Below are 72,089 nucleotides of genomic sequence, written 5' to 3' on the forward strand. Positions count from 1 at the left end.
ACTAGGTGAAATACTTGCAAATAATTCGCATTTAAAAACCAGTCAAACTGAAACAATCTAAATTAAACTAAAAGTGCTGAAACCAATAATAAATTACTTGATTTAATTACTTTTTCGATAAAATCATTATTAACATTAAATTTTAGAATAGTGTTATAATTATCAAATGAGAACGGCATCTGGTGTACCGCCCTATTAAAAGAATGTTTTGGGTTTATATTTTCCCAACTTTAGTATTTCGCAACTGGCTCTTTTTTTCAGTTTTTCAAATATTTTTTTAAAGTAGGGGGAAGAAAAAAATTAAAGAAAACTCAATTTACAAGCCGAAACGGAACGCCATTATTTAAATTATTTTACAACCTATTTCGGGGATGCCCATCGATTGTTTTAAACCTTACAAGCCAAAAAAAGAACAACTGTCATGTCAAAGTGAAAATCAGGGTATTTGAATTTCACATTTGCAAAAACGTGAAACTATTTAGTAGCTGTTTTATGTAGTGTACTGTGTGTTTTTTCAAACATTGGCTTATTTATTACTACATCTTTTCCCAACGACGTTGAGTTGAGTTTGTGCTCCTTCGTTCAAAAAACTGAACAGTTTGCGAAAGGACGCTGTGTTGTGTTAATACGTCTTATTTTGTGCTGTGATTGTGGAGGAGTGAGTGGAGGATATTTGCTTCAAACTATGGCCAACTCGATTCTTTTTGCTTGTGGCACCTATCAAATAAAGCAGGCGCGTTCATATGTCGGTGAACATTTCAGGTTTCACAATATTTAGACATTAGAAATGAGCCGTGACCAAATACCAGGATTGCAGGGAATAAATCCAATGCTGCTTCGGGCAAAAATAAAGTCTCGCCACTCTTCAGGAAAAACATACTTTGTTTTAATTGTAACTGAAGTAGGTAATCGTGGCAGAGAAGCAATAATAAATTATTATTGCAACTGCATTGTAGGGCTGAGAACTGTGGGGTGTTGCTCCCATGTGATCTCGTACCTGGGCTATGCTCGCCATGAGGGAGTGACGCGACCAGCTAACTTCTTGGATGACGTTATTTTAAGAGTGTAGTTGTTTGAAAAGGTGCCGCTATCCATACGTTTCTATACTACATGTAGATAAGATATGTCTCAATAAAGACCATTTAATGAAAAGTTGTTTTTGTTATTCAAAATATGCAAGTAGTATATTATGTAGTAGTAGTAGACTGCCTGGTGAGAGTTCTAAAGTATCCTAGAACATGAGAAAATTATGGTTTTACACGAAGAAAACCGCTGTTGCTAGTTGAGCAGTAGGTAGCATTTAACAGACTTCAAAAAAGGTTTTTTTTATGGAATAGGAGGACAAACGAGCGCACGGGTCAACTGGTGTTAAGTGATCACCGCCGCCCATATTCTCTTGCAACACCAGGGAAATCAGAAGAGCTTTGCCGGCCATTAAGGAAGGTGTACGCGCGTTTTTTGAAGGTACCCATGTCGTATCGTCCCGGAAACACCGCACAAGGAAGCTTCTCAATTCGACGCGTATGTATATATTTTGGTTCAATTATGTTTCTTGCTTTTTTATCTGACCGTTTATTTATACATATACATATGTATGTACGTGTGTATATTAGAATGATTTTGTTTCAATTATTTGTGTAGGTATTGATCTTTAACAGTCAAGCAAACGGGGTCGTAATATAACCCCAAAATTTAAAAAAAAAAACAAACTTAACTTATGACTCCCAACTTTATAAAAAAAATAAAATTAATACCACATATTCTTATACAATGATCTATTAAATGTAAATATTTCATGTTTCAACACGACTTTTTTTTGGTGTACGAGACTTCCACTGAAACCTGCCATTCGCCTTTGATGAAGAAGGATGGAAATTATGAAGTTTTGACAGAAATAACAAGTTTAGAAAGTTTATTGATTTCCAGTCAATACCAATGTTACGTGATTAGTAATTTAAATTATTGGTGTCACATCGATATATACTATTTTGGTTTAGATAGGATATTCAATGAGAGATTTTAACGAACATAAATATAAGTCATTTTAAAAATTTCCGATACATATTATATTGTAAGGTCTCATTATTTATAACTCTACAAACACTTGAATTTTTAACGTGGACAAAGCTCTTCACACGGGCGTGAGTTCACATTTTAATGAAGCTATTCGACACCGCAAACCTACGTGTTTGTAGTGCTGTGACATTGTTATTTTTATAATGAAAACCTCAACTAAAAACTAGTAATGACTAGTTTTTAATGTCAAATTAGTTTGAAATGTCAAATAATATATATTCATTCAACATAATTTGCATAGGATGACGGCTAGATTATGGGTACCACAACGGCCCCTATTTCTGCCGTGGAGCAGTAATGTTTAAGCATTATTGTGTTTCGATCGGAAGGGTGCCGTAGCTAGTGTAATTACCGGGCAAATGAGACTTAACATCTTATGTCTGAAGGTGACGAGCGCAATTGTAGTGCCGCTCAGAATTTTTGAGTTTCTCAAGAATCCTGAGTGGCACTTTATTGTAATGGGCATTGCGTAACCATTGTCATCAGCTGAACGTCCTGCTCGTCTCGTCCCTTACTGTCATAAAAGAAAAAAGAATACAAAAAGTCCATATCTGTTTGTACTAAATGCATATGAAAGCTTACATACAATACAAAACCAATTTTGAAGACAATTGTCATTTGGTCTATTTGATCTTACTAACCGAATCATCGACGATCAAGTCATTGATCATCGTTGCGTAGTGTGGATGTGGGGTCGCTCCGCAGCTTTTACAGCATATGTCCAGGTTGATAACAGCAGTCGAAACCCACCCGTCTGCCATTCAACAACCACATGATTAACGAGAATTTTTTTGCCTCACACAATTACTATGTGGAATCAATTACCAGCTGCTGTTTTCCAATAACTTTCCTTTAAGCCAGCAACGCATCTCGTGACCTTTGATACTGTGGATGTCCATAAACGATTGCCACACTACTTTATACATATTATATTATATTCCTTTCCATTACCTCCACAGCCTCTACTAAGCCTCTTGCCTATTGCTTCTTTTTTAGAAAATAAGGGCGAGACAAGCAGGACGTTCAGCTGTTCGTAATTGATACGCCCTGCCCATTACAATGCAGTTCTGAGCGCCACTACAACTGCGCTCGTCATCTTGCCAATTTGTTCATGTTTAGGTTAAAATAAAAATACTCAAACACCTGACCGAAATATGGTGTAAACAGTGAACGCATTGTTTTATATGCGTTCTATATTCGGGTGTAAGCAATTCTAGAAAGATATAATAAAGCTTCAAAACCTTGCAACTCCAACTGTGGTGACGATCCTAGCCAAAGTATAAAGAAAAATATTTTCGTAACAAATACCTAATCCGGTTCTTTTTTTTTACAGTACGTCGCCGAAGCCGTGGCCATTTTTTTATAAAAAGCTAAATTTACAAACGTTTATCTACATAACGTCCTGCTTGAAACTAGCAACTCACCAAAATACCAGGTACTTAACAAGAAACAAAAAGCACTATTTCACCCTCAACAGACAAAACTAAGCAGTGATTTATTGCGAAAACAATTAACATTTTACAACGTAGTGAATTATGTATTACAACAACTGTTAGCTAGAATCAGCCTTAATACAGCGTGATACAGCTTGAAACTGTTTGTGAAAGGGAATCGTAAATTTTAGCTAAATTGTAAAATGGTAAACAAGGGAGTGTCCGCTGGGAGCTGTGGATCTCTCAGCGGCAAAATCAATTCCAAATGAGTACATAAACGTACATATATAAATATTATCTACAACTCGTCAAATATTACGTTCATTTTGATGAAATTCACTTCATTGCTTCAGTGACAAACAAATTATGACAGTACGTATAGCTTATGCTATGGTGAGCGAATTGTTTTTTATCACTTGTAAAAATAATGCAAAAATTCAATTAAATTTAATAATTCAAATACATATTCAATTACATGGATTTGTATATATATAATGGGGTAGAGATAAAGTTTATGACCCAAAGTAGGTTAGTATTGCAAGCATAGACTCATCGGGTATTATTTAACAAGAATCGAAATATCGCAAATAAACATTTATGGAATATCCAAATGATTTAAGTTTTCTTGAGTGTTAATTCCGCCAATATTTGTCTTTAAACAATTCAACACGTGTTTCGCCTCTACACGAGGCATCCTCAGTGTTGACTCGCCAAAATTAACACCGAAGAAAACTCAAATCATTTGGATAATCATGGATTTCCGCAAAGTAACGACTACTTCAATAATTTTTTTTTATAGAATACTTTCAGAGTTTGAACGAAATTTAAGTCTTTTTTAACGTTTTTGTTAAATATATCCCAAAATTAGTATCGAATAGTATCTTATTGCTAAACTAAGGAATAAAGTTATTTTCGATGTTTTTTTTAAAGAAAATATATACGCTTGTGTTTGGTTCGTTATTAAGATACTTATATGACTAGACTATACACAAGACACAATTTAAAGATATATTTGTAAAATCAAGTTAAATATATACAAAAATAGGAGATCGTTTACAATATTACAGCGACTCGTTGTGATGTTGACATTAGTCGTAAAGAATTATTGCTGTACCAACCATGAACGCATCAGATATTTTTGCATTTCCGATCCAAAACGTATAACATTTTGATTATAATATTTAACCAAATTAACTAAAAAACACGCATTAAAAAGTGTTAATAATATTTACTTTTTACCTTATTTATGTTTTTATGACAATAAGGGACGAGACGAGGAATGCGTTCAGCTGATGGTAATTGATACGTGAAAGTAATGGGCAATTACAATGCAGTGTCGCTCAGGATTTCTGAAATACCCAAAAATTCTGAGTAGAACTATCGTTGCGCTAGTCATCTTGAGTAATTGCCAATAATTTAACTAGCTACACAATAATGCTTACACATTAGTGCTTCACGGCAGAAAATATAGGCACCGTTGGTACCCACAATCTAGCTGGCATCCTGTGCAAAGAAGTCCCTCTGGTAAATTATCACCAGGGACTAAATTCTTTTTTTTTTGTATTTTTAATTAATTTTATTCAATTTGAGTATTAAAATAAGAGACTTGATTTCGTTTTATTTTGTTATTAAAATTTTCAAACATTGCCAAAGTAAATATTACGATGTCGTCGGTCCTTTTGTATTGTCGTCAAATTTTTTAGTAACACGGAAATTTTGAAGTAGACGAAAATTACGTTCGGTGCTCGTTCGATGATTAAATAACATACATAAAATTGTAGTAATAAATTAGTAATAAAATTTTGATATTCATATACATTAATATATATAATAGTAATTTTCAATACGATAGCTAATTTAAATACGATAGCTAATTTTAATGTATCAACAAGACAATGATAGTACGAGAAGTATGTGAAAACTTCATTCAAATTCTATATTGCAATTTGAAATGTTGATTAAGAAGAATATTTTTTCAAAAGTGATATACTTTAAATTTTATCTATTTTGAAATATGTGTTGGCATTTGAAACTGTAAAACTTCCCTGTAAATAACCAGTATAATTTTATATTCTCTTTTCTTCGGATGAATAAAAATAAAACATAAACTTAAAAATAACTTGAATGTTATTAAACTGAGTATTGAATTTTCTTTCACATGTCTGAAACTGAATTGAAAAACTTAGCTCTTCCGTTTTCCAGAATGTTCACCCATATACATTATAAGATGCAATAAATCTTCAAAGAAACCTTTAATGTAGAGTCGATCTTGAAAATATGCAAACCGTTGCAGTTAACATAAGTAAGAAGCCTTCTTTTATTCAGGGATGTTGCCTGCATAAAATGATATCTTTTTTTTATAAATTCTATACGATTTTTCTTTCTTCCCTTAAGATGAGTAGGTTGACGTGACGCACGATGGCTTTGTTTTTATACTACGTGATTTGTGTATATGCGATCTAAAAATCCAATTACGAGCATAAAATAAAATAATAAAATTCGAGTTTATAAGCAGCTTTGTAAATCGGTGCTGGTGCGAACGAAATAATTGATGATTCAAAATTGTTTTTAGTATGCACTTGAATAAAAATATTTGCTAGATGTGAAATGATTTGCTTTTTAAGACCCATCACTAAAGTGCGGTGTTCATTTTTGTGTATAGATGTGTGTATTTTAGCATTTAAATTATTTCTTTATGATATGAATTAACCGATGTCCATACTGACATGACACGACTTGAAAACACCAAGGATGGAACTTACAAATATTGTTTAGACGTTGAATAAAGAGCATTGAGAGTGGCTCTGTAGATTTTTTTAATCGACTCTATGTCTAGCGGTTTATTAAAGCCTTTCCAGCGTAATCGGGTCTAGAAGTGGGAGGCTCCTACGCACAGGAAGTCGGCTAGATTATGGGTACAACAACAGCGCCTTTTTCTGTGGTGAAGCAGTAATGTGTAAACATTATCATGCTTCAGTCTGAAGGGCGCCATAGCTTGTGAAATAACTGGGCAAATGAGACTTAACATCTCATATCTCAAGCTGAAGAGCGCAACCATAGTGCCTGTCAGAATTTTTGGGATTTTTAGAAATCTTGAGCAGCACTGCATTGTAAAGAGCAGGGCGTATCAATTACCATCAGCAGAAAGTCCTGCTAGTATTTTCCCATATTGTCATAAAAAATAGAAGAGTTGCGCAGATGCACTGCCAAGTGTGCTTAGAGCGTACAGAAGAAAGGCGTCCCTTGCTAAACTCAAGGGCCTAGCTGTTAGTACGCTTTTAGCTTACGTGAAAAATAAATCTAATTGATTCAGATGGTAAGCACTGAAATTAAATTCGTGGCATTTAATGCGATAGTGGTCTCATAGCGATTTCTACTGGTCTCAAGCAACCCAGCTAATGCTAGACGACATATTGCAATTTATTTTGCGGATTGTACTAATTATTTTAATGGCGTGTATAACCTAGAATCTAGATTAAATAATCTTAACTTATTCGTTCATTATATTTAAACATTTTGTATGTGCTTGTATTTTTATTGAGTAAGGTAAGTTCATCGGTGACTTATAAATTAAAATAAAACTAATATATAAATCTGCGGCAGAATTATTAACTCTAATAGCCATCCATTATTTGATTATATAAATAATTAGCATGTTTTTCTATTTAGCACTAAGTAACATTAAGTAACAGTGTTAGCTTTGGATGTCTTTGTTTTTTTTTCATCGAATTTATTATGTAATGTAATGGAAATTCAGCATCAAAATTAAACTGATAACTGCCAACCCTGCCCCTAACCCCAACAGGTAGGTGTGCATTTACATAGAGCCCTTAAGCCCGCTGCTCGAACGATATAGGGCTCACAAGTGTAACGTATTTACTCGTAAATCTTTCCGGTACATGCAGAGAGCCTCTATTGCCAGTTTCTCCCTAAAATAGAACTTAATATATACCTAGTTATAATACCATGTATCTATTTGAAAATATGAAATTTAAGTTTAAATAAAATAGAGGCCATGTTACTCAGCGATAATATATCATTCTTCTAATAAATAAGGTTTTCAAATATTTCTTTATAGTTTTTCAGTTCTATTATATGTTTAAATCAAAGAATAATAAACTAAAAGTAAAACCTTATTTCAGAAGATTATTCAGTCAATATAGAATGTATTCGAATGAAATCCCAGCCTTGGCCACACAAAAAGGCAAAATCCAGGGTCTTGCAAATATTCGGTCATCCCATTTGATTGAATCCACTCTAAAATCCCTTATCTGAAATGACTACTAGATATCAGCTGCAGAAATGAGCAAGCATAAAAATGTCATTGGACCCTCAAATTGATCCCGTTTCTTAAGATGAATGTGAACATTGGATCCGAGCCTTATGAGATGTGAAATCATGAGATTTTCGACAGACCCTAGATACATATCTTAATATGTCTGTTATTGGAGAAGTAAAAAGTTGGATGTTATGTCTTTGGAATAGAAATAGAAATAAATTTATTTGGCATAGGGAGTCACAATAACACAACATATTACAACAATACTTAGTCTCAAGCTACATCAGTTCGTAAAGGGACTTTGACACACATTTCATTAGGACATTGTTTCACATAAACAAGCATCAAAAACTCGCACTCGAGGTTATACGAGTATCTTATGCCGGAATCGGCTCTAAAGGTTTCGGTTTAACAGTGAGCAAAGCTTGGCTTCCCAGGTCCTGTTTATTTTTTAAATCATCAATGATTGATTCATTTATTTTATCATTTGTAGCTTCTGCTATCTCTTCAAAATCACTTTCAATCAAAGTACAATAACTATACATAAACGCAATTTTTCTTCCGATTGAGACGTAGGTGACTCGAGAAACAAAAGGTAGAAAAAAGTAAAAAAATTACGCGAGTAGATTTCCATTGGTTAACAGTAGTTCTTTTAAGTAAAATTAAAAAACTGTGGCAATTTCAACTCGAGTAAACTTTCCACAGAGTCAGCTGAATACTTCACTTTATTAGTGTTCCAGAAAGTTATTTAATATCGCCTATAACCGATAACTTTGGAAACGATTTCGTATCACCGAAAATTTATTTCTTCAGTGTATAATAGTATAGGTTTTTATAATTATCATAGTAAAATAATAACATCCATTTGATACAACTATAACTTCTAATATTATATACCTTACTACATTGACGTACAATAAACAACACTAGAAAATCACGTTCAAATATTGTCTGAAGCAAAACTCTGCCTACGCGTTTATTAGGGCAGAGTTTTCATTCAGTTGTGTTTTGACCGCGCTATGAATACAAAGCCACGCAATGACAAAGTGTTCAGCGAAAAGTTTTCCAAATAACAGAAAATCCAAACTTAAAAAGGATGGAGTATTGTATTTCCGGTAAGTGGGTCTTTAATTTAACATTAATATTTTAATTCTTTAGATATGTAAAATACTTACATTAGATTCAACCAATTGTATTCAAAAGTTTATTCAAACAATACAAATATTATAATTATATTTACATTGCTATGATTACATTAAATTTAAATTATCATAACGAGGAAGTGTACCAAGAACACTAAAAGCATTTCCACGATCGATAGCTAGGCTGATCTGTTGACTGAAATAGCTGCCAACGCTTGGGTTTCCAGTAACCTTATTGATTCTACGCGCCTCTGGGATGGGCCATGTGTCTCGACTCCAAACGGCACAAAGATGTCTCATTTAAGGTGAGATCGACATTTTTGCAACGTTAGCTGTCTTCGGCGGTCGAAGAAGCAGCCCTATCACCATCTGACGTAACTTGGAAATGAGAAGAAGCCAGAGTGTTAATGCAAGTTGCGTCCTACACCAGAACCCTTCCCCATGCCCAAGTCACCTACGTTATACCATCAGGATGCTTGCCATTGTGGTGGGTAATTTAGCTCTAAAACAGCTAGTATAATATTAAAAGCGGTAAATGCCTTGTGGATGACTTCATTAATGATGGCGTGACGGGTGATACGGCCTGCTGAGTTTAGGCAGGATAGCCTTTGATGCCCAAGAGCACCTGATCGCCACATCGACATTGATGTCGTTAACAATAGTACTTTTAAATACATTCAAGCATATTATAAAATTTAACGAAATAAACAACCCTCATAATATTACATATAATTGTGATTAACAATCTAATCAACCCTACCTTATCGTTTCACGTAATTCAATACCAAGTTGTTGTGATGTTGTAGGCGTCTGCTCTGTAAATTCTCTCTCACTCAAGTTACAAGCTTTTATAAGTGTGTATTTAATTTTCATCACACAGTATTATGGCTGGTGACTGCGATACATAAGGAGAATGAATACTCGGTAATCTGTGATTGTTCTAATTATGTTATAAAATTAGATTTTCTTTTAATTTTTCTACAAATTTATCCTATTTAATGAAAGAAGTGTGGCTACACCACAGCATTGCGTGACTCTTTCATAGTGAAGCGCAAGCAGCGACAGGTTCGTAGCGCCTTCTCCACTTCCGATTATCATGTGACCATGCGATGCACAATTAATAACTTAACTTCTTATTAAGCTTACTGCAAGTTAACTGTTATTTATTTAGCAAAATATCACGTCTTTGAATATCGTCAGTGTCTCATCATGTTGTATATTCGTTTGTGAACCTTTCATTTAGGTGGCAATTAGATTTTGTTGACAACTTCATAAGTTTACGATTACATATTTTATGTTTTGTGTGAGTTGTGGCATGTTGCATATTTATCTAACGAGTGAAAAGTGAAAGAAATTGTGAGTTAGAGTTTGTCAAGTGAGTTACGTATACGACCATTGATACTAGTAGTAATTTCAATTATACTATTATCTGTCAAATTGAATGTCACATGTTGTGTTCTAACCTCGTAATAGCTAGCTCGCTATTATATAGCACTCCAGTTTTAGTTGAAGTTTTTGATTATTAAATATAATTATGTGAAGATTGACAATGTGACAATCGAAAAATGACAACTTTTGGATGAAATTGTTTTAACATCAGTAAGGTACATAACAACAATCTTTTAAAGTGGCTATTAATGTCCCAGTGGTTGTACAGTTCTACCTTTTGACTACGGCGCTTGAACCTAAATTAAGGCTAGGCTTCTACCAACCTAAAACCTTAAGCATTAAGCTAAGAGTATCAAAATGTTGTAGCCAACCTTACTGATGATAAAACAATTTAGCCTTACTTTTAGCCTCACTGGGCAATTAATAGCCACTTTAAGAGATTGTTGATAAACTTTATCTTACTGTTTTTTTAAATCATTTTCATTACATAATAAGAAATATTTCAGATAGTTTTATCATACGGCAGTTAAACCTTCAGTATTGTTTTTATATTATAGAGTCATCACTACTTTGGTGGCAGGTTCCAAATACAAAATAAAAATTTCTTTTAAGGATAGGGGCTCAAGTGGATTACTTAAGTTTGCCGATAGTGACATATTTAAACAATAAGGTTTCAACACTTTTAAAGTATTAATTAACTGATTTGGTGAAATGGAATGAACAATACTCAATTTTGAATATCAAATCTGTATAATTTAAATTTAACTTAATTATGCCATATAAAGTTTTGGAAACCTCCTAAAATTTTCCAATATTTTTTTCTCATTTATTTGTCCAATACATAGATGATATAAATTTTGTGCAAATGGATAAGATGTCCGTAAAAATGTTGTTTAAAGAAAATTATTTTATAAAGAATATAACAAGACCGCTTTCGCTCATGTCTCATCTGGTTTCAAAATTAACTGTCCGGTAAAGTGTGTCTGAAAACCCGATAGTGATACGTTCGTGCACATGAGACTGGAAACATCTTACATGAATCTATCTGCAACGGACATTGCACTTCTCTCCACATGGGCTAGCAATTCTAATCTTGGAACAGCTCGTACACAAAGTGGTACAAGTGCCTATTTATGCCTGATTGATATTTGTTTCCGATGTTTTATACGACATCAGAGATATTGTTTTTTGATAAATTAAAACCTTATGATTTTCCACAAATTGTTGTTTATAAGATTCCTGTAATATACGGTACGCCGTTACTAAGCTGATTTATTTATTTATTAGCATCGTCAACACAATAACCACTAACTATTTACATTAAATATTATTCTAAATAAATCCAAATAATTATTACACTTATAGGCAACGACCACATGCAATTATTACATACCTACAATAAATTATAAAATTGTACTTGTGCAACATAAGAACAAATAATAAGATATTATATACTATTTATTATAATAAGTACCTATAAAGTAATGTGAAACTATTTAAAATGAACAAAACTTATTTAACTAAGAGCGGGACTATAATATTGAATAAAAATCATAATTTTTGTTGAACAGTAAATTATATTCCTGTCTAGTTTAACATAGTTTAGCCCGAAACGCTGAGAAATTATCATTAAAAATGTCTATACCTCGATTAACTTTATTAATGAATGTTATTATCATTGTTTGTTTCTTTGTATGAGAAAAAATTACCCGATGAGCATTAATGGCACGTGATACAACCATTAAAATGGCGTCAAAGTCAAAGCTCTATATTTTCAAGAAACATTAATAGCTGCTACAAATTTAGTGCTGTCCATGATTTTTGAATAAACATAAAATTCTAAGTTCTCAATTGCGCTCGTCACTCAGACTGAGATCTATAGAGCGTACTTAGACTTTGCTCAGATTTTACTTACATAAAATATAGCTAAATTTAAGCTTACCATAACCTCTTATTAAGTTTTTATATTCATTTGATAGTTGAAATGCTACTGAGCTTATATAAGATATCGATAGCGAATACAAAATCCATGCTCGCTTTATCACAATCAGCGAAGTTTTAAGAGTAAGGTAAAGTCTAACGGCCGTTCCCAATATACTATCTACAGATAGAGATAACTTACTACCTTCTACTGTCAGTAATTAGCTTTTAATAATGTGAAGCTGTCCCAATATACCCGATAAATCATTCTTATCACCTTATATTGGGACGCGTAAATTGCAATTTCCATACAAACTCCTATCGCTGGTACTATACTATATACTAGCTATAAGTCGTCACATTGACAGACAGCGTGTACGGATAAGGTGAGTTACCGCCGATAAGTTTATTGGGACAGAAAAGTCAACGATAGTTACGATTTTTATCTCAAGTTATCTCGAGATAGACTGAATATTGAATATTGGGAACGGCCTTAAGTCCGCTCTAAATCTATAGATCCTTAGAGACATTAGATGTTAAATCTAGTCAGTAATTTCACTGTAGCTAACGGCGACATCCAAACTGTAACACAATAATGCTGGCGTATAATCTTATCTAACATTAATTAAGTGAACAAAATGGAAATGTCCAATTAACCGCGTTATGCAGCGTACCGGTTCCCGATAAAATAGCCATGAATTAAATGGTACTGTTTTATTGTTATTATTCTGTAAAGTTATACAATTATATAAAAAATATATTTCTGAAATTGATTAAGTCCAAATCTTTCTATCTCTTATTACTTCTGAATCCTGCCTTAACGCTGAATAATACACAGCACTTTCTCCCGAAAAGCCCCATCAGTCTTCTGAAATGGCCCCAATTTTCTCGATACTGCCCCTAAACACGAACAACCATTCAGTACTGCATACGAATTTATATTTTATGCGTTCAAAAATACAGTCCATATCACGTTGTGATCACGAAATAAAAGTAACGAATTCAAATAAAACCCTGTAGGTGTCACCATGTAATCAATCTTTCGTAGGATGAAACCCATTTCAGCGTATATTTATGTTCGGCCCATAGTTTCCTCGGGTTAATACGATCGTTGTGGTCATTTGAATTTATAGTGGGAAATGAACCGTTAATTGGCTGTTGTAACGAGCTGCTTTAAATAGCTTGTATTTAATTTTGAGTCACTATTATCTTTTCATTTTGGCCTGATCGCCTGTTTCTAAGTTTCTGGAATAGGTCTGCGAAGAGCGCCCGTTCTACTTACCTCAGGATATAAAACTTGCTCAAATGATAAAGAAATAAATATATTAATAGGTGATTCACAAACACAGAATCTCATTTTAAGGACGCATATCTTTTTTGGATGTATAGTTCTAAAAAATAATGCATGCAATAAATAATAACTTTTTAACAAATTTAACTTCAGCTAACTTAACTAGCTTATTGCTTATAGCTATCTTACCGCTAAGGTCAAGAAATATATATGAAAAATCAAATATTATCTAACATACCATATAGTATTAAAAACTAATAAATCGAAAAAAATAATTCAGTCCTTATCTTTGATCTCATTGAACGTCAAACATGTATCAAAATGTCAGATGACAAGTCTGCATAAAACTATTAAAGACGCTATTTTTCTATACAAAAATAAATACACAAACGTTTTAAGATTTAATAAATTACTGGCTGACCCAGCAAACATCTTGATGGAACAGAATAATTTAAAAATCGCGATTCAAAAATAGTTGTAGGTCGTAGAAGGGCGAAAATTTAAAGTTGTATCCATTTTTCATGGCTGAACCATAATAAAACATATATAAAAAAAATTGTCAAAAAAATAAAAAAAATATGTTTAGGGGTGGGGTGTTTCACACTTATCATTTAGAGGTATAAAAAAAGATGTTGGCCGATTCTCAGACCTATGTGATATGCACACAATATTACATATAAATCAGTTTAGCCGTTTCGGGTTTGAGTAACAAACACCGCGACACGAGAATTTTATATAATATAAGATGGTCAAATTACGAACCGTAGACGTACAATATATATAGTACCAACTTTGATTGACAAGTCGAAAGAAACTATGAATATTAAGCTAGCTGACCACCGGCTAACGCACACATTAACAAATCAAAATTGATCACGCATTAACGAACTATGTATCACCTAGTTAAGTTCATTAAGGATCGTAAAACGTACATAATATTTGAATTTTATGAACTTTGAATTGATTTGGCCTTGAACTCGAAAACTCCCAAATGTTTGAAGTTCAAGGTGAACATAATCAGAACCGCATCTTGTGTATTATATAGATTTGAACAGCTGCCAAAATTACAAAATTATTTGCCAATTATGCAAAAAAAAAAGTATAAACTGAATAAAACATCTGTTCTTGTTCTAAGCTTACAAAGCACTGTGATATCGATTTCCCGAGACTCCCTATAGGCCTAGGCCTATTCGCAAAGCCCTGTGTGACCTAGTTTCATATGATAGGATTATTTAAGATTGATTATTTGTGACGCGGATTTATGTTTATAAATATAACGACTCACGGGATACCAAATGCAAATAATTAATGTTTTGTGTCAATTCAGTGTTGTGTGTATGGCTCTTTAATGTCATTTACTTTCAGCTATATATGAGTATCTGAATGCTATAGAGCTGAGATATGCAATAAAGAATATTATATGTTAAATATCGACTTTTGGGGCAAAATGAGAAGTGATAGGAAACGGGCGGTTTAGAATTCCAGACGTCAACATGATACGGCTGGAATAGCGTATTTTGACCTCGGAAATTGGATGCTGGTATTAGCCGAAACATATCCCCCCAATCCTAGTCATATTATAGGCTTTAGAAGATACAGTAAAGAAACGAATTCGTTGATGTTGATTTTTCAATAAAATTGAAAATGAAATCCAACTCAAAAATTGCAGATATGGGTTCAACTAAACTAATGTTATAAAGAGATAAAGTTTGTGAGTTTGTGAAGTTGTTAAGTTAGGTTATCTCGATCAATAGAACCGATTTTGAAAATTCTGTTATCAATTGAAAGCCACATTATTACCCCATCAAGAACACCAACTAGTATGGTTATACTGGTAAATGCAGACGAATCCACGGGTAAAAGCTAGTTCATAATAAAGTTGATCAACAGCTCCTCAAATGGGGAGGAGGGAATCATCATCTATCAAACAAGCCCCATTCATGTTCGTAGAACGCTGAAATCAGTAAGAATTATGAAGACAAGTGTCAAAGGATATTGAAACATAAATTTAACTTCATTAAATATTATAAGGAATGATACTATAAAGCTGGTGTTGGTTTGTTTAAACAATCTTATCTGACCTAACGAGTGAGAGGTTTCTTTGCACAGGATAGCGGGTAAGTTGGTAGTACTGCGGCGCCATTATCTGCCGTGAACCAGTAATGCGCAAGCATTATTGTGTTCCGGTTAGTACCGTTACCGGTACCATTGTTGTTAAAATTACAAGGATAATAAGATTTAACAAAATATTATGTCTCAAGCTGACCAACCAGAATTCTGAGTAGCCCTGCATCAGAGAGTTAGACCGAGCGTCGTGGGGATCTTCGGAGGACATCCAGCAGTGGAAGTCTTCGGTCTGATGATAGTGATGCTCAGTGCAAAGGATCTCGAAGCGCTTGCGAACTATTTACATTGGAGTTGCACCTGGATATTGCTACCTCGATACAATGTCTTAGAACTAAAAAAGAGTTCGTGTATATTAATTTCTCATTCATATAAGTCACGAAAGGTTTTTTGAATAAGAGGTGGGTTGTGAGGCAACCATCTATGGCCTACCCTAACACCAGGGGTCAAGTGATGCGTTGCCAGCGCTTAAACTGAGAGTATCTATTCATGAAAGTTGTATGGGTTTGGGAAAACAACAGCTGGTAATTACCACAAAGTGGCAAGATTTTTCTTGCAAAACGCACGGTTGTAAAATGCTAGACGTCAACATGATGCAATTGGAATTTTGCATCTTAACGAAATGTCCGGTGGTGGAATTCAGCTACTGGTATCAACCCGACCAACTCCTCTGAACTGAACTCCCTGTGATTAAATACAGTAAAAGATTAAGACAAAAGATTATAATATGCGATTTAAACCGCGCGGCAAGTATCTATAATAAACTTTGCAGTGAATATAAATTGATATTATTTATAACATCAGAGACACTTACGTTTCAGTGAACTGGAAATAGCCCCCGTTCTAAATATCCAATCAAACGGGTATTGATACTCCAACTGATAATAATGGAAGTCATTTATTATGAAAATTGGTTTACAATGAACAACGCTGTATAGAAATTATATTTATACTAACTAGCGAAATGCCACAACGTCTCCTGGGTATTGTAATTTAAAATAAGTAAGGGAATATTGCTATTGAATATTGATACAAGTTCCTTTAGAATAAAATGCTGACCGCTATTTTCTGGATAAATTTATTAATATCATACATTTATATATTTATGATTGCGAAAGTCTACAGGGATTTTTTTGTTTTTGATCCGATTAAGATTAAAAAAAACAGTAAATATTATAGGGATCTTGCCATAAAACTTTACTGATAGCTATTTCTGAGAATAGCATGCACAGGCAAACCGATAAAGTACTAACGCATAATATTTATATAAAAACTATTGAATATAACCACACACACGAACCACATTCGATTTTAATATTTATGTATCGACTATTATAACTAGGTTATGGTGTAACTATTCATTTTTAAATTAGCACTATAATGGGAGAATATTCACCAATATTTATTTCTCGTGAAAATAAAGGACATAAGCGGTTCATTTTGTGGTAAGGTAATCACCGCAGCCCATGCTCTCTTGTAACATCATAGGAATCACAAGACGTTGCCAATCTTAAGAGTCGAATACATATGAAATCGAAACTCAAAATACCGTAACCGGAGGCTCCAGGTAGTGAGAGTCAACTGTTCAACCTATTGATAAAACTGAAAACACATTGGTACGTGGCGGACGAGGATCGAACCGGGAGCTCCAAGTGGTGAGAGTCAACTGTTCAACCTATTGATAAAACTGGAAACACATTGGTACGTGGCGGACAAGGATCGAACCGGGGGCTCCAGGTGGTGAGAGTCAACTGTTCAACCTATTGAAAAAACTGAAAACACATTGGTATGTGGCGGACGAGGATCGAACCGGGGGCTCCAGGTGGTGAGAGTCAACTGTTCAATCTATTAATAAAACTGAAAAGACATTGGTACGTGGCGGACGAGGATCGAACCGGGGGCTCCAGGTGGTGAGAGTCAACTGTTCAACCTATTGATAAAACTTAAAAACACATTGGTACGTGGCGGACGAGGATCGAACCGGGGGCTCCAGGTGGTGAGAGTCAACTGTTCAACCTATTGATAAAATTTAAAACACATTGGTACGTGGCGGACGAGGATCACACCGGGGGCTCCAGGTGGTGAGAGTCAACTGTTCAACCTATTGATAAAACTGAAAACACATTGGTACGTGGCGGGCGAGGATCGAACCGGTGGCTTCAGGTGGTGAGAGTCAACTGTTCAACCTATTGATAAAACTGAAAACACATTGGTACGTGGCGGACGAGGATCGAACCGGGGGCTCCAGGTGGTGAGAGTCAATTGTTCAACCTATTGATAAAACTGAAAACACATTGGTACGTGGCGGACAAGGATCGAACCGGGGGCTCCAGGTGGTGAGAGTCAACTGTTCAACCTATTGAAAAAACTGAAAACACATTGGTACGTGGCGGACAAGGATCGAACCGGGGGCTCCAGGTGGTGAGAGTCAACTGTTCAACCTATTGAAAAAACTGAAAACACATTGGTATGTGGCGGACGAGGATCGAACCGGGGGCTCCAGGTGGTGAGAGCCAACTTTTCAACCTATTGATAAAACTGAAAACACATTGGAACGTGGCGGACGAGGATCGAACCGGGGGCTCCAGGTGGTGAGAGTCGACTGTTCAACCTATTGATAAAACTTAAAACAAATTGGTACGTGGCAGACGAGATCAAACCGGGGGCTCCAGGTGGTGAGAGTCAACTGTTCAACCTATTGAAAAAACTTAAAACACATTGGTACGTGGCGGACGAGGATCACACCGGGGGCTCCAGGTGGTGAGAGTCAACTGTTCAACCTATTGAAAAAACATTAAACACATTGGTACGTGGCGGACGAGGATCACACCGGGGGCTCCAGGTGGTGAGAGTCAACTGTTCAACCTATTGATAAAACTGAAAACACATTGGTACGTGGCGGGCGAGGATCGAACCGGTGGCTTCAGGTGGTGAGAGTCAACTGTTCAACCTATTGATAAAACTTAATACACATTGGTACGTGGCGGACGAGGATCGAACCGGGGGCTCCAGGTGGTGAGAGTCAACTGTTCAACCTATTGATAAAACTGAAAACACATTGGTATGTGGCGGACGAGGATCGAACCAGGGGCTCCAGGTGGTGAGAGTCAACTGTTCAACCTATTGATAAAATTTAAAACACATTGGTACGTGGCGGACGAGGAGCGCACCGGGGGCTCCAGATGGTGAGAGTCAACTGTTCAACCTATTGATAAAATTTAAAACACATTGGTACGTGGCGGACGAGGATCGAACCGGGGGCTCCAGGTGGTGAGAGTCAACTGTTCAACCTATTGATAAAACTTAAAACACATTGGTACGTGGCGGACGAGGATCGAACCGGGGGCTCCAGGTGGTGAGAGTCAACTGTTCAACCTATTGAAAAAACTGAAAACACATTGGTATGTGGCGGACGAGGATCGAACCGGGGGCTCCAGGTGGTGAGAGTCAACTGTTCAACCTATTGATAAAACTTAAAACACATTGGTACGTGACGGACGAGGATCGAACCGGGGGCTCCAGGTGGTGAGAGTCAACTGTTCAACCTATTGATAAAACTTAAAAACACATTGGTACGTGGCGGATGAGGATCGAACCGGGGGCTCCAGGTGGTGAGAGTCAACTGTTCAACCTATTGAAAAAACTTAAAACACATTGGTACGTGGCGGACGAGGAGCGCACCGGGGGCTCCAGGTGGTGAGAGTCAACTGTTCAACCTATTGATAAAACTGAAAACACATTGGTACGTGGCGGGCGAGGATCGAACCGGTGGCTTCAGGTGGTGAGAGTCAACTGTTCAACCTATTGATAAAACTGAAAACACATTGGTACGTGGCGGACGAGGATCGAACCGGGGGCTCCAGGTGGTGAGAGTCAATTGTTCAACCTATTGATAAAACTGAAAACACATTGGTACGTGGCGGACAAGGATCGAACCGGGGGCTCCAGGTGGTGAGAGTCAACTGTTCAACCTATTGAAAAAACTGAAAACACATTGGTACGTGGCGGACAAGGATCGAACCGGGGGCTCCAGGTGGTGAGAGTCAACTGTTCAACCTATTGAAAAAACTTAAAACACATTGGTACGTGGCGGACGAGGAGCGCACCGGGGGCTCCAGGTGGTGAGAGTCAACTGTTCAACCTATTGATAAAACTTAAAACACATTGGTACGTGGCGGACGAGGATCGAACCGGGGGCTCCGTGGTGAGATTCAACGCTTGAACCGTCTTTTATTGTGCCACTGACTCTTATAATATTGTGAATGAATTTAGAAAAATGGTCATTTATAATGAGTAGGCGCTTCTGATAATCTTTTGAAAACTAATGTTCTTAAAACGTGTTTTATTGTAATGTTTAACACTCGCATTAAATTAAATATTTATCATGTAGATTCAAAAGAGCTTAGGTGAATCCTATTTGAAATAAAAACGTCGGAATTAACTTAATAAAAGTCTCACAGTCCGAACTGGGTTCCATAAGCTGATAATTCTTCCAAATTGAATAATTGAAAAAATCCCCTTCATTCTGAAACTGGACGCTTCGCTCCATTCTGAAATCAATCAGTTTGTTCTACGATTTCAGTTCGTTAGTCGACGTAATGAAATTCAATCCTGGTTCCGCTTGATACTAACCTGGTGCAATTTAATTAGGACCTTTGATACTGCAGGAAAGACGATCTCTGTTATTGTTTAAAAGTTACATAAAGGTTTTACATTTATGAATTTTAAAATTCAAATCACTGAATTTATTGAAGCTCGCTCTTTGATCAAAATATCAAACAATAATATTATTGAGTTTCTAAATTTTCCATTAAACTATCATGGTATACGATTTGTTTTACTAGTACAGAGTATAACAGGTACTAACGAATATACTAGTTATAAATAATAATATTATATTACCGGTGGAATAGTCGTGAACCTACGCCGGTCGGATTCTATTTTTTATATTTATAAGGTGGTTATTCTAAATATGTTATATAATATGATACTTAATATAGGAAATAAGATTAAATTATAATAAAGTGTATAATAATAATAGCATTTTGTTCAGATCAGATAAAACAATATGACATATTCAAATATTCTGTAATTTCAATATTTTTCTTTTTTTACAGTTTTTTTATCATAGAATAACAAAGCAAAAGAACACGCTAGTTATGATTATTTGATACCCAATCAAAAAAATCTTTGATTTTAGATCTAGATTTTAGTTTACTTTGAGAGCTATTTACTAGGTCGGTAACGCTCTTGTGATTCCTCTAGTGTCACAAGATAGTATGAGGCTGCGTTGATCACGTACCATCAGCTAACCCGTATGCTCGTTAGTCCTACTCTTCCAAAAAAAAAAATGTTTCTTACAAAATCACGAAATACTTAGTCCACCACCAACTTTTAATAAGCGATGCGATTCCGATGCAGTTGATGCAGCAGCAGATGCAGCAACCTAAACTGAATCGCTAAAATTCGTACCATGTTCGCACATTCAGTAAATGGAATTTTAGCGGTATTTTTGAAAATACTAAAAATACATTCTTAAATTGCGCTTTATAGCGTCAAATTATAAACCATTAAACCGTATTTTGTACTTATTAAATAATACTAATAATATAATATTGACACTCTTTTATTATTTTATTTTATTTTCTTTACTAAGATAACGACATATTTAATACAATATACTTACTTAAACTTACATAAATACATATAAATATCCATGACTCGGAAATAAACATCCATATTCATCATATAAATGATTGCACCTACCGGGATTCGAACCTGGGACCTCTAGCTTAGTAGTCAGGGTCACTAACCATTCCGCTATTCGGTCGTCATATAAAAAAATAGTATATATATATATATATAGTTCTTTGAATTACAAATTAAATGTTTGGTTATTAAATTAGGTGTTTTCGTAAAAATAACGAGTTATGAACGCACCTCTATTGATGTTTGATTTGACAGGACCACAGAGTACATTTTTTTAAATTCGTTCTTGCGAACAGGCTATATATAGCCCAGGCTTTAGCCCTTACTGCCTCTTCCTTAGTATTTTCATTTTTAGTATTAATTTTCAGTATTTTGTTTTTCAAGAAAGTCCAATAAAGTATTCTCATCTAATCTTTCATCAATAAAATTTTCCTTTTCTGTATGTTTTCACTATTTTTTTAAAAGATATTAACAACACGATTCACTTTCCTCTAAGGAAGTAGCAACTTTTTTCAAATAGCTCACTTTGACACATAAGCTATCCAGTGTTGGTTGAAATATTACCTCATGGTACGAATGAATGAACGCACTAAACCAGTCTGCGATTCAATTGATATTTTTTAACATCATTGCGATTTAATTAGTTGATTTGACATCAACCTAACTTAGGTAGCTCTAATCACGTCGTGATACGAAATAGCAAAGCAGTTCATTTTAGGTTGTCAATTGAATCGCAATAAGAGTTGTTTGATGATGACACTGATTTGAAAAAACATTGTACATATTACGAAAACTTTGGACAATTAATATAATCAATTTTAATATCACTTCAGACGGTATACTTCTAAAGGCAAGTTTTTCGACTCACTTCAGAGTGTTAGAAAATGGTTATTTTTATTATATTCACACTCATATTTTTTTCCAAATGTGCCCTGAGAATTATGTTTCTAATGTAATCTCAATGGGTGGTGGTCTAGCCCCAGGCTTGCCGTTGATGGCGGACATAGAGGCAATAAGAATTTTATCTACAACAAATTTTAATTTTTGTGCTGAGAAAATAAAAACAACACAAATACCAATCAAAGGAGCTGAAATTTAACAAAGTGTTCTGATTGGCTCTTGTACACAGAAAATACAACCAAGTCCAATTTGATGCAAGCGAAGTCAATTCAAGAGATACCGCTACGCTTATCTTAGTTTTGTTGGGTTTGTATTCCTAATTGGCAAACTAGATACAAACGGGGGCCTTGAAAAAGGCGAATGAACAAAAATTGTGTCTAAAAATTTGTTTAATCAAAAATCTTTGTTGTGGGTGGAAGACCGCAGCACCAATAATAGGTATCAGTATTTGTACCACCTGGATAGTACTCCGATAACGCAAGTAATTCTCCAATAAAGATAAAAAATTATACTTCCACCACATCAACTTACTTTTCAGTATCACAATTAATAGATACCTTTAAAGTTTTTCCAGAAATCACATACCCTGATTCCAATAGTCAACATGAAATCCACAACAGCCAACTCACCTAATACTCTTAAGTTTCACAATCTCTCTTTGTAAAACTAACCTCGGGAAGGCAACTGGGGTACTGCGTCACCCCACTACTTGAGATAAGTCTCAAAATCATCTTGTGGATGTTTTTATGTCTTTTTAACGCTCGAGCTACTCTCCAATTAAACTGAGTGTATACAATGGCACGCATTCAATTGTTGGGGCTGTTTCACAATGTCCAAGTAAAGTTACGAATAGGTTACTCTCGACTTATCTATCGAGTAAAGAGATCATTTGCGTTTCACAATGTGTGTTGTGTTGCAGGTAAGGGCCATTTAAATTACAGGATGAATCTAGTAGCAAATATCATAGTTATATGCCGGGTACTGCCTGGCAGCGTAGCAAGCATGTGACAAAATAATGTAAATTTATATAGTAGTAGGGGAGCCCAAGAGCTCAATAGAGATTTACTCGAGCGTCGTGGGCACCCAATGTACTGTGAGGATTAGCTAAAAAAAAGGCTATATCATGAGTATCCTGTCACTAGTGGGGGGAGTGTGTACAACAATGTAAATATAAATGTCAGATATTAATATAGTGTGTTTCTGATAACCGAAAAATATTAATCTGCCTTATTCATGGTGGAGGTGGCCATTCGAAGGGGTAGGAAATAGGGAAAAATCTTATATTTAAATAAAACAGTTTCAAAGGATTAAAACGCGCGTAATTCTAACTCTATTATTATTACCATTAGATTTTTGCGTACAAGTTATTTTTTATTTTAGTTAACTGGACCTTTCCAGATCTCGATTTCAGGGGGACTGCAGATGAAATAAGTCAAAGATAGTATTTGTCGTAGTTGTCATTGTGAAGTTTAGCGCCAATTATTACCTCGGAGGTGGTATTTGCCATAGAAAGATGGTTTGATAGTTTACAGGTGGTGGTACAGATAGTTTGGTGAAGTAATTGGGAAACGAAATCTGTTGTTTCCGGAGCTTTTATAAAGCCATTAATTTATCTAGCCTATGACAATCTGCTAGTTTATTTGGACATTGTGAAACAGCCCCTTAAGTCATGATTTTAATTATGTAGACAACGTGACGACCCCTGTGAATTTTGAAATGACAAACAAAAATGCATAAACTAAGACACGTATAGATGAACTGAAGGCCGGATTAAGTAAGCGTTTTTGATTTCAATGTGTGCATTAGTAAGTTGTTTAATATTTAAAATACTAAGGAGCCAATGCCAAAAGTGGCTGACTGTTTACGACTTGTCTTTTCTTTTCTATCTTTTTGTGCCTCCGTTAGAGATGCTCTCTTGTCTATTCTAAGTCTATGGTTAATTAGCAACAGGCAATGAAGCACCGTTTATGAAATCCGTAATATTATATTTTGGGAAGAAAATTATAATGGTCAAGATAAAATAAATTACTTTGTTAACGATTTGTTTTATTTTAATAGAGACAAAAGTTTCTGGAAACTCTTTTTAACCGCCTGTTTTGAGGCCACACAGTGTTTTCAGTTCGTTTGATCATAACATTTGACGTCAGACACCTTGATCGTTGCATCAGCGAATCTGAGATTGTTGCTCTTAGTGCTGTTGCTATCCACATACGATATTATTTCCTACTTGGGGTATACTGAAATTGTAACTACATTCCTTGCTTTTCGAGTGTTTTTCATAGAAATATATTTAGAACGAGAAATAAATCATAAGTCCAAGTTTTTTCCACATATGAGTGTTTTTCTATTTCCAGTTGAACTAAATCGTACCCATTAACGTTTCTTAGCTTAAAAAAGTGCATTCATTCACATTACGATTGAATTAAAATATTTTAATTTAATTCTAAGGAGCCTGAATTTGAATAGATAGTTTAACACTTGTGAATAAATTAAAGGGATGTGTACCAAGAATACTGGCAGCATTTCCGCGTTGGCTAGTTATCTGGCCTATATTATAAAAGTGGCAATATTAAGGCGCGCTATTTGAGGTGAGTACTTTGTACATTCGCCACGCCTCTAGGCCAACGGGCTATGTGGTTCGACACAAAACGGCACATTTATATAAAACATAATGAACTCACAACATATTTGCGACATTTGTTGTCCTCGGCAGTCGAAGCAGCAGCCCCAGCACCAACTGAAGTTACTTGGACATGAAAAGGAGCCAGAGTCTCGATGCAAGTTCCATCCCAGACCAGTAACATTCCATCAGGACTTATACACTAATATTATCACTAGTATTCAACCTTGTTAGATGTTAAAAATATTTATCAGAGTGTTTCCTTGTTGAGCCAACTAGTATGTATCACGAATATTCTTACAAGGTTAAATTATTGAGTAATTAACGGTGCAAAGTTTCCGAAATGTGTACTTTGTCGGGCTTATACCCAATCGTTACCCATGTCACGTAGTCTACCGTTACATGGTACTATTTACAGAAAATATTAGTCAGACTCGGACGATAGGTGAAGGGGTATAATTCAGTTTGGAGCATGGTTCGTTACTCCGTGTTTACGAGTATAGTTTAAACTTCAAATCTGTTTCGATTAATGAACCAAAAACCCTTGATACCAACTCTTAACTTATAATTTGAGCAAATAGTTTTTATACAAATTAAATTTGTAACCAAAATATATGAACGATGCGCGACTAAAACACGCGACCTCGCGAGTTTCGTCTGAGCGCTCTTACCTACTGAGAAAACTGTTCGAGAACGCCTGAATCGTAAGTTTTGGTTGTGGCTCCATCTACAGAATTTACTTCACAGTTGATGACCTGCTCAACCCCAATAATTGTTTATTAGGAAATTGACTTGACATGTAGCTCTTTCAAATGTAAATAATTTGTTATTTTAAAGTGATATCCCTCACTTCTGTGATAAATACTAGTGGAAGGCTCCTTTGCACAGGATGCCGGCTAGATTATGGGTACCACAACGGTGCCTATTTCTGCCGTGAAGTAGTAATGTGTAAACATTACTGTGTTTCGGTCTGAAGGGCCGCAGTACTAGTGAAATTACTGGTGAAATGAGACTTAACATCTTATGTCTCAAGGTGAAGAGCACAATTGAAGTGCCGCTCAGAATTTCTGGGCTTTTCAAGAATCCAGAGTGGCAATGCATTGTAATGATGATGATGAACGTCCTGCTCGTCTCGTCCCGTATTATCAAAAAAAAAAAAGTAATAATAAATAATATAATTATTAAATAGTCTCCTGCTATTTTTTCAACGTTTTCACAGGGGACATTGATCACAAATATTGGTCGTCAGATACACATATTAAAGGAAAAGATTAAAAAACATAGAAAATGGAAGTAAACTAATATATATTGAATATGTGATAGGCAAAAAATTTATACATTCAATTTATAACATACATTCATTGCAAAGTTTAAATGAATCTCAGTAATTAACACGGTTAAATAAATGATTTCTGATTCCTGTCGTCGAATTCCACCTTCGCATGACACGCCACAAGTTAGGATATCATCCTCACTATCTGGATGTGTGGCGGTCCTCCACAGTGCGGTTTTCAAGGAGCGTTCTTCCACGTACCACAAAGCTGTGGAATGAACTTCCTTGTGCGGTGTTTCCGGGACGATACGACATGGTACCTTCATAAAAAAGCGCGTACACCTTCCTTAAAAGCCGGCAACGCTCCTGTGATTCCTCTGGTGTTGCAAGAGATTGTGGGCGGCGGTAATCACTTACAACAGGTGACCCGTACGCTCGTTTATCCTCCTATTCCATTAAAAAAATAAATTGAAAATGAAATTATGTTAGTAATAACAAGTTATTTGAGATGTAATTTATTAATTTATATGATGAACTTTGTGGCAGACAATTAATAGTGGAAAACGTTGAAGTTATATTTATTATATCTACAGCACTCCACCTAATGCCTCGCCTAGTATCGAAATACTTGAACGAGCGATTACCAATCCCGCGAAGACAGAGTCGAATTGGTTTTGTTAGTTCAATAAAAGGGGTTTTATCCATGCAGCGAGTACTTCATCAGATTCGGTGCAGGTCCGTATGGAGGTACCACATATGGAGTATAGTCTGAGGCCGAACCATTTGACCGCGTGCAACGCAGAGCTGCTCGAATTATCGGGGTTTTTTTTATTCACCCTTATTGCTTCACCGAATATCCTCCCGAATGTCCCGTAAAGATCAGAATCTTTTCCTTTTATTTTAAAGTTCTTCTCCTTTCCACTTCCCCTTACTTCTTCACTGTTGGTATTGCTAAAGTGACATGCTTCACCAAATATATAAAGGTGAATATCTAACAGTAGTGAAACTGCAAACCGTACTGACGCAAATCGACGAGTATGAGGGGGTGAAAGGGGAACGGGAGGGGGCTTTACGTTCCAAGTTCCAAGTAACTTAATGCATTCTTCTTTCAAACTTTTCATAGTTGATAAAAAAATATTGGGTATTTCGAAATTTAAAGATACAAAAATCGTTATTCGTCAGAAGTCGATAGAGCAAATATGTGGCTGCAGCAAGCAGCCTTAGCAAAACTAATTGAATAAGCGCCGCGTGATCCCGCCATCCCGGATCCGTCTATTTGTTACCGGGATTTTCGCAAAGCTTGACTATTGGTTTCATATTGAATTTCTCCGGGATATATTGCGTGGTTAAAAGGGATATCTTGAGGTAAGTTCGACAGGTTAATCCGGGTTTTGTTTTATCCGGATATAAATAATATTGATATTGTCATATTTTCTGCTACGGAATGAGGATATTATCTGACGGGAGATATTGAAGAAAGATAGGAATGTTATTTATTTTCTAGAACCTATGTATATAGGTATAAGAAGGTTCTTACTAGAAGATATTAGAAATGCGTTTCGATTCCTTTTTATTTTACTTACGGGTTTCAAGTGCGTGTTTTGATATATTGCAATGCAACGAGAAGAGCAGGACGTTCAGCTGATGATAATTGATACGACCTGCTCATTACACTGCAGTGCCGCTCAGGATTCTTGAAAAGCCCCAAAAATTCTGAGCGGCACTACGATTTCGCTCCTCACCTTGACATAATCATAAGATGTAAAGTCTCATTTCCCAGTTATTTCACTATCTACAGAGCCCTTCAGACATAATAATGCTTACACATTACGGCTTCATGGCATAAAAAGGTGCCGTTGTGATACCTATAATCTAGCCGGCATCCTGTGCAAACTGTTTTATTCATGCATACACGGGCAGGTGACATTCGAGGGATGAGAGGGTAAATAAATACAAAGAGTGATTGATATACTTCATGCGTTTAATCAGATGTTTAATTTTTTAATTTGTAATTTATAAAATAAGGAAACTTTCATCTCGATCATTTCTCAGTCATCATTATAATCGTCATATGGTCTTCTGTGACGAGGTGGAGCAGTCCTGTCCTCAACACCTGTTATCAATTATAAGTGAAACAGGATTACACAATTAGTTTTAATTTAGTAAAAATTGAGCAATTTTTAATAGGTAAGAGATACATTTTTATGCTGGAGAAAGGTCCATTCGCGCTATTTAAAGCTAGGTGAAAGAAAAACATTACAACATAATTTTAAAGAAATAAAAATTATAACTTGCTTCTCAAATATTCTTGAAAATATGATGTATGTACTTGGACATGGAGATAATTTTCCAGAAACTGTAATAATCAACACCAGAAACAAACATAAACGTATTATATACATATTACTCGGTTAGGTTGTTTAAGTAAGTCTTTTGTTGGGCGTAGTTTGTATGCTTTTAGATGATCCCAGAAGACTTTTAAAACAATTAAAAAAAAAAGTGACAAATTTCGAAAAATTTGTTAATAGACGTTTTTGTGGTAAAGATTACTTATAAAACATAAATGATTTTCTTAATTTAGTGTAAAGACATTTTATGAAATATAGAAGAAGCCCGCTTAGTTTCTTGCACTTAATCTGCTTAAGTTTGTGGCATAAATATCCGATTATGGCTACGAGTTTTTAATTATTTTAAGTCCTATTCTGAATAAAAATATTAAAAATTCTTTTGAAGTCAAATTTTTTTTGAACATTAACAGAATTATTAACTATTAATATTACTAAAAAATCAGCTGAATCCTTTAAATATTACTCACTCTTACTTCTTTTATGAAAGTGTGCGTAAGCGGGTTATGGTCAAGTTTGTCCAGCGATATATAAATAACTTTGTGAATTCTGAATACTTTGTAGTTATATGTGTACATTGATATGCACACAGTTAACTTCATTGAAATTTATCAATGGTTTTATACTGTTTTTTCTCATAAATGTGTTCAGAAATGATACCTGATAAAACATTTTTTTAAAACTGCTAAATATGTAAAAACTATCACCAGATCAAATTTCTTAACTATTATATTAAATATTTTTTATTACATGTATTTTCTTGTACCATATTTCGAATGTATAACCTTAATCCTCCTTGATATTTAACAGATTGAGTTATTAATTTTTAATAAATACCTTCATATTCGCTCCGCAGTGCTGCACTCAGTAGCTTACCAAGCACAGAAGGTTGGTGAGATTGGCTGTATCAAAGAGAAAATCTGTATATAATTTGTGATGTTTTAACGTTCACAAGAAATATTATAAAGCCTTGTGAAGGATCCGAGCTGTAATAGTAACCGTTGATTCTAAGCAATGAGGCCCCGCTTCGATCCTTACCAACTCAGATAATTTTAACGTAAGACAGACACAAAAGCTGTGAACGCGTCGAAGAAAATAGCAGTCAGCTATTAGCCTCTGCTTTCAGCAATACATACACACTAAAACAAAGTAACTGACGTATCATGAGTGTTGCACGAAGCTGCTAAAGTATTATTTTAATTGTTTTATTAACATATTTTTATCAACCTGGCCTGTTGTCATGCGTTGCCTAACAGAAGCTCCTTTTCCACGTATAAATTATGTTAGCCTACCAATATGTTTTCAGTATTCAAATTCATATGTACGTTTATTCGACGTTTTATAATGTCTTAGGATTCTTCTGATGATGGCAGGAGAGTACGACCGCAGTGATGTTGATCGTCGGTGATGAGTGATGGTAATCTAAATGTTGACATGTAATTAATATTAATAATTCATTTAATATAATAAATAGTACTTATTGTTGTAATTGTAGCTGTACACTGAATTTTATGATATCTGATATTCTATCTCTAGTTTGCCATTGTGAAAAAACTGATTAAATTAAATTTACTTATTTGTAATGCATTTTACAATGTTATTCGTTTTAGCACTATCCACATCTTCATGTTAGCTATCACAATATACTAGTGCATAGACAAACAAATTGTACAAAAGAGAAGGACATCTCTAACGGAGTATCACTGTAAGAAAGCAAGATAAAAAAGTCAAGCGAATGAATTGTGACTGTAACGAAGTTTACAGTCAGCCATGCCTGGAATTAGATCCTTAGTATTTTGAATAAAAAAACTACCAAATAGACCAATCATAATTGATCACGCATCAGCCTGTCACTTTAACTATACACTTGTTTATTAGTCTATGGTTACAATAGTACTTGGCAGTAACAATGCCAAAATTTATGGTTGCGGAATCTAAACCTTCGTCTCCAGATTACCTGTGGTACTCTTTATACATCGAGAATACCGCTAAGTTATAATATTTAAACAAATTACTAATGTATAGAAGAAACTTTTGCCAGTTGATATCTTGGCTTCTTACCGAGCAAAAATGTAAAAGCAATTTAACAATTCTAGTAATATTTAAAGGTTATTTATTTGAAATATTAATCCGAAAAGTGAGGGATATCACTTTAAAAATAACAAATTGTTTAGATTTTGAAAGAGCGTCATCTCTAGTCAATTTCCTAATGCAACTATAAAAACAACAAATTGTTTAAAAGTAAAGCAACAAAGTGTTTAATTTACTACCTGTTTTCCTGGTCCATCGGTATGACTACAACTGACATTTGCTTATGAACGTCATCAACAATCTTTGTTTTCTTATTTGCAACTCGACTTACAAGCTTTGCCAATCCTGCCAGTAATCTTTCAGCCTCTTCCTCTCGATTGTTCCTTATTTTATTTCTGACCAGCTCTTTAACTTGTTCAAGCAAACCGTTTATTAGTTTTTCGTGTTGAACCTTGTAGTTTGTGAGCCATTGAGGATTGTTATTTACATCGTCTACATTACCATCTTTCCTTATTTCGTATACTTTTATTGAACCCTCATGCGCCTGAACGGTTGCAATGGCAACTGGACCAAAGGATTTAATATAATTATATTACAAATAAATATCGCATACAAGTGCTGACCCGGCAAATGTTGTTTTGCCTCATAAATGTACCTCGTGACCACTCATGGTACTCGTATGAATTGTCATTGACAAAATTATTTTTATTGCGAATATACTTAGTCTGGCCATAAATACTGCTACAATTAAAATAGACAAAATATTACATATGAATTGGAATCTGTATTTTATATATGATTGTTCATTGAGTTTTCTCATTTTGGCGCCAATACATTGTACAATATTTTGCGATATTAAAATGGAATGGGGTGATAAAGAGAACCGAATCGCTGCGATTGCATTACACAAAGTAGGTATGACGCCAAATGCAATTTTTAAAACTCTCCATACGCTTGATAATTATAAAATGTTTCTATACCGGGCCATTAATAGGTACAATGAGACCTCCTCTGTTTGTGACTGAAAAAAATTTCGCCGTCCACGTAGTGTTCGTACGAAAAAGGTGGTCAAAGAAGTAAGGGACAGAGTTCGAAGAAATCCTTGCCGAAAGCAAATGAATTTATCTCCGGAGGTGAAGAGCACCTCGAACAATGTCGTGTATTTAAAAGATGACTTAGAACTTGCAGCCTATAAGAGACGTACTAGTCATTTTTTAACTGATAATTTAAAAAGGAATAGGGTGGTAAAATAGAAACAACTACTGAAGCGTTACGCAATGGGAGGTCACTGAAAAGTGTACGTATGAATTTTTTTAACAATTGAGCATTTTAACTAACAATATGATCGTAATTATGCTCAAAGCTCTAAGGAATCTTCGAACCGTGGGTAGTATCCGACTACAGTGAAAAAAATATCAAAACAAAGGCACAAATGTATCAAGATACAATTCTTGAGAAGGTAGTGAAGCCCCTTAATAACATCATGATCAATATCTAAGAAGACTCCAGCAAGACTCGGCGCCGGGTTATAAAGCTTGGTCTACGCAGTTTTGGTTGGTAACTAACGTTCCGGCATCAACAAATTTATGGTCAGTTTTAGAGAGTACGGCTAGCTCTAAACGCTGTGATAATTTGGAGTCCCTAAAACAGTCCGTACGATTTACAGTGAAGAATTTTCCCATGAGAAGTGTCCGTGCTTCTATTGATAACTGGCTTCAACGTTTAAAGGACTGTATTGCAGCCAATGGATACCACTTCAAATAAGCTTTTATATTTTAAATTGTTTTATATTTTTCTTTGTCTCAGTATTTACGGCAAGACTAAGATTAATATAGATAAAAGTTTTATATAAAAAAATATAAGTCTTATATAATATATACAGATATCGTTACTCTAAAACACTTACCCAAAAAAAGAATAATATATTTTTCCATAATGAACAGCGCAAGCGTGTTCAAAAACGAACAGATTAAAAAAGGTTGCGTTGATCGAATTTAATTTACTTTATGGTATTTTTACGAGTGGAGTGTTTATCTTTTTTGGAAAATTGCTAAGACATAAATTGGATATTTTTATGAATCGTGGCCGATTACGTTTTATGGAACCGTATCTCGGCTTATTGAATTAATTAAAATTCGGGTAAGAGTTTTATATTTTTATTTCATGGTTTTATTATTTGAATCTTTATCGTGCTTTTCGGTGGATTGGGTACTTTGTGACGATATATCGAGCCAGGTTTATGTATCTTCGCTCATTTCCACGCTACCAAAGGGTTACTACCTAAAACTCCAATTTTCAGATACTAAAATTGTAGCATATGCTGATTTTTACCAATTGCAATATTATTTTCCTATTGAGATATTCGGAAGGTAGCACGTGCAAGAGCTGAGTTGGTAATGCGCGTTGTCATGTTCTGGCTGACTACAAAACATAATAACACTTAATTTTGGAAGAAAAAAACCTTTGTCATCCTTCAAACCTAACTTTTCCTTTGTTTCGCAGACTCATAATTAATCGCCTTCTTTTGTACTTGATACATGTCCAATTCATAAAATATTTCTCGTTTTTTCTCAACTATACTAGAAGCATTGCGTTGAAGCTGTGGTCTCACGTACAAGGAAACTCATTTTTGTTTAAAAATATGATTTAGTATAGATGCTATACCACTATGGCATAAAAGGAACTGCGCTCGATCTTTTGACTTCATATCTAAACAATAGAATTCAGAAGGTCGACGTGAATGGCAGGAGATCTCCTGGGACTCCTCTCAGTATGGGGGTACCACAAGGGTCTATTCTTGGACCGTTCCTCTTCCTTATCTATATAAATGATCTTCCTAATCTTATAGAGAAAAAACATAAGGTAGTATTGTTTGCGGACGAGACTTCACTGATTTTCAAAGTGAAAAGAAACCAAGCTATATATGACGAAGTAAACAATATTCTATCTGACATCGTGTACTGGTTTAGCGCTAATAACCTATTGTTAAATAGCAAGAAAACTAAATACATTAAATTTACCGTACCAAATGTCAAAAATGTAGATGCAAGTGTTTTGTTAAGCGGAGAGGTGATAGAACCGGTGGAATCTGCTATATTTCTTGGCATAACTCTAGATTAGATTCCAAATTACAATGGGGCCCCCATATTGAAGGATTGGCGAACAGACTTAATTCTGCAGCATACGCGGATAAGAAGATTAGACAATTAACTAACATAGATACGGCGCGACTTGTATACTTTAGTTATTTCCATAGTATTATGTCCTATGGTATATTGCTATGGGGCAACGCTGCCGATATTAATACAATATATGTGCTGCAGAAGGGGGCTATTCGCACTATTTATATTCTAGGTCCTAAAGGACCATTGAGAGCAAAATTCAAAGAAATTAACATCTTGACTGTTGCTTCTCAATATATTCTTGATAATGTAATGTATGTATGTTCATAGGCACATAAGTGAATTTACTAGAAACTGTCATAACCATAATGTGAACACCAGGAACAGACATAAACTTATAATACCTACTACTCGGCTAAGTGGAGTTAGTAAGTCTTTAGTCGGGCGATGTATATGCTTTTACAACAAGATCCCAGAAAAGGTTCAAAACAAAGTATCACGTTATTCAAAAGAATTGTTAAAAAACTTTTGTGTGGTAAAGGTTACTATAACAAAAGTGACTTACTTAATGATACCACAGATTGGGCATGGAGTGACCGCCCTCAGGCTATTAAATAATAAATTTAATTGTACAATATTACTTTGTAAACATATTGTTTCGATGAAAAATAATCCCGCTGAGTTTGTTGCGGCCGTTCTTCTTAGGTCTGAGGCATTCATTTTGGAATGGGTGTTAGTTTTTGACTTTCAATAATTGATGTCATATCCTATTTTGAATGAAAATATTTGAATTTGAATTTGATGCTGATACTCTGAGAATTGTATACTTTGCCTTAGCCCAATCTGTCTTATCATAATACTGTATTGTTGCATGGGGTACAGCTGGTAAGGTCATGGTGGCTTCTTGATTTTACATATGGAACAAAGTTGGAAAAATGATCGCATAAGTTAGAATCACATAACAATAACATAGCCATACGCAAGGCACGGAAGATACATGAGAACTTTTTATTCGGTGAGTAATCATTTCCATGTCTCCAATTGAACAGCTTTTATGTATAATGTTTACGACTACTTCCTTGTGGGAATCTAAATTAAAATAACGGGGAAAAATAAAGATACTAGCACGTATACAGTCGAAAAAAAAGTGAACATTACCGAAAAACTACAGCAAAAAACCATCCCACTAAAAGATAAAATGAAAAATGAAATCTCTCTATTACTTAATAAAATATTTTAGGTTTATAATAAAATGTTAGTTAAACGTGCTACCATACATACTCTTATCCATTCATCCATGAATACTGATTCATAATCCCTTTTATAAAATATATTTAATTGATTTTTACAGTTTTTGGGATGATAATCCGCATGATTCCTATACCACTTAAAAACATATGAAGTAATTTATGATTGAAAAATCTTTGTTAAGTTTGTTTTATACATCACGTCTGACAGGGATTCAATCGTGCTCTTTCGCCTAACAAAACTGATCCACGTGCCGGTACAGTTTGTAAGCCCAGCCCACTACGGGACAGTTTTAGTTGCACTATTTTAAAACGTCAGAAATGCTTCCATGTTTAATACACGATCACCGGTTTTGTCTTTGGTTTCTAAAGTTCATCATAAAGGTATTTCCCAACGAGTCATTTTTCAAACGCACGCTTATTTAAAAATAAAATATATTTTTTTCTCATTTGCACTATTATTAATTTATATTCATCAAAATTTCTAACACAATTCTGAATTAAATTGATTTTTTAGTTCGGTTTTCTATAAAAAGCGTGTTTTTAAGTTTTTTTATATAACTTTTTATATAACTATTATTTATTCGTTAACTTTTGTATGCCAACATCCCATTGACGTTGTTCTTATTTGTCCTGAATTTAACGGACTTTTATTCTTTTCTAAATTCAAAGTAAAACAAAGCAATTCCTAATAACAAAATAAGGCGAGAAATTGAATTAGGTCATGTGGATTTCGTCGTTGAAATCTACTATCGATGTCTCGTGTTCGTTTCTACTTTAGAACATAATATAGCGTATTAGCAAGCTAACAGTTAACTGCACTACACAAAACGAACTACGGGCCTACCTTTTTGGTAGTTACGTCTTGTTTCGACTCTTGCGGAATTAACCAGTTAGTAAGGATTATAGAAAAACTCGCAGAAAGTTTATATTCCGTAGGAAATTATATATAAAAACGATTATAGCTGTTATATTTAACACCGGTTTCAGTCCCGATGTCTAAAAACTTGCAATGCTCCCGGATTGAACCTACAACCGTTCCTCCATTAAATAGACACTACTTACTCGATGCGATATGTCTGACAAAGCTTTGTATATTCTAAAGCTTCTCATTTAGGATTTCATGATCTATATTTTTAAAATTTTAGAGATCTCTACGTAAATTTATATATATAATATAATAATGTAATATCTTTTTCAATGCTCGTTTGCAAAACTGTGCTGTTAATAATAGCAAGGCGTTACATTTTAACTCGTGTACTCTGAAATCTGCCTGGACGAAGTCAGAGTGACTTTAGTATAAGTAATATTCTTTACTCACCGTCGAGTGAGGCACACTTTTCTGGAGCCGCATTAAATATAGATCAAATATAAAGATTAAAGTTTATAACTCTCAGCGGGACGGAAATAGCGTTTCCAATACATTTCTATCACATTATACTTATTACACGAGAATGCTTTTACCTCAACATTTTTATATTTTATTTGCTTTCCGCTTATTTTCACTTTGCTATTTAAGTAGCAACACACCTCTTAAAAGTTTCTTGAGTAACGAGAAATCTAACAATATATTGAAAACTTGTAGTATTTACGGATTTATATGTGGTAGCAGCATCATCCGCATTAAACAGTGGCAACATTATATTAAATGCCCTTGTTAAATGTTCTGTTAACTTTAAACTGTTCATTTTAAAATAACAAAAATGTTTAAATTTGACAAAGCGAAATCTCAAGTCAATTTTCTAATATACAATTATTGGTGTTGAGCAGGTAATTAACTGTAAAGTAGATCCTGTAGATGGAGTCACAGCCTGAAAGTTCAATAAGACATACTAAGATTTACGAACTATGGTTCGGACCCGGATTGTGGGTTCGAGTCCCGCATCGTTCATTAATTTCAGTTATAAATTTAATTTGCATAAGAATTTCCCAGAAGTGAGGAATATCCCTTTAAAACTCTACTACTTTAAATGCGCGGTCTTGTCATAAGGGATAAGGAGCATTCTAGAATGATGTCTGACAGTATAGTAGGTGACAAGAAAAACATATTTTTGTAAACAACGCAATGGAATTATTTACATTGGTCAAGAATGATTTAGGCCGGTAAGTAAGTACTTATCGAATTCTCGCGAACCTTCGACGTAAGAATACAGATATGCTTAATTATTGACCACATAAAATATTTAATATTATAGTGAATCGTGCTATAATTAGGAGGTTGGTAACAGAACTAGGCTGTACCCATCTTTAAACTACTTATTTAAATGCGGTAAAAAACTCACTAATAGGTCCGCTAAGATAAGTTTTATCGAATCAGATTTATTCAATAAGATGTAGATAATATTTAATTAATGTAATTATGTAAATTTCGTATTTTTATTATAAAACGCGAACGGCAAGGAGAGGTTTGGAATTTCAATAAATCGGTATTAATGCTAATCTCGTCAGCCTTGTTTTTAATTTAAATTTAATCTCATATCAAAACATAAGGCTCTCTCATCAAACAATCCACTGTCCTTTACAGTTCAAACAAAGTTATTGTTAGCTAAAACAGATTGGGAGTCAACATACGCCAATATTTATTTAGGACACAATATGTCAGCCTCTGGCCTGATTTGCCATTTTTCGGATAAATATAAAGAAACGTATACAATATATGTAATTTTATAAGTATAGAAACATAATAGTATAGATGGATAAATAGTTTAACATTTCTTTCAAGTAAAAATAATTGCTATTAGTATTGGCAATTTTCTTCTTCTTTGTTTAGAGTCATCCACTACTTAACCCTGTTCTTCCCCGGGGCATAAATATAACCGGGAATAGGCCCGAGAGTGTCGTTAGAGGCGACTAAGGGACCAGTGGAAGACTTTGCACAAGATGCAGGCTAGATTATGAGCAGGTACCACAACGGCGCCTTTCTCTGCCGTGCAGCAGTAATATTGTGTGAGCATTATAGTCTTTCAGTCTGGCGCCGTAGCAAGTGAAATTACTGGGCAAATCGTAACATCTTATGTCTCACGGTAACGAGCGTAATTGTAGTGCCACTCAGAATTTTTGGGTGTTTCAATAATCCCTGTGATGGCCAGGGCGTGTAAGTTACCATGAGATGAACGTCCTGCTCATCTTTTCCTTTACTGTAAAAAATTCTGGGTTGCACTCCGAGAGTGCTGGAAGAAGAGAAAACTTGAACATTAACGTTGTGCATTTTTGAATATTTTGGAATGGTTACGGAATATTTTCGATTGTTGTTATGTTTAATTATTTTGTGGTGTGCAATAAAGATATATTTCATTTCATCACCTTTCGTGCATAATTCCAACGAGTGTCATAAGAATATTCGATCAGGCCTGGTGTCCTGACGCGAGTTTAACATTTTATATCCATCCCTAGAAAAGTTTTTAACGCCGCTAAAGAAGTTTTCACTTCAAAAAAGAAAAAGTGTAGTATCTCCTATACTGTGTCTTTTTTTGTAGCACACCACCTTGGGATACTAGAATTCAGTTGCGGTTGCTATGTAGTAATATCCGTCGATAGTGACGTGTATGCTGCTTCCAGGTTATAATATATTATTATTATCTAAAGCCAGCAAGTGAATAATTAATTCCGTGTAAAGTTACTCGCAGTGTAAACACAAACACAGCATGCAGATAAGCTTATTGTCTCGGACAGTTCAACATGGATAAGCGTGTGTTTGACGTAATAGTGGAATATCAACCTAACTAGATAGACAGGGAGGACTAGGAGATGGCCGTTGGCTCATGCCAAATACCAGCCGGTTTCCTTAATATCTGGGGATCTTGTGTTATTTTGTTCATATTTAGGAAGATATGATATTATAATATAAATGACACTACTACTACTAGGGTCCGTAAAATTACTAAATCTCTTAAAGTGGATTGTCTTATATTTTAAATAAACTCCCAAATGATATTAAAATATTACCAATTAAACAATTTAAATGTATCGTAAAAGCAAATTAACATCTAAGGCCTATTATAATGCGAAAAATTATTTGAATCATAAACATAGTTGGAATTAATAATAAAGTTTCTAAATTTTGTTAATAAATATTGTTATACTTCTTTGAATGCTATTGAACTTTTGTACTTAATTCTGACTTGCACTAAATAATTTATAAAGTTTTATAGTGAATATTTTTATTTATTTGAATTTGACTTTTATTAAACTTATTATTTATTTATAGCATTATTCCCTAAATAATGGATTAAAGTTCAGATGCAGTAAAGTATTTATAATATTGTAAGAAAACTATCGTGTGGTGGCTGGATGATCTTGTTACCAGGAGGTCTACTTGATTTGTTTTTTATTATTATTATTTCCTTTAAAGTTAAAGATATTATATATTTTATTTTATGAAATGCTCACATAATGCCTCTATTTATTTACGGTATATGTGGACTGATGCATCTACTATACTCAATAACTCTTGTGTTTATAAGTATAAATTTACTTTTTTTGACTTACTCGTGTAAGCTTTTCAGTTATTGCCATTTGAGTATTTTTGCTGCGTCACTTTGCATTTATTGTAATTGAAATGATTTTTAAAACAATTAAAATGTAAATCTTGACTTAAAAGAGTGGCAATGAGTTTCTTGCTACTTCTTCTCATTAGCTCAACCCTTAACGAAGTAGCGGTAAATTCAATAAGAAACAATATTTTTTTTTTTTGACATTCATAAGTGTCATTTCCGTGACCTACATGAATAAAGTGTTTTTGAATTTGAATTTGAATTTGAATATCTTAACGATGATTTAGTCTGATCTAGATTATGACTAATTTATAGCAGCATACAAAAATGTACAAATGTATGATTTTTAAAATAGCACGAAAGTAAATATTAATAAAGTTTCTTGCTCGATTCCATTTATATCAACGTGGTATCATTGAAGATACTTAGTCCGGTTTGTCCAACTTAAGAGGCAGTATAGTTTACTTTTCGATTTGTGAACTTTCATTATTTTTATATTTTTGTCCGAAAATCTCTATCAGGATGTTTTAAAGTGAAACTTTTATTACATCGTATCAAACTTTTTCGTCTGTGTGTTGCATGTCGCGTGACGGTCGGGAGGCGCCTATAGTTCGCAGCAGCTGACCGTGTAGTGTATAGACTATTCCTAATTTGTGCCAGTGTTCCACACAATTTTTTTTTGTTTTTGTCAGTGTTTAATGTAATAACCTTTTCAATCAATATTTTTAACCAGGGCTAAGACACAGAGTCCAATAAAAAATTAGTTGGAGACTTAGTCTACTTTTATTATTTCCCATTATCATTCCAATTTTCCAAGCATAAAATTAAGATTGATAAAGCGATTTATATACCGTTAATGGAATATTATTCCAAAAATGTTTAGTTATATATCTATAACGTGAACAAATTTTTCACTTTTACTGTGGTTTCATAAAACCACACAATACTTTTTTGACTGTTGTGACGTTATTTCATTACAAGAGCGGGGAAACAAAATTATTTATCTAGTAATGATTCAAACATTCTTCAACAAATTTCGTAATTGACAAATTATGGTTTATCAAATAAAAATTTATATACCGACTGTTTTACTATTCGATAACAACTACAACAGACCGAAAAGTCAATATTCACTTACTAATAATAATTCACACTGCTTCGGATTTGAAAGCAGGCATGTTGCCTCGCCGAAATTAGTCATCCCCTTAAAGCATTTTATATAAATTCTCTAGAGATCCCAAAATGCAGCTTGCAATAATAGAAAACCTATCCAAATATAATTTACAGCAATTAGAGAGTTGTCTGACGCTTATCACGGCGAGTGACAGATACATAGAAACCCACTCGGCTCACTGAATACTTTATGGAGTCTGCCGGCTTCTGGCCGATATGGGCGGAGCATTTAGACATTGATATAACCCAAAATATCATATTCGCTCTTTGTCTATTACGTTTAGATTTCGTGATTTTTGTTTGTATATATGTCTCTAAGTAATTTTTTGAAGTGAAAACTTATTTTGGACTTGTTTTAGACCGCACTTTTCGTAGGTATTAGACTGATTCGTCATGCTCTAAAATGAAAGGCTCCGTTACGTTCATCATTTTCTTACAACCCACCATTACCATTCTATAGAATAAGACAATCATATTTGTCTCAAATATCAATAAGGAGAATAGCAGTTTTCGTCATTGAAGTTAGCAGAACACATCTATTAGTGACGCGGTGACACTTACAGTTATCAACTTTCGAGACAATGCAGTTAGCACAAGCTGAAACAAGCCACCATTACTCACAAAGTTCTTGCTAACTAAACCAGATTATTAACTATATATATTTACACCACAGACTGCATATATTTTATTGATTGCGATTACCAATGAAGTATTCACTTCTACCGTGCGGTCTGCGGTCATAGATTTTTTGCTAGCGGCTGATTCAATAGCAATCTTAAATGTATAACGCCAGTTTAATATTTAATTAATAACGTGGTTAACACTGAAAATGTTTAGAACTCATCAGTTAGAAATATTGCGAATGAATTTTTTTTGTATTTTGCATTCATTTCTCATTTGTTTTTGTAAATTGGCGGCAAATCTAAAACTATTGTTACACGTTAAAATGAAACTAACGCGAGAAAATTTTCGGTCAATGATTTACTATGACTATCGTTGTGGGCTTATTCAACAACAATGAAGCCCCATCTCGTGCCACTACTTACAATTGGTCGTAGCAATCTAAATGATGATCCGTGTGTGGAACGTCCTTTAACAGCGACTAGCTTTGTACCACATGGATTCCCAATACTTTAACCGACGACGAGCCCTGAAGATGCGGTGTAAGCTTAGAAAAACAAGAAAAGTATTGGCATACGTATAGCAAAGTGGAAGGATAAATTTATGAATAACTCAATATTGCGCCAACCGATTTCAATGATTTGGAAAGGAATGTTTGGTGACAGTTTTATTCGGTTTTGATTACGGAATCCATGACAAATTAACGGAACTCTTCAATTCTTAGGAGCACATTAACGACTCCAAAAATAACAATAATCATAACTAGAATTAGAATAATTAATTAGATTGTTTAAAAATATGCAATTATTTTTATACTTTTTAGTGCACATTATTTCGGTTGTTTTTTTGTTACATTTTATTCATTTTCTAAACATTTTCAGTGTTACCTAGGTATCTGCTTTCGCATGTAATTAAGCCATGTATGATATAATTAGGTATCCACTTTTTCAATTCATCTATGGGACGACGTATTGGTGTTGTAAGTGTTTAGTCCCACAAACTTGTATAGCCCGTTGAGAGAGTTGCTGTTATCGCATTTGAGTCGTACATAAATGTATAATTCAAAATTAAACAAGCTATAATTTGAAATAAAAAAAAATATTCGTTTTATTAGTTTCTTCTAATACTTTGGGGTATCGCATTGTATCTTAAAGCATTGAACAAAGTGAAAAAGAAACAACACTAAGAAAAAAACGTAATATAATGAAATATATGTTTAGACATTAGAATATACTTAATATAAAGCGCAGGTCCGGCCACACATGGAGTGTTGCTGTCATCTCTGGTCTTCGCACGACACGCCACAAGTTAGGATATCATCCCCACCATCTCGATGTGTGGCGGTCCTCCACAGTGCGGTTTACAAGGAGCTTTCTTCCACGTAGTACAAAGCTGTGGAATGAGCTTCCTTGTGCGGTGTTTCCGGGACGATACGACATGGGTACCTTCAAAAAAAGCAAGTACACGTTCCTTAAAGGCCAGCAACGCTCTTGTGATTCCTCTGGTGTTGCAAGTGAATGTGGGCGGCGGTGATCACTTTACTCGTACGCTTGTTTGTCCCCCTATTCCATAAAAAAAATATATATACTCGGATGCTCTGTTGTAACACGGTTGTGGCAAATATGTTCGAGAGAAGCGATAGCTGGCGATACCTCGTGCTTATGAACGAGTGCTACGTGTCGCTGGGTGATTCTAGACTTGAAAACCCTGAATAGACTATAGCAAGCGTATTTTTAATATTCTATGATAGATGACCAATTCTATTGTCTGACTGACAGTGGAAGTGATTTCTCCAAAATAAAAATGTTATAAAAAATAAATACATGAATGATTAACTAAATACAGTACAAATGAAGCTAGAAGTTAGACTTTCAAATGATATTTCAAATTTTAAATTACATAGGGTGTTTCTTTGTATTGTATATTTATCCACGAGAAATCAACAGTAAGTACAGAAATTTCTACAGTATATTTCATGTATGTAAAACTCCAAGACAAATTCTACAAGCAAAAGAATTACGTCATACATGTGGCCCAACTTACACTTTGCTTATACATACATGTCGTGTGAAATGTGTAGGTCTGCTATACAAGCACTCAAGGCGAGGTGACGTGCGGTTTGTGAGTTCAAAAGTCGCAGCCAACACTCTTCGGAGTTACTTGATGCTGACTCATAGGTTGGGGACACACTGAGGACTTTTATATGTGACACAATTAACAAGATATCTTTTTTTTTATGGAATAGGAGGACAAACGAGCGTACGGGTCACCTGGTGCTAAGTGATCACCGCCGCCCACATTCTCTAGCAACGCCAGAGGAATCACAAGAGCGTTGCCGGCCTTTAAGGAAGGTGTACGCGCTTTCTTTGTAGGTACCCATGTCGTATCGTCCCGGAAACACCGCACAAGGAAGCTCATTCCACAGCTTTGTAGTACGAGGAAGAAAGCTCCTTGAAAACCGCACTGTGGAGAACCGCCACACATCCAGATGGTGGGGATGGTATCCTAACTTGTGGCGTGTTGTGCGAAGGTATCTATATATCTATCATGTTGATTACAAATAAGCCCCAGATATATTATAATCCCCGTTACAAGTGTCACGGACTAGTTTCAATAAATAGCGTGAGTCAATAATGATAACGAAATTGGGACATCAAGCTAATTCTAGGATAGCTAATTCTATTAATTAAAGTTAGTTTGCTAAGCTTTAATGCTTAATTTAGTTTTCCATTTAACATGGTGTCCAAAAATTGGTCTTTATGATCGTCTGAAATATTGAATCTTATTTAGAGGGTCGCCATAGAGATTCGCAAATTTAAATGAATGTTTCTTATTTATGAATTATATTACTAAGCTAAGCTAGTGTTCCATCTAGCATTCTAAGTATGTTTTAATATAATATATTCTTCTTTTTATATTTGATATTTAGTTGAGTAAAGTATTGTGTATAGCTGTATTATAGGTTGGAAGTACGTTGATGTAAGTTGATACAAATAGGGTTTATTTTTTCGGTTTTCGATGATACGGACTCAAATCCGAGTCCGTATAATTGGTGAGGTGTTTTTGGAAGTCATGTGATGGTAAGACAGAAACACTAAACAACTATATAAACTGAATATAGTATATGTCGTACTTTGGAAGGTAATTATGAATATTTTTGATAAAAATAAAATTATTTATAATCAGAAAACTACTTTATTATGATTAAGAATTTCTTACATTTCAGACTCCATATGTGGTAGTTAAACAATGAGAAATGAGAAAGTAAACCTAAGTTGAACTGCAACAAATTGTTTTTATTCCAGGCTAGACCCTGAGAATGTCACTTTGCAAATAAAACATTATTTTGTTATTGTAAATAATCAATAAGTCTCACTGTATCCCATATCTAACTTCAAGTTGCCTCTAACTAGTAGGGAGGTGACTCTCGCTTTTGAAGGATACTCTTGAAAATAAAAAGCTTTTTCTATGAACTTTATCCATGTTCGAAGCTTCAGATAGCAATGTACTTGTACATATGAATATTCCACAAACATTTTAACGATGTAGGGAACATTTGAGATTTTCATCGTCAACTGAATACCCACTGGATAATTGAATTATCTAACTATCTATGGATTTAATACGAAATACAAGTGCGGTAAAGGGTACTTTAACTTAAGTGACTTTCTTAATGATACCAAAGATTTGGGATGGAGTTACCGTCCTCTGGCTATTAAACTAACTAATTATACGATAATATTATATTGTAATGATATCTTAATGAAAAATAAAGCCCGTCCCGAAATTTTGAAATAGAATAGAGCGTATTTTCTTTTTTTAATTTATCATTTGATTAATTTTACTTGTCAGTTGAGTTAGAAATATTTATGTTCTAATTACATATTAGTCTTTAATTATTGTCATTAAAAATCGCATGAACATGTGGACGGTAATAATATGTATATTAGACATTCGGTCTTCAGTATTCAGGTGTCACGGACAGAGTGATGCCAACAGAGTCGTATCACAGCACGCCTTATGTCGATGGCAAAATTCGTTACGTCTTACATCATATTATTTTCACTGATATCATTATAATATTATGGCTATTATTATCATCATTATCAAATTGAAAAAGAGATCGAGAGTCAGTGATATTGGCTAAATTTTGATTTTACGAATAATTTATACGCAATATAATAGAACGATCTCAACCACAGCTAACGATTGAAACAAACGAGACAAAAAGTTCTCCAAGAAAACTCTTCCAAGTGGGGTTGTGTGACGTGGTAAAAATATTAATTATAAAATATAAATGATAAATACTAAAAATGGGGTGCTTCTCCCTCCACTAGGCGCAATAATAAACACGATTAATTCTCACTCGACGGACTAAATTCCTTGTTTTTTTAGCCAGTGGTATAATATAAGTTTGAATATGATTGATACGTGATATATGTAGCTACAACACCAAACGTTATGCCCATATTTTTTTATCATCACTTTTCTGGTTTGATTCTATTAATACAAATTGAAAGACGTATTCAAATAAAAAATGGTTATGAAATGCATATAGGACACTGGGGCTTATGCAATTAAATTTGGAAATGTACAGTATTTAATTAAATTCAAACTTTAGCGCCATGTCGATTCTCAAGGGCTCTTGTTGGTACTCGTAGATAGAAGTGTAATAACATATCATTGTTACACGAGAATCACTCCGATTGCTCACAGAGGCACTTACAGCTTGACGCTAATGCGCTATGACAAATATCCGCTTCTGGCATTTGTATAGAGTAATTGTAAGGTAGAGACATTATAAAATTATTATGACTAATAATGCATTATTATGTACTCCTGTACAAGAAAGCTCGTTCTGCAGAAGGGAAATATTTTAGCGATTTATAAGGTAAGTAGATAGTAGGTAAGTAAATGATCAGTAATAGAAAAAATTAAATTACAGCATATTGACCGTTACCTCAAAATACATACATTAATTAATATATTTTCAAAATCATTATTAACAGTACCAAATTTAAATATGAAATATAAACATGTTATGACGACTCTGAGACAACTTTTGCCGCGCACCTTAATTTGTGGGGATTAATTATTGAATATTACTCAGGTATCGCGTCCATGCGTTGCTTTAATACTTCCGTCATGTGACCTCTTGTCCGGTTTCTCCAGTTTATGTCTAACTTGGACTAAAACTTTCGTTTCTTGTACAACCGGATCTCAGAAAGTTATTATACTACGTAGTGCGTTTACAAACACACTACGTTTAACAAAACTTTAAATCTGAAATCAGTTGTTAGTAACTAAATAAATGGGAGGAGCATAGCGAATCAGGGAACCTCTGTTTCTTTTTCATTACTCTATGTGAGTTGACTTGAGTATACCACTTGGAGTAATGCGATCTGTTTAGTACAAATTCTCATTAAATTATATATATATATATATATATATATATATATATATATATATATAAACATAAAGATTAATATAAATTTCATAAATGAGCTCCATGTAATTTTGTATTACTAAATCAACACTATTACGAAGAAGGTAATTATTATTATAACCCAACTTACCGGATTGCGTTACATAATTTATTTTTTCTCTAATTTAATCTTACTAATTTTGAGTGAATTATTTTTTATAATATATTAAGAATACTTTTTTAAAATTGACCTAGCATCAAACTAGGCATAGATAAATTTATATAAACATCCATGATGCGGAAACAAACATCCATATTTATTATATAAATGTGAACACCTTACATTCTACCCGGGACCTCTCCCTCAGGCAGGGTCAGACAACTTGTTCGTTTATGTTTATATTTACATTTATTTAAGCCTAATAAATAATACCAGGACCCTCAGAAAGTTTTGCGAAAAAAGTTTTTTTGGCTAATTATTATTATTTACAAATATGTGATTATTTACGATTAAAAGTACCATCGTTCGAATTTCATATATCCGTCCTTTTTATTAGAACTAAATTGAACTATCGTGTCTCATTGAAATATGGATCTGTGTCGGGAGCATTTCGTGTCATTATTTTAATTATTTCAAATGTCTGGCCTTAAGTCAGACGAATCATTGATCCATTTCTAATGGTGATCATGGATGAAGGTCCTTCTAAAGCAACCATCTACCGTTGACATAACGAATTTGAGGGAGGTCGTCTATCGTTGGGGGATGAAGAAAGATTGTTGATTCCATTACGAAATCAAAACTGCTTTGTTTTGGAATGATATACTACAAAATGCCTACCAGAAGCTTTCACTTCATGAGCGACAGGTGACCAAATTCTGCGCTTCACATGCTATTGCTTCACACGACAACGCGCCCGCGCACTCGACGCTCAAAACAAGGGAGTTCCTGGAGACCACACCGGTCCATTTCATGGGTCACCCTACTTACAATCCTGATCATACACCCTGTGATTTCTTTTTATTCCCTAAAATAAAAAATCAACTGAAAGGGATCCTGTTTTCGTCCACGGAAAGGTGCTAACAGTGTTCGAGAATGCCATAGAATAGTTGTCTGCGGCAAACTTGAAAGAGTGTTTCGATTGAGGCCGGTGGAGAGTACTTTGAAAAGATTTAGTAAACTTACTTTATCAATATAAGGTGATTTTTAGTTTCAAAACTTTCTGAGTGCTCCACGTATTACTAACTTTAGTCAGCATTTGTGTCTGCGTGATTTCTGTTTCATCTAACCATTTTATATAACTCTTTAAAAGGCATAAATGGCATAAAAGGCATTTGTTTTCTCAAAATTGATTCCTTCACAATAATTTCATTTCTAATAGTCTAGATACTACTTCCGGTTCGGAAACAAATGGCGCTCTGAGAGAGAAGAAGCGGCACAAGAAACTCTCCCAGCATTTTTTTGGGTTTTAAAATTTTGGTCTATAGTCTATGTTTAACTCGTGTAAGAGTTACAAACAGCTGGTTAAGACCGTTACTAAAATCAACAAAATTCTGAAGTTAGAAGGAACCTTTATTTCCCTTCCTCATACATTAACTCCATAAAGAATTATCCACCATGTTCGTTACTGACCATTATAAGACAGATGCATTTAATTGGAGACAAAAATCTAGAAGTTTTATTATAATAATTACACGTCAGTGTCTCGTTATGTAATAATGCGAAGACATCTGTCGGTTACTTAAAGATTCAGTGAACTCGTGCCCTAAACATCATTGTTACTCGGGTCTAAGATAAGATACACTATAACTGTGTTTTAAATCATAATATAACAATACAATGTTTTAACAAGCGATCTGTTCACACAGTTTTGCAATGAGGTGGACTCGAGTCGTGTTCTATGTTTTAATTGTTACACTTTTAGTAGAGATTGTGTTGGCTGACTTGAGTAATTTCATGGGCAAACTTTCGTCCGATGTAGGGGTAAGTAACTTCTTACAATTTTTTTTTATAATTACTTTTGCCAGATGCTGGCAATGAATTTGGATTATTGTTGGTGGCAAACCTTAAATGCTTATTGGCCTAACTTATCTTAATTTCGAAGAATATTAATTCTAATTGCGTTGCGTAGAGACGTCCCTCGTTAGTACTACGTCTATCGATTTTATGCCAGGGAATATTCTGTTGAGCTGTTAAACCTAATTCTTGAATTCAATTACTTAGCCAGAAATGATCATATTATTCTCGCTATCAGCAAATTTGGGACTTTTCTTCTTCTTCTTCAATCTTCCAAAAAAGAGGATACTTGGAGGCCGGTTTGTCTCTTTATTCACTTATGAAATTACAAAATTATTTTCACTTTTAAACTTTATCATGATTTAACTGCTCTTATTATAACCAATAACGGGATTTAGAACAATCGTGTCCACGATGGCACGACAGCTGACGGTTTGTGAGATTTAAAGACATCGAGTTGAGATTATCAGTTTTCACCTGCTGCAATTTTTCACCATTGTTTTGATTTTATAATTATAAGTACTGTCTGTATATTAGAGTATAATTAGTATTAATTTTTGGGTTTATAGTCTTGATAGATGGTGTAGTGACATTGTCTTGTACTTCGTAATTTTCAATCAAATATCCTTCTTGATTTCAGTTGAAACGTAGAAAAAACTTAAAATTCTTAGTATACTTCTTCATTTTTGAAGTATATAAATTAAAACAACAGAAGAGAAGAAATTTCGAGTAAAGCCCATTAATTCGTTATCTATCTATTATGCAATGTCATTTAATAACCGTATTAACTAACTTGATGGAATTCTAGGATGCAGTTGGAAGTGCGTGGCATTCACTTGTGACCGCGATCAAGCAACCAGTGAAGATAAGAAGATTAGGGAGATTGAGTGAGTTATGAATTTTTGTAACGACATGTATCGACTCACGTACGATACATGAAAACTGCGAGCCCTTATCAAACATGGTTAAGAAAAATATTTGCTAAAATAATAGTTTAAATTCTCAGTGGATCTGATATTAATTTCTTCATCACTTATAAAATTTTAGGAAAAAGAAAAAGGACAACACCAGCTATAAAAGCCTCTACTGATTCTGATCACCAGGCCTGGTTATTGTCTACACCAGGAAAATCTGTTCCTTCAGTTCAACTGGTGCTCCCAATCTTAATGGAGCCTGATTGGAATGCGTGGAGGAATTTGATGCCGCTGGATCTTAACTACAAAAGGCAAGGTACTATTAAATTTCAATTGTAGTGTATATAATATCACAAAAACACCACAAGAATCACAAACATTGTTTTTAACTCTATTTCTATATGCTACTAAAACCCCGACATTGCGACATGTTGCAAAAAGAAGGAATGCTTATAGTATCGTAGACCGAGTTTACACATACACTTCTCGATATTCCATACATCAAGCAGCGTCTATCTGCAATAGAACATACGTATTTGCTTTCTTCCGCCACGTGTTGAGGCGAGGTAGCCAGTTCATGGAGCGTTATGTCATCGAAGTAAAGTGGATAATACTAGACCGCGCGAATGGTCACCCATGCGATGGACCAAATTAAACCTGCTGTCCCATTCACTCAAATTACTTCTGACAGAGATAGGTGACGATAAAATATTATTTGCTTCTGCTGAGACTTCATGGCAACCAAGGAGCACTCCATCTAGAGCTTAAAGACCTAGAAATAAATAATATCACTTGTAAAGAAAAAAGAAGTAAATAACAGCCCCAATTAAATTTTGTTACTGCCAAATTAATTATAAAATATTTTCAGAACAGAAGACAGCACATAGCTGGAAATACGAGCACCTTACCGCACAGGTGACGCCACAAGAGGAAAGCAATAACTTCGGAGTTTTGTATTTTGTTTGATGATTTGTGAAGTAGAAAGTATTTTTTTAATTTTAATAAAATAAATATCACATTTGTTTTATGTAAGACGTATTTTTACAAAAAAGAAGCACTACTTACGTTTCTGCCAAGAAATTGCCGAGATCTGAGGTCACCTCTATTCTAATTGCTATATAAAAACGATGCTGATGTATTAGTTACACATTTATAGTATTTATTTTATGACAATAAGGGACGAGACGAGCAGAACGTTCAGCTGATGGTAATTGCCCTGCCCATTACAATGCAGGGCCGCTCAGGATTCTTGAAAAATCCCAAAAATCTGAGAGGCACCACAATTGCACTCATCACGTGAGACATAAGATGTAAAGTCTCATTTGCCCAGTAATCAGTAAATAGCCCAGTAACTACCAACAGCACTCTTCATACCGAAACACGATAATGCTTACACATTATTGTTTCACGGCAGAAAACGGCGCCATTATGGTACCTTTAATCTAGCCGGCATCCCGTGCAAAAGAGCCCTCCACTGGTGAATTAGCGGGCTTTTTTCGTAACCCGACATTTTAGGGTGTGCCTATTTTGCGTGATTGGCTGACGGCGTTACTCCTGCCAATTCAATCCTACCAGGAAGCCCAGCGCCCAGCTTCCAGCTTGATATGGGCATCTGTTTCTTCCACCGCATACAGGCTCTGCAAAGAAGACTGTTTGTAACACCTAAAGAAAACATGTGTTTATTTGTTAGAGCTTTACCTATTAAAGACCTGGAGTAGCTTTCTCGCAAGCCGTCGTAGCCTACCTGATGATGAAGCCTCTTGCATGCTGGCATGTGCTAAGGGTAGACTAGTGTTCCTGCTGTTACCTTGGTGTATTTTTCATAGAAACTTTCAGAGTCAAGCGACTGGTAAAACCAAAAAGTTTTCAGGACCCACACCGGCTACTTACTATCAATCACGTGTTTACCACAAACACCGATTTGGAAAGCTGCATATTATGTTGAGAACACACGGAATGAAACACAATAATTGTTCATTAATTACTCATATTTATTTATTTCCGTGGTGATTTTAGAGTAGTCTCGTTGTGTATTTAATTTCGTCACCATTAAATTTAAATGGAAAATTTTTGGTTTCGCTTTATTTATATTAAAACATTTTACCGTTAGCACCTTCTTGGATATAAAATAAAAAATAAACCAACATTCTTTACGAAGTGTACTTATTCAATATTCACGAATAGAAAGTAGGTTACAATCCTGACATTTTAATTTGATGAAGTACTTACCATTCCAATTCAAATGCATTTGGCACCACGCGGGCTTTATGTGGAATTAAATCAGAAATATCTCATACCTAAGCCTGTTCTACTGAACTAGGTTTGACGAAGGACTCGCATAAGCGTAGAATAAATACACTCGAGTATGTAACTTCCACTAAAAACCAGGAGGTGTATTCATTAAAAACTTGGGTTCGAATACCGCATTATCTATAAAACGTGGTACATTTTTTTTAAATAAAAATAAGGGACGAGACGAGCAGGACGTTCAGCTGATGGTAATTGATAGGCCCTGCCCATAGCAATGCAGTGCCGCTCAGAATTCTTGAAAAACTCAAAAATTCTGTGCGCCACTACAATTGCCCTCGTCACCTTGAGACATTGAGAGATTTTAAGTCTCATTTGTCCAGTAATTGCAATAAGTATAGCACCTTCAGACCTTCAGACCGAAACATAATAATGTTTACACATTAGTGCTTCACTTCACTTCACTTCATTACATTATTATTATATTATATTATTTATGCTTACACATTTCTTTACATAATAATAGTAGGCAGGAAAATGACTTAAAATAGCATAAAAGTGATAAGATTGAATAGCTACATCTCACGTGAGTACTAATTGTACCCCAACAATTTATTAAAAAAATAGGTAATCGACTGGAGTATTGAACAAACATACCCGGTCTTAAGGACAATGTAGCTCAAACTTCCTACACTGACAGACTGACACACACGTCCACACGCACGCACACACACACAGAATGTATTGTTATTTTCACGCTTTACTAGCTATAGAACTCTTGTATAATGCCTTTCAATTTGTGATCCTGACATCTAGGGGTGAGATCCTGGTGATTATTGTAATACAGGGGCAACGTACTGCTGCTGTTAAAAATATGACACTTTTGTATTGTATCAGCTTAAGATCTTAACTTAGCAAAGACATATATTAGTTAAATTTTTCTTATATCAGCCGGTGAGCTATGAGATAATATGAACAGTTTTGAAGGAGTAATCTACAGAGAGCTGCTTGGAATCGCAGCGGTATTTGGCAAAAAAGTTTTTTGATAATTAAGCTTTGATTAGAAGGAGTGGAAGAATCTCATCGCCACTCTATCAAATCAATATTTAGAGATTCAGCATTATGAAAATACTTATACGATCTCTCATAGACTATATCTGTCGAGTTAATGAAATAGATATAAAAAAGCCTGAAAAGAATTATGAGTGCATACTAAGTATAGTAAGGTATTATGTAAATATCATACCCATAGGTAAAAATAATTAGGGACATTAAAAATTGACCCATTTATAAACAAAAGCAGAAATTTGCGATTATAGAATTCAAAAGTCACCCCAAGCAGTCCGTTCACGATGACACAAGGACAAGTCATGGCTTGCCTCGTAATATTTTAGGGAAGGGAAGGACGGCTTTGCCAGAGTGAGGGAATCCATCCTATCCTCGTTCGAGCTGCCCATCGTCTTCTGGGGAGGGCACAAAACCATGTATCGCCGAGGACAAACTAGGTAAAATAAGCAGCCGCCTTTGTTATTCCTTACGGATACGGAAATATCTCAACGTATTAAAAGAGCGTCGATGAGTTTCCTAGCACATCTTCTCATTCAAGGTCAACCTCCAAAGTGGTGGTAACTGTGAAAAAAGAAAAAAAACTTTTGACATTCATAATAATATATAATTTCATTGACCATCATTAATCCCACCTTAAAGGCCGGCAAACTCATTTCTTGACACACCTGTTGTTGCGGATGTCCATGGGCGGTTGCCTCACCTCTCCCCATCCCGTGAGTCTCTTGCCCGTTTGCCCCCTCTCATAAAAAAAAGAAAATTAACTGATTTTGAATTGTCTGTATTTCAGTTAATAAAAACAAAAGAAAATTTTATAATGTCTATAACTAAACCTGTAACTAAATAATGTCAGAAGTTTAATACTAGAATATTTCTCAGGGCTAATTACTCATGCGCCATCGTTAAATCTGTTTTGAGTTCAGGTTTTGCGTTTGACATTTAATTAAATGTAATATTCTAAAATATTTTAGTAACTATTTCTAATTTAGATTAAATTAATTTCAGTTATTAGTTTTATCGTAGCTATTAATTTATATAAAATTTAATAATGTTAGTGTTCATTTAGTCTTCGTCCAGCCAGCCTCTGCTTTAAGGGATGTCCATTACTGCTATGTAAAAAGATGTTTATCCCAGTTTTTCATCAGCTAACCAGTTGATATTTTAATCTGGGTGATAGTGCAGTCGTATCTTTAGACGGACTGCAGATTTGCTAACTGAAAAGAGTAGTTAGCTTACTTCCTTCTAGAAGACACCTACTGCAGGCGGACAAATTTTGTACACCAAGGGAATGCAACACACTTAGCAAGGCTATTGCTTGCGTAATCGTACGTAAACGTCCGGAAATACAAAAATTGCTAAAGGACAATATTTGACAGCAGAACTGAATACATCAAAGCTTTAAAAAATTTATAAATTAGGTGAATATGCACACACAAGAGTTAAGCATTCTTACGTTGGATTTTTTTAAACAAATGTTATAATATTGTTTTCTGAAAACAGACGCATGTATGTTTGAAATTGGGAGAGAAAATAAAGGCTGAAACTAACTGCAGTGGGCAGAAAAAAATGCTTTTTATTAAAAAAGAGTACATTTGTTGACAGCAGAACCCAATTTAAAAATTATTTCCTTCGACACCAACTTTATTTCTACAATTTAACTATGGTGGAGGGGTCGTCTAAACATCCAATGACAAAAGAGAACGTATTCGCTTATGTCTGTACTGAAAACCAATTTAATAAAGACTCGAACCTCAACGGATTTACCAAAACGGATAAAACTCGAGTGACCAAAATTCGGTTAGTTGCTGACGGATGCGGTGGGCAGAACAAAAACTGTGTTGTTATTTGGACTTGCAGCAAGTGGCTCCTACATAATAGACGTATTAAATCTATTGAATTAATACTTCCCGTAACAGAGCATTCGTTCATGCCAACCTATAGGTAAAGTTGCATTTAAATATAAATTTAAGTATTTCTGGGAGGCTCGTTTGCACAGCATTCCGGCTAGATTATGGGTACCACAACGGCGCCTCTTTCTGCCGTGAAGCAGTAATGTGTAATCATTACTGTGTTTCAATCTGAAGGGCGCCGCAGCTAGTGCAATTACTGGGCAAATGACACTTAACATATTATGTCTCAATGTTACGAGCGCAACTGTGGTGCTGTTCAGAGTTTTTGAGTTTTCAAGAATCCTGAGCGGCACTACATTGTAATGGACAGAGCATATCAAGTAATTGATAGTAATATCAGCTGAACGTCCTGCTCGTCTCTTCCCTTATTGTATTAAAAATAACCAGAAACTAAGAGGCATTTTCATTTATACTATTTGTTTATATATGTACGAGGGGCACACTGAAATGATCGGGAGTACAATATTTCGAATTGGGCTACAATAAAACCCTTTTTAGAATTTGAATACTGGCCTCTTAGAATCTTAATGACATTTATACAATTAAAAAAAACCGGCAGACAATTCGGAATTATAGAGAAGAAGTTGAGAGGTATGGAAGTTATATTGCACCCGGACGAAATAAAGAATGTTATTAATGAGACATTTACTATAGTAGAGCTTGGAAAATACTGCATGATAAATAATTGAAGAGAAACAGTAAAAAGTGTTGTGAAGATGACTATGAGATTCAAAGAGTGCAAAAGATTTATTCTATGAAGAACCAAAATAATATACCGATGAATTTATGCCAAAGGAATATCTTCAATCCAAACTAAGCCATTGCCAAAAATTGTCGCTGTTATCAAAAATAATGTAAAGGATATAGATAAATTGTTCCACAAACATTATGTATCTGACTGGAAAACAATAAGTTCTCCAGCGTTTTATTTCGAACTGCTAACCTGAGCAATAAGAATTTTGTGAATAGCGGTCATGTGAAGTCACAGACTACCGCATTTAGATAAAAATAACAGTAGATAAACAAAATGACTTCATTACTTCATCTACTTAATAAAAATTGGAATTCACTTAAAAATCTATGCGTTAACCCTAGTTACGACAAAAAGCCAGAAAAATCAAAGATGGCAATCTGTCCGTCCTTTAGAATCAAATACGCCAGTATATTGGTAACAAAGTTGGCATTCTTTAAATTTGAGTATTAAAACCGGAAATCTGCAGAATTCATTTGTCAATTTTGACTATAAAAGTAAGTTTTAGCCATAACTCTTGTGTTACGACAAACCGGTAACTCTATTATTTACATTCAAAAATAATTCTTTAAACTTTGGATCCACGTAGAAAGCAATTTAAACGTTTTTTGTCAATAGCAACAAATTTGTTAAGAGTCATCAGTCAGAGAGAGAGTAAAAAAGCTCATAATAAGATATTGTGAATTCCTAAGTATAATTAACATGGCTTACGTACATCTAAATATTGATAGATTATACAATTGTTACCTGGAACCTAACGAATGACTGCAGATCTAACAAACCCGTCTCAATCCCGGGCCTTAGAGATAGCACAGAGTGTAGATTCTGTAATAGTGTAGATTATATCCTGTTACCCATCCTATGGGAATGTTGACCTTTAATGTGTAAGCATAGCATCTCTTTGGGCAGACCACTTCAGATACGTCAGTTCACTCCAAAAGACATAACAAGATTCATTAAAATAATCAATCTTAACATCAAGCTACAATTAACAGTGGCTAACCTGAACTGTATCTACTAAAGCCACTTTAACAACCATAACCATAACCATAGAAGATTTTCATAAAAATAAGGATTATATTCGAATTATGACCCATGAGTAAAATATTGTAATAAGAAATTAAGCCCAAAGAATGGACTTAATTTGAAATTTTTTATGTGTTATGAATTTACCCATCAGCTAATATCACCCAGAACTTTTCAAAATTATGTTTATTAAGAAGAAAAAGCTACAAAATAGATACATTTGCTTTGAAAACATTTTTAAATTCATAATGAGTCCTAATTTCCCACAAACGTTAAATGTACACAATTATTATGATTTAACTTGTTCCTGCGGCGTGGCTGTTGAAACAACGTTACCGAGATAAATTATTACTTTTCGCGTTTATGTAAATGGAGAAATAAAATAATAATTAACGAGGTTTCTTAAGAATACATAGTCTGTCATTACTTTAATTTAAATTTCAATATAAATGAATATCCAATTCTATGTATTCCACTTATTGCCTAATACTTTTAACTCTAATGGGAATATCAATTAATCCGTCATTCTAATTCTCCCTCCTGTAGAAGATTATTAATCTCATCTAATCTTTTATAATATTTCTATTGAGGTATTATTGATGGTTTTGTTGTAAAATATTAATAATTGTTGTAAAATATGAATAGTTGTTTTTGCATTGCCAAGTGGTTTCTGCAATGGACAGGCCACTATAACCTGGCAAGAGAAAGGGTGTCGTTTGGCGATCGATTACACAAACTAAAACCATATCAAACAGGTGAGGCCAAGAGACTATATTATGACGGGACAACGGTACTATACTATCAACACTATTAACAATATTGAGACACATACTATATATATACTATACCACAGTAGACATATGTCTACTGTGACTATACTATACAGGAACTCCTTATATAAATAACTTTCTTTCTTCCTGTCTCGTGGAAGAGTTTACTCTTAAACAGATGGTAGAAGCGTATCCATGCTCACACATACACGGCTATATGTACTTATTTCGTTCTTACTTACCCTGCCACCAACCACCGTTCCCTAACTGTTTCCCACGCCTCAACAATTATCAACTCAACTCAATACATTAAAGATAAATTTTACAATAACAGATGCTTACAACAGTATCTATGGTATCTTCACATTCTGCTCATTCGAGTCAAATCAAAAATATTTTATTTCGTAGGTAAATTGCATTACACTTGAACTATGACATTTTTATACAGCTCGTTCGGAAGGCAGATTTCATTAGAGAAGAACGAGCAAGAAACTCTAAGGTTGCTCTTAAGAGTACCCAGTAAATAATAATAATAATAATAATAATATCAACACATTTTTACCAAAATTAGGCATATAGCCTGTGTTATGGGTCTCAAGACAACGATATATTAAATACAATATACTTACTTAAACATAAATAAATACATATAAACATCCATGACTCGGAAACAAACATCCGTACAAAAACAACATATTCATCATATAAATGCTTGCACCTACCGGGATTCGAACTCGGGACCTCTAGCTAAGTAGGTAGGATCGCTAACCCCTCGGCTATACAGGTCCTCAGTAAGCCATTGTTTATTATCCTCTCCAACCCTATTATTTATAAAGGAATTTATGTAATTATTTAAAATGCTAACTGCTCCTGGCCATACTTTTGACACATCGTATAAAATAAGTAACGGATCGCATCAGCAGTTTTCTAAATTAAATTTAGTGGACTGTATACCATAAGGGTATCACACAAACAATAGATGTTATACGGCAAATAATCTTAATTTCTACTTTCAAACGAAAACTTAGTCCTTGTATTTAATAATATAAAGTAAACAGAAACTAACCGACGATCGCTTTCAGCTGTTGAGTAAGAGTCTTGGAACGTACAACTACATATAAATCCTTTACAGTTTCGATCGAATGTATTGAGAAGTTGTTGAGTATTCCTTTATATTCAGTCAAGACTTGGATCTTGCATTGCTACACGTTTCGAATAAATCTCTCCAGACATTTCAAAGAGCACCGATTACTGATTTAATTTAGGGTTCGCCTCATATGGATTTGAATCTCAATATACGACTTTATACAAATTTCTAGATTTCTAACTAGCATAGGATAGGATGTTTTTTTTATGAAAATAATGTACGAGACGAGCAGGACGTTCAGCAGATGGTGACTGATACGCCCTGCAATTGAAAATCTTTAGTGTTTAAAATAAATAGAAATAATAATAATACGTAGCCATCGAGTGAAAACACAGTCCAGGTTTTTTTTATGGTACATAATATATCCCACAAGCAATACATATTATCTTAATATATATAAATTACGTGACACGTTCTTTGTCCGCGATGGATTCCTAAACTAATGAAGGGATTTTAATGTATTGTATGGACATATTTTCTATGAGAGAATTTAGTGACGCACGGTTCCGCTTTGAAACAATTTCATTATAACAACAGAGAGAATTTTTTACGAAATATTTATTGAGGTTTTGAAATATTATTGGCACATTCCTATAAAACCAATGACGTTGTATACATACAAACAGTATTTTTTTATTATCTACAGAACAAGGTCTTTCGGGGCAGCTACTTATAATATATAATTAGATTGTTTAGTGCGATGGCCAAGTCAATCTATTTATTTAAAAACATACAATATTTTCGTTATTGATATGGTCACTACAAGATGTTGTTAGGTTAGCTAATTATGAACTTATGACAGAAGGAGCCTTAAGTAAGGACTGAATAAATTGACCGACTTGATATAACATGCGTGACATGCGACGGACGTAAAATTTCGGCATGGAGACGTGCTTAAAGCGCTATTCACCTTGGAAATTCATAAATTGAGATTTGTTGCGGACATGTACTCCGAAAATGGCGCCGGTCCTTACCCGTCTTTTCTGGCTCTTCTACTCCCTCGATATTATGGAAGATGGTTTAGTGCACCCAATCCCTAAGAATTGTGTACGCTCGGATTCTTCCAACTACCGCCCCATTGCCATTACCTCAATTTTCTTCAAAGTAATGTAGTCGATTATCAACGGCCAACTCTTGGGATACCTAGAGGAGTACCAGCTGATCAGCGATGGCCAGTCCGGTTTCCATCAGGGTCGCTCAGCTGGTGACCTTCTTACATACCTCACCCAAAAATAGGCACAAGCAGTTGAGTCAACCTTGGTGGTAAGTTTGGACATAGCGAATACCTTCGGGTATAGCATAACGCGCTTATAGTGAAACTGCAAATCGGTTACTAGCTTTTTGGCCGATTGGAGCATGAAGGTCAACGGTCATGAATCAACGGTGCATGCTCGGACTTAAAATCCATAAACGGTGGTGTCTCGCAAGACTGCGTGCTATAACCCTACACTGTTTCTTCTGTATATCAGAGATTTGCTAGAAATAGGCGGTATTTATTGCTATGCAGACGACTGCTCAAGGTATTTTTTTTTTGTATATGCACGTGGTATAATTCCTACATCGGCCGTGCCAACATGTCCCGGGATCGACGAGAACCGGAATAAACTTGTGTTTGACATCGAGACTATGCTTTGTGAAGTCTCAAAATGAGGCCGACAAAATTGTGTCCAATTCAAACCCTTTTTCCTTCTTATGCATAAACACTAATTCTTTTCTAAATTTGAATCTTCTATGTCTGCTAGAAGTACCTTAAACTTTTGATGATCGATCAGTCAGTCAGTCACTGATTGACAAACTTAAGAAACTTTGACTAGTTTTTATTATTAAACAACTGGTTCAAATTGAATAAAATTTGAAATATACTGTGTTTATACAATGTCTGCTTGCTTACTGCTTTTCAGACTTCTAATTTTATCCGCAGCGAAGTTATTAGGGGGTCGAATATAGCCTGACCTGCTACGAGAGAAGGATGGAACGGCCGTGCTACTTTTTGCTCGACTTGGCTCTACCCTGCCCTTAGATCTATGAAATATAACATCTTGCTTTGTATAGTTGCAGATTATTAAAGAGTTTCCACACTGAGATAAAGTAAAATATATTTACGGGTTGTTTTACACGCCATTATGATTAATACTAATCGCTACTTACTCCCTAGTGTTATCTGTGATTCGACATATTTCACACCGTCCAAAATTTCAATTTTCCACCTTATTATTTTTGATTTATTCTATGACTCTGAAAAAACATAATGCCACGCCACAAATTAGGATAATATCATCCCAATTGTCTGGATTCCCCACAGTGTGCTTTTCAAGGAACTTTCTTCCACGTACAGTCAAGCTGTAGACTGAGCTCCCTTGTGCAGTGTTTCCAGGATGATACGACATGAGTACCATAAAGCACGTATAACTTTCTAAAAAGGTATTGCAAGAGAATGTGAGCGGCAGTGATCACTTAATACCAGGTGACCCCTCTTTTGTACTCCTATTCCATTAAAAAAATTACATACCCAGAATTTTGGATTTGTAATCAGAGTTTCAATAGCAATATGATAGAAAGAAATCCTAGAATTCACTCTTTATAATTAGTTAGCAGACAGAGTCTAGCAAATGATTAAAATATGATGCAATAACATTACTTATGAATTCGGAACTTAAGCCACACCCATCCCTTTGGTCTCAGGTGTATCACTCGTAGACCCTTGTCCAATATGATGACAAGTGTGACATATAAATGTATAAATTTATATGACACTCTGCTGGGATAAATGCTTTATGTGGTTTAGTACAAAACTGATGTGAGATATTATTTGGAGATTTTGTTGTTGACTCTTTTTGGTTAAAGTAATACCTTCGGTAAAATGCGAATACTCTCAAGCCCTTAGGACTTAAAGCTTTAATTCAGGTGATCTAAAGTGCTATTGCCTTTCAGAAAAATTAATGATTGTAACAAAAACGTTAATATTTTTTTGACGTGTAGCATCTTTCCTGTGAGTTGATGGATTTTTTTGTGAGAGTTTGTTCGTGAAAAGGGAATGTATTAACCGGCGTAGTGCGTGCTATTTGGTTTACCAAGCAGCGCACTCGGTGGTAGAAATGGCTTTGAGATGGTGCTATCCGATTTTGCGAGGATGGTAAGTGAAATTACTGGGCAAATGAGACGTTACATTTTATGACTCAAGGTGACGAGTGCAGTTGTAGTGCCCCACAGAATTTTTGGGTTTTTCAATAATTCTGTGCTACGCTGCATTGTAATGGGCAGGGCGTATGAATTACCACTAGCTAAACTTTCTGCTCGTCTCGTCCATTATTAACATAAAAAACTAAATGGTACCACGCCTTACTGCCAGGAAGGAAATTCATTAAAATTTAAAACTTACATTGCCAATTTACGATTGCGATTGAAAATACAAATAGGCACTCATTAAGTACTAGCTACTATCATAATACTTCACCATATTTTAAAGAATACTTTGAGTGACTTTGCATCGTATAGCAAATACTTCAAAAACATCAGATTATAAAAAATAGTATTGACAGCAATAAGTTATCACTTGGGATAGTGCCAACAACACCAAATGTAAATCCAATACAATCTGGACTCGCCAGATATTTAAATGAAGATGTTGTGTAAGGCATGTTGTTAAGTATTCGTTTTGAAATATATTGTTACAGGCAATGGTGCTTTTAGAAATGTTTCGTGACATGCCCTAAGCTAGAGTGAGAGTGAAACTCGCGAGTCAACAGCTTCTGAAGATGCTCGTTTATAACAGAAACACGTGTAGAAAATTGTGTAAAATTTAGATGAATTAACAGTGAAGGTAATTAAGTAACATTTTAAACAGCAAGGGTTCTGGTAGTGTTCATAGGTGATTTATTATAAGTTAGTTGTCGTAAGTTAACCTCAGTATTTTTTTATTGACTAACGCGAGTGTTTTGCGCGCATTCGATTATGGTTTTGGCAGTAAATTTTACCAAAAACCATCTGTCTACAGCAAAAACTACCTCCAAGGCAACAAATTTTGGTAAATTTCACAATTACAAATTTAACCGCAAACCCTCTGAAAAAGTGCTCGGATATTTCCAACTATCTCAAAACATCGAGTTATATAAACTAACAATAAAAAGTTACGCAATAGTCTAGTGTAAAAATACAGTTACAATTACACGCTTTTTAATTCTTGGAAAACAATTTTTATTTAAAAGATAGCCTCACGTATAGAATATGACGGCCCATTGGCGGCATTAAAATAGTCATTTTGATATTGAGGTCATTATATCGATACAAATAATGCTCTGTGAGAGAAGATATACCGTTCATTAATTTCTCTGAAGCTTGCTTTGAAAGGAGAATCTGCAGTAAGATGTAATTTGTTTACATAAACCTATAAAGCAACATTTTGGTATAGTTAAATATTTTGTAATATTTATGTTCATACCTTACATTAAGGATTAGTCTCCCCTACGCTCCAACTAGATACCACAGGTGTAGTCGCAAAGTGTGGCAACTAATACTACGTGTGGCTCCGACTAAGTGGACGTACTCGAGCCAGTCTCGAACAATTAGTGACCTTGACGTGCCAGATGTTCTGTTAAACTTTGCTAAGAATTGAAACTAAAATGCCGGGTTGCGTAGTCAAACTGTGTTAATAAAATACAACAAGAAGAAGAAAGACACTGGGATTACAGTAAGTATTTTGTATTTTATTAATTTCAATGTAAAATAACACGAAGCGCATGTTACAAAATTAGAAAATGCTGCCTTGCCTTAATATAAAAGCTATTCTTAGGTAGTGCGGTATGTAGTTGAAACGCAGTGGAGACCAATACTAAATCTAAGGTTCATATAAATTACGTGTGTATCCCAAAAATCTTCTTGGGCATGCCGCATAATCCGGTATTAAATGACAATAAATTAATAATTTAGGTACACAAAATTATTTTTTCTAATTAATCCCAGAAGTTAAGGATATCACTTTAAAAATAACAAATTGTGAATTTGTATAAAATTTTGTGGGTTCGTGTAGAAAATATACTGCAGCAAGTTCATTAACAATAGAATTTTGTCTTAAGCCAGAGAATACCGAAATAGGACGCAAACTAACTCGTGGAGATTCATAAAGATTATATTGAATCAGTTTGGTCGTTCTGAAGGAAGTGAAAGCCTCGCAAACAAGGGTTGAATAGACTTTGATCTTCGTAGTGAATAAAATGACAGCCCAGTGGCCCGAATATGATGGGAAACTAATTTATTGAACTTTGAAGGCTGCGGTGATTTATCAAGTTGTTTTCAAAACTAAACATAGAAATTATTCGAAAGATTCAACCTGGCAGAGTCAAATATCAAGTAAAATTAATAATTGTAAACAATATTCGATTTAGGTTAAAGCGAAAACAAATAGATTGAAGCCAATAATTTAGATTTAGCAATTTTAATAAATAATCGATTTCGGTTTAATCATTTCAGACTGATCCAAATGATTTGAGTCCTCAGGACGTGTTGAATCGCCAAAAGCGGGCACGAGATGACTTTTGGCGAGTCAACACGTCCTGAGGATGCCTCGTGTAGAGGCGAAACACGTGTCGATTTAAAAAAAAACTCAAATCAATTGGATACTTATGGATTTCCGCAAAGTAACGCCTACTTCAATAAATTTTCATTTCAGACTGTTCAAGTCGGATGTAGTTTTACAGTTGGTAACATCATATTCACTTTTGTTTACTTTTACGGTAATATGTTTAATCCGGTTAAGCATGATCGTAATAAAAGCATTAAGTATTATGTGACCCTAGCTTAATAATGCATTTGCTGTTGAAAATATATGTATGTCGGCCATTTTTTTCTACTCAAGGCTTAAAATGTATGTTGTTTATTATGATAAAGTGGCCAAGTGCGAGTCTGACTCGCCGCCCATGAAGGGTTGCAAGTAACATAATATAAAAGTAATACAGAACGAAAATTGATACTAAATTATTTAAATGGAAAATGCATAAAATCGTTGCTCAAAATCATACAGTACAAATGAGCTCTCATCATTTATACGTATTTAAAAAAAAAACAACTTACTAGATCTCGTTCAAACCAATTTTTGGTGGGAGTTTGCATAGTAATGTACATCATATATTTTTTTAGTTTTATCATTCTCTTATTTTAGAAGTTACAGGGGAGGGGGGAACCATTTTAACCCTTTGAAGTGTGTCTCGCACAAACTATTCAGTTTTAAAAAAAATATATATTAGAAACCGCAATATCATTTCTGAAGAACTTTCCACACGTATGGGTTTGAGAAAAAAATTAGAGTTTCAGATTTAGGGACTCCCAAATTATTTTTTCTATTTTTGTGTAAATCTACTTACCAAGTTTCAACAGTATAAATAGTTATTATAGTTTTGGAAAAAAGTGGCTGTGACATACACGGACAGACAGATAGACATGACGAATCTATAAGGTTTCTGTTTTTTGCCATTTGGCTACAGAATCCTAAAAATGTCCTAACTTCTATATTGCCCAGTCCCTAAGGTACGTTTTGTTGAAAAATTGTGCTTTTGTACAGAAAAATCTAAAAGATCTTGTAATAAATGAGGTCTGTGGTAATTGGTAGTGCTCTTTTATGTTTAATGAACATATGTGAGTTATACATTAGTTATACCACTAGTGAGGTATAAAATGAACTATAAAATATGTTGGTTCGTCGATCGAAAACTATCTAAATGTACTAAATTTTTGATGATCAAATAAATAGAATTATCATTGTCGTCTTATAAATATTTTATGACTTTTAAGGTGAATACACCTAGCACTATCGAATCTAATAAGATTTGATAGTGCTATAATTAATTCGATAATTTAAAAAAGTATATTTTTGAACGACGCAACGCTAGTTAAACTCAGCTTAAGCTAGAGTTAACTTAGTTGACCAAGATTCCACACCACTCTATCCATACTGGTTTCAACTCATTTTTCATGAACTCACATTTAAGTTTGTATGAGACTGAATAGGGTTATTACAAATTTCAAAATCAATAGTCATCCTTTGAAAGGCTTAGCATGACACGGTTCTTTTAAAATTTGCTGTCGTTGACTTTTAAGAAAATGTTAGGAAACTATTGTTAACTAAAAAACCGTGGCACTCCGGGAGGTGCCATCTCAGCATGCCATAACTTAGTCTGTTCCATTTTTATAAGCTCTGTTTGTCTAAGTATATATGAAACGTGATTTTAGATCCTTTCATAACGTCGAATTAATTTGAAACTTTGCACACTTCAAGAACCGATGACATTTCAATAATATAATAATTATAGCCTGTTCCATTATCCTTACCAAGATCTTGAGAAGTAAGTGCCTAAGACCCAAGGTGCGTGTTAATACATGCGCACATAAAAGAGTTGACTTTTCGTTGCTTTTTAAATATTCTTGTTTTAAGACTTTAAAAGCATGTGAAAGGCATAAATCCTTATTTCAATATACAGAAAATTATTTTCTACCTTGAGTTTTTATTAAAATATACTATAAAAATTCGGCTTTGTGAGAAGTTTAAGAAAATCTTTTAAAACATTTTTATAATTATTGAAAGTTTTAGTACATTGCCTCTAATTTTTTTACCCATCTATCGCATGTCGCATTATAATTGTTGTAGCGGTGAAGTTGTATCATTAATGTCAAGTACTGATTAGAAGTCAGTTTGTCCGCGCGGTCCAAGGAGCCAGATTTAAATATGGAGAGAGACCTCTCAGGAGAGAGGGAGAGCAGGTTCGAACCCCACACGCCTGACTAAGGTTGTTTATGACATTATATTAAAAAACATTGTAAAGAAGTAACATTTATGTATTTTTTCTTTGGGTTTAATATGCTGATATTAATATGCTATTTTTTGAAACATAGTTTCACTTGCTTCGTGGTTACTATCTAATGTTACGTGATTTTCACCCACTCTAAAACGTCGTATTGAAGTGAAACATCACACACTAATTATCAAGCACTAATGGGTTTAGTACGTAGTTCTGTTTTTGACTTCTGTTTAGTAGCTTGTCTAACTGTCTATGACTTTTAATACGTAGATTCGCTTTCTAGACGTGGAAATAGTAAGATGCTCCTTTGCACAGGATGCCGGCTAGATTATGGGTACCACAACAGCGCCTATTTATGCCGTGAAGCAGTAATGTGTAAACATTACCGTGTTTCAGTCGGAAGGGCGCCGTAGCGAGCGAATTTTGTAAGCAAATGAGACTTAACATCTTATGTCTCAAGGTGACGAGCGCAAATTATAGTGCCGCTCAGAATTTTTGGGTTTTTCAAGAATCCCGAGCAGCACTGTAATGGGCAGGGCGCATCATTTACCATCAGCTGAACGTCCTGCTGGTCACGTCCCTTATTTTCATAAGAACAAATAGATGTTCTTCTTTCTTGCACAATTTGTTTTTCTATACGTCACTATATAAAGATATATTCTCACCACATCATTATAATATTATGCATTTATTTTAAAAGGGTATCAAAGTTTCAGCTGTCAAAATGTCGATGTGGGTACTTAGAATAATGTCAGACTGTGTGCGACAATTACACAAACGTACCTTGTTATTATTCGGGACAGCCATAATAAGTTTTTAGCAATGTCAGTAAATAATAATTGATTCCTGCTTACGAAATTCTCTCGACATTTTCAAATTTACTTGAGCGCTTAAAGTATACAAAAGCGACATTTCTATTGTATACAAAAAATGCTAAAAAGTAATTAACTAAAAGCATTCTCCATTATGTTATTATGAAAGTTGCCTCTGCGTATTTTTAAATGTTTTGTTTGCAAAGTCCATTTAACGTTTAAAGTTTAAATGAAATGTTGCCTTTTAGTTTAAATAACATAATAAAGTAGTAACACAACAATTAATTCAGGGGCGGCTATTACTTAAATGTGAATTGTTCATCATCTAGATCATATTCTGGTCTCAAAAAATTCAAATTAAATTTTAACCTCTTATTATCATTGAGGACAAAAAAAGTGATACATAATATGAATGTCAAAAGTTTAGCTTTTTACCGTTTAGCACTACTTCGGTTAAGGTTAATCTTTAATGAGAAGAAATGGCAAGAAACTCATTGCCACACTTTTAAATCAAAAGTTAGAGTTTCATCATGAATCAAATCATTTTAATAATTATAATTAATGTTAGATGATGCAAAAAATACTCAAACGTCAATTTATCAATGCAATACACAAGTAACACGCTCAGAAAATATGAATGTAAATTAATAACTTAAATACAAGAGTTATTGAGTACAGTAGATGCCACAATCCATACACGTCGTAAATAAATAAAATAACATAGCTTGGGTAGGATTTGCCCTAAAGGATTTGCATGCATTTTTGTAATCGCTTATAAAAACGAACATTTTACAAGCACCTCCCGCTCTAGATGAATGTTCAATATGAGAGGGGGCTAGCGTGACCACACAAGTCGCATCCCACACCAGTGGCTTTCCACGACTCCAAGGAATCAACGTCATGCCATAAGGCCTTTTACCATCATCACGTGAAATTCCTTTCGGCGGTACAAAAACATGATTAACACCTTTGTTTCACGTCAGTGTTATTTTATATAAACATAAAATTGTAAATTTTATGCGTGTTTGGCACTGTATTAAGGTTTCCTATGGGGTTGATGGTTTTTGGCTCGTTAAATGAAAGAATTTATGTACGCACTGAATCGAAATCATGAGGAAAGAAGTAAGATGCTCTTAACTAACACTTCTTTGAACACTCCCACGCCACTCAGGTGGCGGCGGCGCAGCAGCTCCAATGGTCCTGACTCTGGTATTCCAAGGTGTATGTCACACTGGCGATTGCAAGCTTGCAATGTTTGTATGAATGATAACGTACAACCACTAGCATTGAATACAGTGGAGAGTCAGGAAGTTGTGGTAGACTTGATGACCGCAGGATATCACTCGAGGTAAACACGGTTTACAGATGTAGTCTCAGCGACTACGCCCGAGCAAGGCTCAAAAGCCTCCGTCCGCTTGTGAACCTAAGCACAAGTTGTGTCATCGGCTAACGGAATACGTGCAACTACCCTCATGATTCCTAATAAAATCGGTTCGTAGTTCTTATGAACACTCCTCTAAGTATCAAATACTTAGAGGAGTGGGAAAAGTAAAGGTTCGTAGTTCTTGCATGCGTAAGTACCGGCTTACCCATTCACTGTAAGGAAAACGAATAAAATATAATCCATTATGAAATAAGTAACGGCTGCCACACAAAATGAATATAGTTTGTCTTTCTAGTACATGGAAATGATATATTGAAAAAATCAGAGAGTCATTGCAAGTTGCCATTTTTTATTGTATGTTTGAAGTATTCATTATTATTATTATTCTATTATTTCTTACATTAAATCAATAACCTTTTATATAACTGTACCTTATTTTACAAATAGCTATTGCAATTTAAATAACTATTGATATCTCAAGGAAAATCTTAATCATATTCATTAAAATACAAACAACCTCTTGCAAAGTTTTCAAAGATTTCTTCCAATATTCAATAAGTACTGTTTGAGTGAAGGAAGTGAAAGACTCGCAAACAAGGCTTGAATAGACTTTGATCTTCGTAGTGAATATAATGACAGCTCAGTGGATCGAAATTGATGGGAAACAAGTTGGCTGGTGTGAGGAGTCCTTAGCGACTCTGAGTGAATATGAAAAAGTTTTGTTTGAACATCTGTCCCGAATAATTTTTTTTTTCTAAATAACTAAAATAAACTTAATAAAGTGAGGTTTTTTGGCTAAGATCCAAGCCAAATATAATTTATGCCTTAACAGCCTCCTGACAAGACACATGAAAAAAATCTAACTATGCATAAGTGATTGACTTTGTTTTACATAAAATTTTCTTTTCTTGGACAAATAGAAATGATATTACGAAGCCAATTTCTAAAAGAAAGCATGTAATTATCGTTATATTGCACAAAAGTTTTGTTAGTAGTAATAAATAAAAAAAAATTGTAAAACGACCAGATAAAAGTATTCGAGTTTTTTTGTAACAATCTACCAGTATAAATTATCTTTTGGGGAGGCCTTTGTCCAGCAGTGGAGGTATTCCAGCTGAAATGATGAATATAATTTATGAGTTAAACTACTGAAGTCATGTACTATATAAAACTAACAAAATCATACCACCACCACATAGTCTTGCTACTGCATTCAAAAGGTACAATATAGTATATAAATTAGGAATAATAAGTAAATTTAAAAAATATTTAAAAACCAATTTTTACAGAAAAGACACAGATTTAAATTGATTTACTTCATATCATTTCGATAACCAAAGACATACAGTGAATTTATATTTACTATTCCCGCAAAATACTTTGAAATTTAAAAATGACTCACTCACAGACGGCCAGACGGTGCATGCATTAATCTGTTGGGGTAGGAACCATAAACAAATCACCAGCTAGACTCCAAATCTCAAAAGCATAAAATCCTTTGAACGTTAGAGGGGACTGCGTGTGTAAAGGAATAATTTGATTTTAATTGGATACTTGAATGTTTTATAGCAGACATACTTTTTTTACCAATAAATTATTCGTTTAAAAACGTTTCATCAAGTTATTGAAATTACTTATTCAGCTTATTTATCAATTACCATCATTATTTCGTGCTTTACGTTTTAATCTACTAGCTGACCCAGCAAAAGTTGTTATACAACAAACAACTTCTGAATGCGAATAACATCAAAGCAGCTGCAACTTCTCATGAATATTATGTCTGGTTAAAAAACGGTAAAAATTATACATTCTCTCTCTTACGCAAAAGACAAAAACAAATCCAAGATGAATGTCACCGTGCATTTATTACAAATTCTTAAAATAATATAAAACACAACCGTAAGATGCCATGGACCTTTATAAAATCAAAACACAAATACTGTTCTAATTACCACATGACCTATGAAACGAACACACTTACAGACGGACTCAACATATTATGTAATTCATTCTATATATATTTTTAAAAAATGTTCCAAGAACCAGATCAGTCTAATTCAAAGTCACGTTTTCCACTTGCTGGCCCTTCATCATCAAACAATCGATCCAAAATTACCTTAGACAAACATAGCCTATTGGAACTCTTATCTACCCTTGATGACACAAAAGGTGCTGGTAGTGATGGTATAACGCCCTTCTTCATAAAATTCTATGCTAAAACTCTACTAGAACCTACTAGATCTTTCAGTCAGGGAATAGTACCATCAGTATGGAAGACTGCTCAAAAATTTTATCCTCTCGTAATTGATATTGTTATAGAAAAAGAGCAGCTGAAAATAAAAACGATCAGGCGTTTTATTATATTCTTAGAAACACAAGAAAATTTTCAAGACGTGACGTCTCCTCTCCCCACTTTTAGTGTCAGTTAGTAATTATAATATATAATCAACCTGAATGAAAACTCCTAAAAAAGCCGTACACAAAAAACAATTATATCATCGAGATAAACAAAAATTTTCATAAAAAATTAAAGCCGGGTTCTTGATAACAGAATCATTCAGCCACTTATAGTGGCTGAATGCAGCGCCCTTTCTCAAGCACGTATAGGATGGAAGCGAATATAACAATGACACCACCACAAGCAATGATATTTAAATGCTTAGAATTATCAATTATCTACGATTCCTTTAAGACTTAGATTAATTAAGGTTCGGTCTCCACTGCGCTCCAACTAGATACAGCAGGCGTAGTCGCTAAGTGCGGCAGCGAATACTACGCCCATGTGGGCCTACTCGAGCCAGTCTCGAACAATGTGTCACGTTGACGTGCCACAGGTACTGTTTAACTTTACTAAAATGCCGAGCTGCGTAGCAAAACTTTGAAAAAATAATACTACAAAAAATAAGAAAGACACTGGTATCACATATCATCAGTAAGTATTTTGTATTTTATTAATTTCAATGTAAAATAACACGAAGCGTATGTAAGTTACAAAATTGCGATTGAGTGTCAAGATGCCACGCACACAATCATATAAAGTAAATAAAGTTGCCGTAATAAAAAAGCTATTGTACTTAAGTAGTGCGGTATCTAGTTGGAGCGTGGCGGAAACCAATCCTTAATCTAAGCTGCTTACGTTATATTTATTAATTTAGAAGTCCTTTGGACGACAGCGACAAACTCATGTTAAATGGAATAGGTACGTATCTCAGTAAATCATTTCGATCTATTTTATTATTCCATAAACGGAATACATCAAAGTAAACCCAAAAAGTTATCTTTAAGAAAACCTCACATTCAAATAAAAGGTACAAAATAAATATTCATATCCGAATGTCGGATAGAAAAATATTTAACGTGAAAAAGGAATCCGACTCTTAGTTGCCAATCAGACTTATAAAAAATTAGATAGAGCACATCACAAGAAAATAACAAATATACAAACTAGTGCACTGTGTTTCAAATTGATTAATCTGTTAATCAACATTAATTAATTTGTATATACAATATAATTTCTTCGTCCATTAGGAGAACAGGCAAAGGGTTCAAGCCCATACAGCCGTATTTATTATTTAATAATTCAATAAGTCAAAGCCTTCTGTGCAAGATTTTGTACAAAATTGTTCTTTTTTTTTATGTAATAGGAGGA

The 72,089-nt window shown here is 34.5% G+C and overlaps 1 protein-coding gene and 1 long non-coding RNA gene across 3 annotated transcripts; one reads left to right on the forward strand and one right to left on the reverse strand.

The window, feature by feature from the left end:
* Positions 1–28,116: 28,116 nt before the first annotated feature.
* Positions 28,117–32,580, reverse strand: LOC126979182 (uncharacterized). The gene is made up of 4 exons (XM_050828432.1): positions 32,439–32,580; positions 30,772–31,096; positions 29,339–29,403; positions 28,117–28,269 (listed from the first exon to the last, which is right to left on the reverse strand). Exons 1-4 carry the CDS (start codon positions 32,464–32,466, stop codon positions 28,205–28,207), a joined length of 483 nt encoding a protein of 160 aa, XP_050684389.1. The 5' UTR covers positions 32,467–32,580; the 3' UTR covers positions 28,117–28,204.
* A 15,903-nt stretch (positions 32,581–48,483) lies between these two features.
* Positions 48,484–50,559, forward strand: LOC126979191 (uncharacterized). 2 transcript variants are annotated; one of them, XR_007732772.1, is made up of 4 exons: positions 48,484–48,594; positions 49,436–49,514; positions 49,675–49,857; positions 50,410–50,559. It is a non-coding gene; the product is annotated as an uncharacterized LOC126979191 (long non-coding RNA). The 2 variants fall into 2 exon arrangements; XR_007732773.1 differs by having other exon boundaries at positions 50,415–50,559.
* The last annotated feature ends 21,530 nt before the right edge of the window (positions 50,560–72,089 follow it).

Source organism: Leptidea sinapis, chromosome Z (genome assembly GCF_905404315.1).
Source record: "Leptidea sinapis chromosome Z, ilLepSina1.1, whole genome shotgun sequence".
Lineage (NCBI taxonomy): Eukaryota > Metazoa > Arthropoda > Insecta > Lepidoptera > Pieridae > Leptidea > Leptidea sinapis.

Excerpts from the sequence above, each read along its gene's own strand:
- LOC126979182 (XM_050828432.1), bottom strand. The coding sequence starts at position 32,466 with ATGGAAAAATATATTATTCTTTTTTTGG. Across the intron at positions 31,097-32,438 it reads ATATATTATTCTTTTTTTGG|TTGCCATTGCAACCGTTCAG; the intron begins GTAAGTGTTTTA and ends CCTTTGGTCCAG. Across the intron at positions 29,404-30,771 it reads CCGATGGACCAGGAAAACAG|CCAATCTCACCAACCTTCTG; the intron begins GTAGTAAATTAA and ends TCTTTGATACAG.